This window comes from Amblyomma maculatum, chromosome 4 (genome assembly GCF_055883805.1).
Source record: "Amblyomma maculatum isolate TAMU_Amacu chromosome 4, ASM5588380v1, whole genome shotgun sequence".
NCBI lineage: Eukaryota > Metazoa > Arthropoda > Arachnida > Ixodida > Ixodidae > Amblyomma > Amblyomma maculatum.
In genome coordinates this window covers 120,149,839-120,221,927 of record NC_139347.1, presented here as the reverse complement: position 1 = coordinate 120,221,927, position 72,089 = coordinate 120,149,839, and the positions used below count along the sequence as shown (strand labels likewise).

Genomic DNA, 72,089 nt, shown 5'->3' with positions numbered 1-72,089 from the left:
GTCACCAGGCTGTGCACATAGGCGCATTGAGATAAAATAATTTTTAAACGGGAGGCGCCCCGAGCTAACACTTAATTTGGTATATGGCTAACGGATGGCGATACTTACTGTAAAATTATGAGCATGCGCTCTCCGCGTCTCTCTTTTCCGCATGTCTAAATTACTGGCAATGTAAAGGCATGCGCTGTTCCGGACGGTATCAAGACTCAAAATGGCGACCACAAAAATTTTCAAGCACAAAAAAAGGGGCTGGAGTGGACATATATATAAAATTTATCTGTGATCTGGTTTAGAGGTGTCCGTCGAGACATCGGCGTGCCACCGCCGAGTTAAGTTGGCCTTGTGGTGCTGCTAATAGCCGTTGAAAACCGGCTGGCGCGACGCCTCCTCTGACGTTTTCTCTCGACGCGCCATTTGAATATGTTAGCTATTGTCTTTTTACCTCATTTAAACGCTAGCTCCCGCCTAGGCAACGGCCATCTGCTCTTTGGCGCGCACATCGAATATCTCACTCCCGGTGGTCTTCTGCTACCCTCCGTCAGCTTTTGGGTTTTGCTCATGAGCGCAAGCGGGCAACATGGCATCAAGAGGGCACTGTTTTTGTTTCTTATTTTTATAGTTAAGAATTGATTGTATTCTTGAAGTGAATAAGGCAGGCCAGAGCTGAGAGGGCACTTTAACGGAACTGCTCGGAAATGTAAAATTTGCAGCAAACTCAGGCGGAAGGGGTCACCATTATAGGGGCGAGGGAGCGGAATTTTGCGATAGGTACGCCAGCACATGCTGCGTTAAGCATCCTTGGTGCTGCCAGGTGCAATTACACAAAATGGGAGGTAATTGGCTATCACTAATGTCGCTCTCCGCTTTAATTTTCGCAGCGTTCGATTCTGCGCAGTCACGTGGAAGCAAAGGGCGTGAGCCATTATGACCACTTCCATCCGTCACCCTTCGTCGCTCGTGCGTTCATCGCCGGGTCATTGAAGAAAACTTGATGCAGTTATTGTTCTCAGTAACAAAAGGCTCTCTAGATGTGCTAAGGTTCGTATAAAAAGTCTCTCCTTGACTTCGATTCAAACTCTCGATGCCAGCGTCGAAAAGAACTTCTCTTTTTTTCGTGCGTGTGTAGACGACTGCAACGCAGAGCAGCTGTGAGAACTGCGTCAGAAACTTTATTATGACGGAGGATTTTTGCTTGCGAAATTTCTTGGTTTTTGGGAACCCTGTAGTGTGTTTTCTTCTTTTCCCACAACCCCAAGCTTCCTCTAACTCTTTTAATGTTCCGCGGCGAGTTCGATATGTTTGTTTCTTTATAAGGTTCAACGTCCCAGAGAGACTCTGGCTATGTCGAAACACGACCGCATGTCTGTCAGTAGAAACTTTATGCTCATGTCCATAACTGCAGGCAAATATTCCTTCACATCACTTATCACCCCCGACCACTGTGAGGAGCTCCATGTTCCCGCTCAGACATTGGATTATACGCCATAAACTGCCGCGCCAAAAAAGAAAAGACACCTCACCCCGATATACGTCGCGCAAATTTGTAAACGTGACCATCAGCTTTAGAGGCAGATTTACTCCGACTATAGCTCGTACTTGCAGCCTACTTAGCATTTTGCCTCTTGACTGGTTGCTTTCACAATTTTGATGCCTGCATTAAAGTTTTAAAACGGGGAAATAAAATTATGTCATTTTACGCAGAAGAGCTGCTGTACTGAAATTAGGCCACTTCCATAGGCTCTCCATGGAAGAAAAAACGCGCCATCAGACCCCAGTTTTTCCAGCTTCTCTGCAAGCAACATATAGTGGTGTGTCTCAGTTTTCTATGCTGTTTTCAGAGAAAGAATATAGATATCTAAAAATAGGTTACTAGTAAACACCACAATGCAGACGGCTATGAAAAAAAAGGTAGGTGTAAAGTTAGGTGACAGGAAGTTCGCAGAATGGGGCAGAGAAATAACTCGTTACTGACATTCTATTGGATATCAAGAAGAAGAAATGGGCATGGGCAGAACCTGTAATGCGAAGAGAAAATACAAGATGTTCGCTTAGGGTGGCAAACTGATTCCAAGGGAAAGGAAAGCATTGCAGGCGGCAACAGAAAGCTATGTGGGCGGATGTGGTTGAGTAGTTCGGACGGATCAGGTGGATGCAACTAGCACAGAATCGGATTAAGTGGAGGAATATGGGAGAGGTCAATTCACCCTGCAGCAGATATAGCTCAGGTGAAGTTGATGATGATGATGAGGAGGATGAGGATAACTAGCAAACACACAATATTGGCAAAGCTAGTGTTATTTCTCAGGGACAGCTACTTTCCTCGAGATTAGATAAGAGGTTTGTCATTAAAGTACCGCAGAACGCGGTATTGTTACAGTAATTTGGTGTGTAAAGCATATGAAACTACACGTTCCGAAGGCTGGAGCAATCCGACGCGGTGGTTACATTTCCAGGTATATGTAAGCGTAGAGCCCATATGCGATGTGTCTTCTTTTTCAGTGGTATAAAAATTGTCCAGGCCAGTATCCTTGGTTTGCAGAAAGCCTCACACTCCATAAAACCTTTCTGATATGTTAAGCCAAACCAGACCGAATGTAACAGTACCATACCTAACATACGGGCAGTGAGAAGCGCTCCTGACTAGTGACATTGCGGTTATCAAGTCTGCATAAAGTAGCTAGCCTGAAAGTCAGCTGTCGTCATTGAAGCCCTGGACTACCAGCCCCAAATACCAATCCCTTGAAAATTGTCCGTTTAGTTGAATGAAAGTCATTTATCTCTATTTCTTACTGTTGAAACAAGAGGAATCCATGACTATTGCTAAAATACAATATCAATATCCGGTCATTCCAAGCTAAACATTTCGACAAATTTGCCTGTACGACTTTTTTGTCCACGTTAACATGGAAGCTCAATTTATCAGTTTTATCACAAAGGACATCCAAGAGGAGCGTGAAGAAAGGTTTCGGCCAAAGCGGCAAGACCAGCACCTTTTTTATGCAAGAGTAAATGCCCGAATCTAGGCAACAGCTTCGTTGTCGCAAAGAAAAAAAATAATAACGGCAAAATACTTCTCACAATTTATATCGATGTGTCCAAAACATAAAATATTCACCATCATTGAGCGCCGAAAGCGCCTCGAAATCGACGGAAGCACGTTTTATCCCGATTGCGCCGCGCTGCTTCTTCAAGTTAAAAGAATCCAGAGTCTTAGGCCTTCAAAGTACTCAAGATCCTTTAAAATGCAATTGCTGGGACACTGAGCCTAAAAAATACAATACGCGTACTGAGGGCATGCATTGCAATACATATTTACTACCTGATATATGTTTTGGCAAATCTTCCAAGACGAGGAAAGGAATTGCTTTTAAGGACTTCCTTACTTCGCAGGGTGTAACGACCTTAAGAAGGACTCTTGAAAACCAGAAAGAGCTTTTGATGATGTGGGGAAAAGAGAAGTACGCTATGAATATACATCGACGTAGAGAGACGAGGATTCATGCTTGATAGGAAGGAGATGTCTGCAATAAAAAGACAATCAGGAAAATTGCTTCTCTTTTTTCCTTGTGAATATCGTAGGCTGCATTCAACCGCAGCCGCTGCTGAGCACGGGTGGATTGGCCTCAAGTACGGGAAACGCGACGCCCCGTGGATTTGCAGCAAGCTAGCTGAGTGCAGTTGTATCAATATACGTAGTGTTTTTTTTTATTATTTTCATTGCGATTTCTGGCTGAAATGCAGTGAAAGATACTTGGATGCAATCTGTGCGCGTCACCTGTACGAAAATGCGAGCATTGTGCTCGTGACCGAGGTAAATAAAAATAATTATAAAGGTAAACGATCACTGAGAGAGAGAGAGACAAACATTTATTATGAGCAGGCGTGAAACATTCAGCCCAAGGTGGGCAGCCTCTTCAGTCCAGGAAGCCGTGGACCCGAGCCATTTCCCTTGTTCGGTTGACCAGACTACGGTGATCCTCCAGGCTGGGGCTTGAAAGCTGAGTCTCCCACTGCTCTTCGGTTATGGCTATGGTGGTTATAGTACCAGTTGGTCCCTTGCATTCCCACACCATACGTTCTAGGGTGTTTGGTACGTTGCAAAATGTACATTCATATCTGTAGGGGGTGGGCGAGATTCTGTGTAGTAAGGTGCCGTGGACGTGGCTGTTGGTTTAGGATTTTTCGAAGGGTGACTGCTTCTTCTCTGGTTAGTTTCTTGTGGGGTAGGGAATATTTTCTTCTTTCAAGTCTGTAATGCAGGAGAATGTCAGTATATCTCTTGGGTACATCCTGTGCTCTCCGAAATCCCTCTGAAAGTGGTGCCCAGTTAGCATATCGTAGGGCTGAGGCGTTGGCGGCCTCGTTTCCTTCCAAGTGAGTGTGTCCTGGAGTCCTTATCATGTAAGTATCTGGGAAGTGATGAGTTGTGGTGCGACGAAGGATTTGAAGTGCTATGCTGTAAATTATTCCCTTTTGGTAGTTTCTGCATGCAGACTGTGAATCAGTAAGAATGACGACGTGTTCTTTGCTCGTCGAGACCGCCAAGGCAACTGCGGCCTCTTCGGCTGCGACAGTGTCATTCGTTGGAATAGTTGCTGAGGTATATTCTGTAAATGTGGAATCCATGACGCTAATGAAATAGGCTTGTCTTCTCTAGTATTTTGCTGCATCAGTGTATCCCGTTTCCGGATTTGTTCCGTGCGCTTTGTTCAGGGCCCGCCTGGCGCCGGTCTTTGTTGCATGTAGGATGCATATTTCGCGGGATGGGGGCTACGGTGATCTATGAGCAGATTTCGTCCGGGATGCACTGCTTGGTGTTTTTTTTTTTTTTTTGTTCTCTTCTCTGTATCCCAGTTTCTTGAGGGTTGCACGTCCAGTTTCTGTTAGTTTTAAGCGTTCCAATTGGTTTGCTTTGTATGCCTCGGCAAGCTCCTCCCACGTGTTATGAAGGCCTAGGTGAAGGAGGTGTTGCGTAGATGCACGTTCGGATGTACCGGTGCCCATGTTGATGGCTTTGCGGATGAGAGTGCTGAGTTCTTCCACTTCTGCTTTCTTTAGATCTAAATATGGTGTCCCGTAAGTTATGCGACTTATGGTGAGCGCCTGGATGATGCGGTCGGTATCTTGTTCTTTCATACCGTGTCTTCTGCTGGCCACGCGGCGCATCAGGTGAGCCACTTGAGTAACAGTAACCTGAAGTCTCGGGAGTGTTGCAGACCCTTATCCTTCTTTCGGGATGGTTAGGCCAAGAATGCGAAGAAAGTCGGCTTGAGGGATAGGGGTTCCGTGAAGAAGATTTCCGGATCAGGAATGTCATCTTTTGGGGGTCTTCCTCGAGTTCTGGCTTTAAGAACCAAGAGCGCAGATTTTTCTGGTGCGATGATGAGTCCGCAATGTATTAGGTAGTTATTCGTGCAGTCGACGGCTTCCTGAAGGGTGTCTTGCTGCTGTCCTGGGCAGCCGCCTCGAATCCATATTGTTATATTATCGGCATACAGAGCATGCCGTATGCCGTATGCCGTTGGTTTTATCTAGATCCCTCGGGTTACATCCCGGAATTGAAGGACGTGAAATGGTAAACCTAAATCGTAAGCCTACGTTTAGCATTTTTAGATCGGATTCATAATTCGAAATATCTCAAGTGAATCGTTGTAAACAATGCCATTTTGTGCTTAAAATATATTCCCCGCCTGCACCAAAAATTTCAGGCGAGGATTCAGGTTGGTCGGAGTGCGGTGTTTGTGCGATTAGATTCCCAAGCTGAAAGCTTTTATGATCGTCGAGCCGGCATCTCAATCTTGACGTTCTTGCCTCATGAACTGCACCTACCTAAGTCAAAAGCAAGACCCCACCTGAACACCCAAGAAGCTGTATGACGTGCTTCATCTTTTATACCTGCCCTATAGTACAAGTAAGGGTCATGCATTTAAACCCTTAAGAACATCATCAGAAAACGGAACATTTTACGCTTGATAGCAGGATAGGCACTAAGTCCCAATTCGCGTTTTGCTGCCAAGAATCGCCAATTTAAATACGTGCCATCTCTCCGCTCATAGAAACGGCAAAAAAAAAAAAAGGAATTGCATCGATTTAAATACGCCCGGTCGCTGCACGTCGCACTCTAGAAACCTAACAGAATCTCTACCATGGACTACACGGTAGCAAGCGTTTTTAAAAACGGCGAAGAACATCGGGAAAGAGATTTGGGAGTAACCATCGTACCTGCTGTGATCATACCTGCATGGGTGGGGGAGAACGATGACCGAAAAATGGTTGTCATGCAACAACGTCATATAACCAGACTCAGCACAGTAGCCGAAAGGAAAACAGCAAAAAAGAATACTGTGTATAAACAAAAATATCAAGACAACTTCTGCAAGGCTGTGACAACTCTTCAAAGGCCAAGTGAGGAAAAAATAATATATATATATATATATATATATATATAGATATATATATATATATAGATATATATATATATATATATATATATATATATATATATATATATATATATATATATATATATATATATATATATATATATATATATATATATATATATATATATATATATATATATATAAACGATATCGTCCACACAGCTCCACTCGTGAAATTTATTATCTATGCTGATGACACCAGCATTTTTTTGCCGGAGATAGCATATCAGAACTGACAGATACTGCAAACAATACGCTTAAGCAAATAGAACACTGGAGTAACAAGAACTCGTTACGAATTAACGCAACTAAGACAAAAGCCGATGTTTTCAGAGGAAAAAAACAAGCCAGTTTTTATTACCAAGAATATATACCTACAGTCTGTGCCCTTAGAAATCGTGGCTTCATTTAAAACATTAGGCGTAATATTTATTGAAAAAATGTCATGGGATGAACATGTTACCTTCCTTGTAAATAAATGCTCAAATATTATTGGCCTTATATACAGGAACCGTGAGGTATTACCACGAAACGTAATGTTGATGGTATACCATTCATTGTTCAGTTCTCGTCTGAACTATTGTCATTTAACATGGGATACAACAACAGCAGGAAATCTTCAGATGCTGCAAGTATTACAGAAAAAAATTCCAAAGGATTCTTGAAAATGTTCCGCCAACATACCACACGACACCTCTTTTCTTAAAGTACAGTATACTTCCAATAACCAAGCTTGATGACTACTGCTTAAGCAAGGCTATAAAAAACGAGGTCTCAAACAACACTTCTTTCCTTTGTAAATTAGCTGGGCTAGAAAAACGAGAGTCATCATACAATATAAGAAATGCTGAGCAGTGGAGTGTAAAAACTTACAGAACTTCGTTTGGTGAACAAACATTAGCTAATAGACTACCCCGACTGCTTAACAACTTAGCACAAAGCAATATCTTTCTTCCCAGGGCTACACGTCGAAATTTGTTTCAGTACTTTTGCATTCAATAGAACGGTTTTGTTCATGACTGATTTACCCTCCTTTTTTTTTTTTTCCTCGCCGTAAGTGTGGGCTTCTATCTGCTTGTTTTCATTGTGTACCTTGCGTTGATAACTGTAAACTGACACGAGCTGTATTTATTATCTCAATGTTTGCTCACCCTTTTTTTTTTCTCGCCATAATTGTGGGCTTCTATCTGTTTGTTTTCATTGTGTACTTTGCGTTCATAACTGTACACTGACAAGAGCTGTATTTATTATTTCAATCTTTCCTCAGCTTGTGTTTAAATTCACATGACATGTGCTTTTCATATATGCCTGACTACTGTGGTGCTGCCAAAATGGGGGCCCGTGGCTCTGTCAAGCTGTCAAACGGTAGCTTTTACCCCGGGCTCCCGCCATCATTTGTACCAGGATGGCAAATAAATTGAACTGAATGGAATTGAATGTCTTTTGTGTGCCACTTTTTTTTTAAATGCCTTACAGTACTACTCAGGACGTGATACTTTGCTGTCAAGAAAGATGGCACTGCCTCTTTAAAATTTGAAAGCGACTTTCGCAGACTGCGTCGATTTATTTATGATGAAGCATCCGAGGGCCCCAGACCACAGTCGCGTCGTTCCAATGAAACGGAGCTTAGGTGTAGGCCAAATTTTTATCGATGTTCTTAATAAAAATTGACGCTACATGTCTCAACTTGCTTTCCTGAAGGAAAGGAAGCCGATGCAGTCAAGGCATGGACTCATAGGATATGAGGTTTGTACCACGTTTACGCCATAAATCAATTCTAATATGTGACGCCTAAACAACAACTTATATTTTAACGTGACATTGATAAAGGCCCTGTTTACCAAAACACCGGCTTCGACGGCCGTCCATCTGCGTCGGTACTTTGGCTTTGAGTGCAACATCATGACCATGTAGCTTACAGGAGATAACTGGCAGCTGACTTGGCCGAGCACTAGCGTTTCGTAGGGTTTCCTAACATTGCATTTGGCAGGAGCTGGCACCTCAGGTCTCTCCTTTCATACGGGAGAGTTATATCATATAGTCTGCAAGCCAGGATGCTTGCATTCAAGTCAGCGCTAGACCACGCAGGCCTATTTATGCGACTAGGTTGAAGCGCCTCTTTCCATGCGGGCTTGTAGCCTACGCTGTCGCTTCATACCCTTGAAAGTGGGGCGGAAAAGACCCTCATAATTATTTAAAAGGCTGCTGCTTAACACTTTTTTGCACAACTTGAATGCACAAGTTAGAGAATGCACATTCATTATTAACAAGCGAAATGCGCCATGGCTCCAACGTTGAGATCAAGGAAAATATTTCTGCTCTTATGTCACGACGATGACACTCGACAGAGTTTAGAAGAACGCACGCTCTGTAGAGCATGATCCCAGTCGATGAAGCCAATTTGACGAGTTGACTGAGCAATGCCCACTCGGGCAAATTTCCAAAGAAAGTGGCATACTAGAACTGTGTACAGGCAATGGACTGCTGCCTACCCTTCCCGGCGTGCGCCGGCGGCAGGCTTGGAAACTTTTACTTTCTTCTTCGCTTTTTACCCAGTGTTCTTCTCAGGCTGTTTTTCCATGTTCCACGATTCTTCTGTGCGTTCATTAATTATGCCTTCTTTTCGCCTATATTTCCCAGTAGTCAGCAGTGCCGGTCACGGGGTAGTTGTTACCTTATGAAGAAGTAAAGTTTTGTGATGATGCATCTTGAAGTAATGAAGTACTTCGTCTCCAATGTTGACTGACTAATCTTCACATCCACATGGCTGCACGAGCACAGACTACTGGTAAACGCAAGCAAAAGTACTTATAATTCCGGTACGCACTGCACCACCTGTCAATGACTGCAACACCACTTTCCTTCGTTTTGTTTTGCGACCGTAAACTTGAAGCTGCAAATGTAATTTAGGCACAAAACTTAAAAGCAAACAAAATTTATTTGCCACAGCTATGGCCTCCACTTTCAGAGTACACAACAAGGAAAGTTATACAAAGCTATGTAACTGAGTATAAAAAGCGACACACATCCTCATGAAGGATTGGCTAAAGCGACTCGTTTACCGCTTTATTTTTCGAGAGCAAGAATGGTACATGGAGGCGCAGAATCGACTAATTTTGCGCTTTCAGACTAAGACTACAATTTTGTTTTTCAGTGGATATCTGACAAATGGGAACACGCGTACTGAGTACGTTTGCTTGTTTTTACTTAACTGCTCATTAATTCTTACCAAAGCTAACGCAAAGCGCGATTGTCCAAACGAGGCATCACCCGGCTAATTTAGCGACGAAGCCCTTTGTTTAGCTGGAGAGGCAGATTGAATCTGTCGCTGAAACAGATTGCATATTTCCAAGAGACGCAAGGAAGTATTTTAATAAATATTAGATATAGGCGCCTTCCTCATTGTCAAGAAGCCCTAGCTGCTGTGGTTACTCAGTACTAGGGTACTCGGCTGCTGATCTGGGAACCCGATTTCGATCCCGATCTCGGCTGCGGCCTTCCGATGGCGGCGAAACGCAAGGCGCCACTGTGATGTCAGTGCACGTTAACGAGCTTCAGGTAGTGAAAACTATTCGTTGCATTGGGGTGTCAAGCCCCATGCACCGTAAGCTTCTTGAAGAAGTCTGGTCGAGAAACGTACATAGATGGATAGTTTTTTGTAATTATTTATGGCAGTGAAATAAGTCTTGAAGAAACAAATACTATCCTCAACAACTATTTACAAAAAACTAAAGAATCTAACTTCAGTTCTACAAGCAGTCATGGGTAAAGCTGCTAGTGATTTGTCTTTTAAATATTATATTTGACAAGGTCCATTTAATCGAGACAAAAGAGAACATCTACGTTGCGCGGATTTCTGACAGACGAAAAGAGGCAAAGGGGGCGTCATAAACAGCACGGCGCTCATGCGGTTTTTTGTTCGCTCGCCCGTTCGATAGATACGACCAGCTCAGGTAAAGAAAGCAGACCTATACGTATATATATATATATATATATATATATATATATATATATATATACGTATTCTATTCTCCGTCACTCTGTATTGACACCTGAGTACGGTCTACACAGAATTATTATTATACCCTAAACACAGAGCTTTAAATACCCATTCCTAGTCCCAAATAAATTCCCAGGGGGGCAGCACCTCCTACCCCCCCCCCCCTCCTTTCGCAGAGGGCATATGTGAAGCGATGCTCTTTCTAAAGAAAAGTCAGTCTTTCAACTAATACTCTGCGAAGGATAAAGTAGCGTATATTCCAACTGTTTCCTCACTTGGTAGTGCAAACAGGTCGACTTAGAGTGTGAACAGCATTTCAGCCCTCGCGAACCATCAACCAACGGTTAAGGAGGAGGAATATGTAAAACGGCTTCCCCCTTCCGCCAGTACATGGCCAGACATCACAAAAAGGTCGGTACATTGCCGGCAGAGTGAGCAAGTAAATACCCGCCGTTGGGGTAGTGGAAATAGCGACGAAATCGCCAGAGACCCGCAAAGAAACAAGAGCCTGCTGGGTGTTGAGGATCCTGCCGGTAACGCGAACGGTCCCTTCTCGGCGCCTCCTGTGGCAGACGTCCGAGACAGAGCCCAGCCCGAAATATTCGGTGCCAATGGGAAAACTTTTCACACACTGCTTGCCTGTTTTTTGGGTCCGGACAATGAAGCGACCAGTAAATATGGCTTTCCATCAGCGCCTCCCACGGCAGATGCTGAAGGATGCATTTACCTGAAAAATGCGGCGTGCAAGAAAGATCCATGTCTCCATACATTTCGCCATACTTGGAACGTGCAAAGCTTTCACCACCAAAGTCGCAACCCTTTTTGCCCAGCCAGTGCGAGTAGCCTTGTAATTCAGAGGAAAAGCTGTTGATGGTTTATAGCAAGACGGTACGTCCTGTAGATTTTTTTTTTTTTTTTAGTGCAATAAATAGCATCTGCGTAAACGTCTTGTGTCGGTCCGCCCCTTTGTTTCCGTCCGCTGGTCACGAGCGACGACACTGCATCCACGGAGTTGCTGCGGGGTGTGAGACCGCCTCACTCATAGCACTAATTAAATGCTTTGCTAACCTTGTGTATTTAGTATTATTTTCCCTCATGGTAGACATTACTCATAGGGTCTCCTGAAATGTGCAGTTTCTCGGCTTCCTAGAGAATGAAGCGAAAATAGAAAAATGTTTAGAGCTCCGCGCCAATGAACTCCGGCATGAAAACCTTTCCGTGCTCTCGCACTGGAATGCTAGTGTCAGGAGATTGTTCAGTAAAGATATGCTCATGCGGCTGATAGGGGGCCTCCACCGTTTAAAAACTACGGGCAACAAAGCAAGCAAGCAACACTTCTGCCATCGTCACAAAACAATTACTTCTGCTTGTGGTAAGGACTCATAGGAAGGGTAGAATGAGAACTCAATGATCGAACTCTCTCGTATACATCATGGCATGACAACAGGTAAAAGAACTTTGTGGGCTCCAGCCGCTGCACAGGCTCTTGCCTCATCGGAGTAAGAATGCCCGCAGGTAGTGAAGGGTGGGTCGTTTGGCAACCACCCAAGGTATTTTAAGGTCGCCCATGCGTACATGCATTATTCATGACCTCTCTAGTGGGATTGTGGAAACGTATAACTTACTAACCTGATTAATGAAGCAGAAGTGGAAATTGATAAGGCAGGTCACTGCCCGCGGTAAAAAGAAAACGAACAAGACACGGATTCGCTTAGTTAATGCGACAAGATGTTCCACAATGCGAAATTTGTTGTTATTGAAGCATATAAGCAGTGGTATAGTTGCCACAGCCACATAAATAACGCGCCTAATCCATCGATGTCCGGCTGGGCAACCAGCGCAATTTTTTTTTATTTCATTCTCAGCAACACGACAAGCCCCACACAACAGAACACTGAGTGATACCTGAAGCCAGCATATGTAACACCGAGTGCAGAACCGCCGAGATATTGCATTGGTAACACAAGAACAAAGGAGACTGTGTACACCTTCAAGAGGCTGAGCATACCGATACACCCATCAAGGCTAAGACACTTTCCTGGTCGAAGCAAAAGGCCTGGCAGGGTATCAGGACAGCGCACGCCAGCTACAGCTTTCAACATCCGTAGCGAAGCCTATAGTCCACTCAGCTGTGCGGCGCTGAAGCGAAAGGCAGCGTTAGATGGGAAAGGAGCAGGTTTGAGATGCCGCTGTTGTCCAAAGCCACTAAGACCATTCAGTCCGCATCCTGGTCACGTTCGACCTCCTTCTGGCGTCTTCTGCAAGCGGCTCTCTTGAGGCTCTTTTGTCTTCCTTTATCCCAGAAAAAGCTGTCTCAAAACTAACTAATTCGCTTTTCTTTTCGTCCTTTGTTATTCATTTTGAGCTCAAGAAAAGCGCCACGGGAGGTCTGTTGTCATCACCGTTTTCCTAGTGCTTCTCTCGTATCTATCATTCACTCCATATTTCACCATAGCATGCTTTGTGTAGCTGCAGTTAGGCTGGTTTGCAACTGTTTGGAAATTTTTAACACGGGAAACACGTACTGAAACTAATCTCCATGCTAGGTTAACGCAGCAACATCAAATAATTAAAGTGCGTCATTTTTTTTTGCGCTGTCGACAGACGACAACCGTCTTCACTCGGCACGAAGGCTCCAATGATAAGAAGTTTTGAGCGTGGTGGCTGTGTCAAGTTCCGTCCTGCGCCTTATCATCTTCGCCACCCATATGTGCCCCAAACAACAGCAACATACGATAACAGCACATTATCGATAGTGCCCGGTTGCTGAAGGAGACAGAAGCTTAGTGATACTAGGCTCCAACGAAGGCTCCAACGAAGGCTCCAACTAGGTTCCCGATGGGGAACCACCCGGACTAAGAGTAGCTGTCATCATCGTACGAAAAAAAAAAAAAAAAAAGACTCACAGGACGCTTACTACTGTGTGATAGCATTACATACTACATTCGCCGTACTATGTAATATTGTTAATTGGCTGTTTTTTCCTTCATTTCCTACCATACTGCTTACGACGCCCGCCACACGCTGACAGCCATCACATCCACACAAAAGACTCGGCGCTGAGCATTGCAGTGAAGCCAAGCCTTACAACACTGCTTGCCAACCAATCAGCGTACAGTCAGGTCACAAAACGTCATTTACGTTCTTTATGTTACGCTGAAACCACAGAACTGGGAAATATGCCTTCAAGAGTTTTGGCTGTCTCGCCGCGTCTATCGTGGAACGAAAGGTACCTCCAAGTAATCCCAATTTACGCGGTCTTCGCGCTAGCCTGGACCACTTGAAGGAATAGAATTACGATCCGATTTCCTTGCGTTATTACGCCCTTCACACACACAAAAAAAAAAAAACGTGGCCTGCGCCATCGGCTCCGGTTTCACCAATCACGGAGACCAAGACCTGCACATGTGCAGCTGGGCTTTTCAGCCAGGTAATGGGCGCCCATGCATGTGCAAAGCGCCCATGTAAAAATGGCGGGTTCGATTACTTCTTGTCGTTTCCGCTTACAGCACGACATGACCTCGTATACCTCACGCATTTCCCTCGTCCTTCTCTTTGTTTCAACGCTCCTTTTATCACGGTGAATTGCGTCACTTCTTGCAATGTATTTTTTTTAGCTCTTCCCTCGGTCATCTTACCTTCGTGATACAGGTGAGTACTGGGTATCATTCGCAATGACAGATCAAAAACTCGCCGTGAAAAAAATAAGGACTTCAAGAACGCTTACGCAAACAAGCTCTCCAAGGTACCAAGTTAACAAAGGCGATCTACTCACACCATCAATAAGACGCTCATCGATCCTGACATTTCCAAACATCCTCACTCTCCCGGTTCACTCTTTTTTTTTGAGCGCCTGTTTAAAACGGCCATAGAGATTCTCCATTACCATGAATGAAGCAAAAAAAAAATATGGCTGTATAATAAAACAGGAACGCAGGACAGGGAGCACACCAGCGTCATAAAGCGATGGCTTTTCATATTTGGTCTTGTATCTGCCAATGCAACGGGTACATTTTCGATAGAAGCAGAATGATGAGGTACAATGTTGACGAAGGTGCAGAGAAAGAGGCTGAAATGATGCACAGAAATCGATACCTGCTCGGGATTGTTGCGTGTGGCGGTAGGAAAAAAAGCCAACCAAGGTGGTAAGCTTCAGTCCCTTGACTTCTGTTTGAGGAAAGGAGAAGTTTGTTTTGAAAGGAAGATGGGAATGACGAATGGAACCTAATACACGACACACGAGAGCACAAAACAGAAATGGCACTGTGTGAAGCGATGAAAGGGGCAATAGGATGTAGTACAGACAATGGAAGTTATCGATTCATCGCGGAAAAGAACGTAGAGCTTCTAGAAAATAAATATCCCACAGGCAGGTCACACAGTTGCTCTCTTTTTCGGGGATGGAGTACTATATAAACCTAGGGTACAAAAAACTTCAGCAAAAATCTAAAAAATCGAACATGGCAGATGATCGGTCTTACTAAATGCGCACAGAGTTTAAAAACAAAACTGCAAAGACCTGAGGACGTCGCATTGCTGTAACCAGGCGTTTAATAGACAAGGCTTCTGTATGACACGTAAAAAGGAAATTACAATTAACCATGAATAAATAAAAAACCGCAAGATTCCGTTCCTCCGCTTTGACGTTCACAACCTAGTGTGATTTCAGACATTCCGACAGAGCACGCCAGCGTTGGTCGAAGGAAGACCAGAACTTCCAGCACAAGGGAGTGCGCGACCTATGGCGGCGACATCTTTCTTTTTAGAACCCAGCGAAAGGTTCCTTGATTAGCTATATACACATCTGAAGAGCATAGATATTAGCCTCATAGGCACCAAGGCCTTGCATGTCTGCTGACAGACGCCAGCTTAAGATAGACCCACACCCAGCGCCTTACGATTCCACACGCCTGATATTCATTGGTCCTCAAAAGGGCGTAAATCAACTCCTTTCGACTGGTGGACATCTTGTACCTAACTCTGCGAAAAGCAAGACTGGCTCTAAGTGCCTCTCGTGACTTTATGTTACCGCAGAGCCCGCATAGCTCTTGAAGAATGTGGCCCTGGTCGCTCACACTACGGAGTAAGGTTCGGTCGGCCAATGGCCACTGCCATGTGGCAAGTACTCATGATACAACGAAGCGGACTGTTTTTTTTTTTTTTTTTCAAATAAAATTCGTAATTGTTTACGCGGAAAGCTCATTTTTTTTTTTTTTCGTATTGCAACTACGCAAAATAAAACAGTGGCATGAACATGTTCTAATGCGGAAATGTTAGCCTCTTACGAAAAATCCCACAATGGCGTTTCTTAAAATTTGCATTTTGACCGAGAGAGTGAGGATGACATAGCGTCATGCCACACGGACGAACATTTGCTGGACGATCGGTTGTGTGACGTCATGTCACTGTGGCACATGATCGATTTGGGCGGTGCATTGGCAGTTGGAAGTTGCAGGTGCGCTGGTCATGCGACCGAACACGGCGGCTGGCTCGCTGGCATTTGGAATCTGCACTCGGTTGTGTACAGAAGTGTCTAGACGGCTCCGCGTACCAGCACGGAATGGAGCTACACTCAACGTTGCATTTATCTGATGTAAAGCGTCTCGTGAGATGAAGGCAGCCATGTAAGTACATCGCCAAAGGCACGGCGTATGTGGAGAGGAGCCATAGCGGACTAAGATAACAAGACAAGACGGATTTCAGACTAATTCCATCGCATTCCGAACACGTGTGCAACAAAATATCCAATGAATATTTAGGTAAGTAAGCGTGACGTCCTCTACCATGATGTACGGAAGAAGAAAGCCTCCGAAATGAAAACGTTAAGCTGCCAGAAAGATAAAACAAAAACTAAAAAGCTAAAGATTGAGCAGATCACTACAGATGTAAGTTAATCAGCGCACGCATATTTTAAATTGCTCACAATCTTGCAGCAACCTATTGGTCTCTCTTTCCTCTCGCCTTGAAAGAGAGAGGAAAACTTTCCTTCTCTCCATTTTACTACTTGGCAATCGTGGCAGGTGCCAGCTCGCAGGTGACTCATCCGTGTATCAAGCTTGGCTGCTAGTAGATAGTAAATGGCAGGGGCGAATGCAAGGCCGGATTTTCTCACCATGACGCTTTAACGCTATAACTTGCCTGTTCACGGTCGCAAGCGCCTTTGGGAGCTGCGGCGCCACGAACAGATCGCCTGCGCTGGCAACTGCATTGATGATGGTGCAATCTTTGCAACCTCAGATTCCGCATAATAATCTCCACAACTCTCGCGCTGCCCTTCGGGTGAAGTCGCCTTCGGCCACTTCTCCCCATACGCCATCTTCGAACCAGGCAGAGAATCACAAGCGGAAGATTGGAACTTAAACCCTCAAAATTGTACACCAGTGTAGTGTAGTTGGAATATATATTTCGCTATATTTCTAGCTCTCTATACTTATTTACAACGTTCAACTTGCACGACAGGTTACGAGTCAGCAGTAAGAATTTACGCTTTTAGGCCGTTTTAACGGGATACCGTTAAAGGCAGGTTCACCGTTTTTCAAAAATATCTGACGCTGTCAGCGTCAGTTTTGGTTTAGTCGGTGTTGTGAGCAAAAATTGTAGCCAAGAAGTGCACAGAAGTTTAGAAGCTTACTGTACTGCACCAACAAGTGACACAACCAATTGATTAGCCAGAGTGTTTTGTGACGTCGCGAGGTCATACTACATGGCTGTGTTTACAAGAGCTACCAACTCAATTACCTTCTTTGAGAGGAGAGTATGAGTTGGGAATCGAGCCTACTAGGATCATTACGTCCCGAGTCTGGTACGCTACCCCTAAGGCTACGCAGGTGCGTTCGTGGGGCTTGGTTTACCTTTGGTGAGTGCTCGTTCGCCTCGGTAATGAATATGTGTTAGATATAGGAAGCACAAATTAAGGGCTTAGGGGATAAGTTAGTGCAAATGTGCATCTATACACATACGGATTAAGTTTTCCAGGATGCAAGTTCCTGGAGGAAACTTCATTTATGCATGGACATCTGAAGCCAGTGAGTTAAGACAACGAATCAGAAAGAAACACGTACGCCCTTTCTGAGGGAAAAGAATCAGCTGACAGACACACGGCAACGTAGAAATAACCTTTCGTTCCTTGTTTTCCGCGAAGCGCTCCCTCAAAACTTTCTCCATGAATGCACGTGAACGTGGATCAGCAAGGCGAACCACAGAAGTGACCTAAAAACTTCGTATCAAACCATTAAAAGCGGAACTTAGGTGTGTCCCTATAACCTTTCAGCCCGTTCTTTAGACTTCCTCATCACTCTCTCCCCGAGGAGGGTCGAAAAAAGTTTTGTTTCTGTAGTTCACCTTCTTGCGTTTTTTAGACTGGTCTTCCATCTCTAATGCTGTCGCGATGTAAGCAGGCAATGATAATTTCCCAAAGCTGACTTTTTTTATATCGGTGTTATGGAACAGTAGCGCCTAGCAGTAGCACCTTGAACATTTTCAAAGGGGCGAGGGAAGGGGCGAATCGCGGGACGTCAGCACTTCAAAGAAAATACGCAACATTATGAAACTGCTGTTCGCATCATTATTATTGTTGTTCACACAGCAAGCTTGTAAAATAACAGTGCTAGACGCAAAATAAAAGATGAAACCAGAAGGCATAACGGTGAAGATTTTGTGGAAGCTACGTAGCTAATTAAGGCCGTCGAAAAACATCATAAATGCATTGCTAAACGGTTGGTCTTAAAAAAATTACCTTAAAAAGTGCCAGGCCTCCCCATATACGTAGCGCATATTCAGTGCCCGAATCCCAGCGTCCCCTTGCCCGCCCCTAAAAAGAAAAAAAGCAAAACAAGGAACGCAGTTTACCGCCTGTAGAAGCGAGGCCTTAAAGTACGTACTAACAGGCACAGAGCAACATTCCGTGCCGGTTCATTAAATCTGCCAGGGCTCGCTACCAACATGCACGAGCAAGCGAGCAGGCCACTCCCGACCAGAGCATGGCGGGATCACAGGAAAAAGAGATGCGCAAATTTGTAGAGATGCAAGTGAGTAGGGCCGCGTTTCAATGTGCCACCCTACCAAGCATTCTTGAGCATGCTCCTTTTTATTCATTTTGCATCAGTGCTTCCATTTTTGCCATATATTTTCTTTCAGCCGGCCTGCCCGATGTTGACCATCAGGCAGGGGTGAGAAGGAGAAGAAACTTTGCAAAAGAACAAAATATTGGACAATGCTACCCTGCTTTTAACAAGAAAGGAGCACCTCCGGTGCCGTACACGTGCTCTTATACCTCCGTGTACGGTAAGCCTCCCCCGCGGTCTAACCCGTGCAGAGGAGGTGGCGCTTCGGAGAATTATAGTTGGGTTGGCCCTAACACCAGCAGTGATCCGAAAGTGGCCACAATTTCGGTATTTATATCCACACCCTGGGTTTCCCTTATGCAAGTTTAGAAATATAGAAGCTGACATCCATCACCTGTCCTGTGTTTGAAGCCGACGCGGATCCAGCACCTGATGGCAGCTGGCCTTTCCCCCCATAATCTGCACTCATATGCAGTTTGGACGCTGGCACCGCATTATCGTTCACTCCTCGATTTCATTGCATCAGGCAACCTTTTTTCATTTATTTGACCACACCCTTCATCCATCCTAACATTCCTTTTATGCCCTGAGGATATAAACATCGCAAAAAAAAAAAACAAAAAAAAAACAATACAATCCTGTCGTGAGGGGGCGGCTTCAGTAGAGAGCTCAGCCGCGTAGCAGCGTCTGCGAGATAGGACCTAAGGTGAGATAGCACGCGATGTAATTACCTTGCGGGGAATAGATTTTGACGGTTATGGTGTTGCGAACAAAACAACCGCTACTGCAATATCTCGAATAAATTGTGTTAGGAACCAGGCGATTGTGGCCACTTGAGCTGTTAATCGAAGATAAGAACGAGAGGTCAAGGGGGTAAAATAAACGTCTAAGTTTTCCAGTTTCCATTATCTACCTCATTACTTTCGAGCTGTTTTCTAACCAGATTTGCTTTTGAGCACCTAAATGAATAAAAGAAAATAACTGTACGGGGAAGTAATCTGTTTCAGTCCAATGCTACGAACAGGACACTTCTTGTTTATTTCTGGCGTTCTTGTTTCTTTCTGTTTATTGCTGACGTCGGCTGACACACAACTTTCGCATTGCCCAGCGCCACACACGACCTATAGCTCAGCGAAGGGGCAGAAGTAGCGAAACCAAGGGACCCTATGGGTTCTAGTGGCATTTATTCGAACATTTACCGAGTTTTATTTTCGGAGTACGCATGCCCATCCTGCCAATTACATGCATTTAGAGCGAACTGGTGCAACCATCAATACCTTTATGTGGGCCAATCGGGGAGGCATCATGAGGAGGTACCGCGCAAAGGAAACAAGAACGACAAGACACAAGGAAACCTGCGCTAGTCCCGTTTTTATTGTGTCTTGCCGTCCTTGCTTCATCTGTTCTGCAGCTATCCATCGTGTCATAGTTAAAGGGACTAGGAAACGGCTAGAAAGGTCACTGATAAACATTTTCAATGTGTAGAACAAATGCTTCTGAGCATTCATCCAAAGTAAAACTCCTCAAAAAAAATCCAGCGATTTATTATTAATTTTTAAAAACAGCGTGTTTTGAAATTCGCGGGCTGCGCCGTTTCCGTGTGGCGGCGAGATTTGGAACTATTCTGCCGTGATTTCCTACGTCACTAGTCGCAAAGTGACAGGCCACGACAGGCTGCCCATTGGCTGCAGCCGCAACGGCGACTACGTCACGGACACACTTCCGGTAGCCGCGAAAGTCGTCTGCTCGTGCGCGCGCCTCGCGAACCCATCAGGTACAATGCCTCAGGCATGCGCGAGCGAGGTCAATGCCTTCGCGCATATGGTTCCAATTTACCGCTGCCGCATCCTTTTTTCGGTGGCTCCGAGGCCATTTGCCGTGTCTTGAGCGTCAGCTAAAGATGTCTACGCGTTGCTGTGTTGTCGGCTGTAACGCCAGTGACCGACGAGGCGTTGAACTCTGGCATGTTTTGCCTAAAGACGAGCATCAGCAAGCTGCCTGGATGAAGCTCATCGGATTGCAAGCGTCGGACGCTAGACGAAGACTCCGAGTTTGTGGTCGGCACTTCGCAGCTGACGCCTATTACCACAACCCAGCGCTTATGCGACAGTCAGGCATGGATATCAAGAACCTGAAGCTTCGACCAAAGTCCATGCCGACGTTATTTCTTCCCAGCAGGAAGGTGAGTTTCCCGGCTAGTGATCGCGAGACCACTAATTGTTGAATGATAATTTTATTCACGCGCACAAGTGGAAATATAGCTATAGGATGCATTTACGTTATACACATGTCAAACTGGGTATCGCTAGCCGCAGAGGGACGTGTGGTGGTCTGATTGTCACGTATGCGGCTGTCGAGATGCACGGGTTCGATACCCTTCAATTGCTTGTAAACACATCGAGGTGGACGCCAAAAAAGCTTTTTTTTTTTTCAATGATTCTGCCGCACGTGTGCATATGATATAGTTAATAGCGAGCCTTCTGCTCACGTATACTGAACTGTTGCAACTCTAAACGGGAGTCGCAAAATGCTTCTTTCAGTTGACCTGTTCGCTTTCTCTTTTTCAACGGCACCTTTAAATATTGCGCACGTCTGATTCGAGGAACGTAATTAGAAAATCGCGTCACCTGCAGCCTCGGTGTTGTTTTGATTCGCCGATGCCGCGCGCACACGGCGCGAATTTCTGCATGATTGATTCTCAACTTATCAGGCAAATACGTCATCCAAACCTAGCACTTAAATATACAGACAGTCGCTTATGCCGAATGTACGCCAAATTTAAGCAAAGCGCGTGTGCTATTCTCGATAACGGTCGATCGCCCCACGTCGGCCGTCATTGCTTTGTAAAGTGTGCATCTCCGGGCGTCGTAAACACTTACATGGACGCAGCGCTAGTGCGGAGGCCCGCCCGATGTGCCGAGCGCTCAGTGACCTACGAAATTTGCGGGTGGGCCTCAAGCAAACTACTGTATATTGTTCTATAGTGTGTACATTTCTTTTTATTTTTACCTACCCTTTCCTTTCTCCCTATAGCTCACCTCTGTGATTTCCTCTTCGTCCTCGCTCTCTCTTTATTTCCGCCGCCCCTGTTCAGGTGCTTCAGATAGCAGATACCGGGGCTGGCAAACATCTTTTCGTTTCTTTTGTATAAAAATGAAATAACCACGCACTACCGTCACCATAACAGAGAAGCATTTCGCGGCTTTGCAACAGTCATCAGATTAATTTTCGGCCGTGTACAGGCCGAAATTGGACTTTCAATTAAGCTTTTAAAATAGCTCACATTCGATGCGAGAGAACATAGTGCACTCAATTTTAAATACCAGCCCTTCTGTTTTCATGAAGCGTCTGATCCAAGAATCCCGCAAGTGAATCCAATGCAGCTCTTTCTAGCACTGCATGCATGGTTTAGTGCATATATAGTACGGCCTTGTTTATTCCCTATATGAGTAATGCATTGCAGTTACAGAATTCCGCCAGCATATGTATGTTAAAAGGCAACATTCTCGCTAACAAAAACACAACGTCACAATGCGCAGAAGATGAACAACTAGGTGCACCTGTGATCGAGTTTCCGTGATTTTTTTTTTTCACTCAGTATTAATGTATGCCAAATTGTATGATTTTAGATCTCATACGTTAGCAGCTGTTCATTACCATGAGCAGCCCTAGCTTCGAGATGTATTTGCATACGTCATACTTTGCTTAGGCTGATAGTAACGTCTCTCCACTGATGATTAAGATGCTCCAGAGAAATTAATTGTCATATGTTGGCTGCAGGATCAGGAGCTACACATGGACAATGTGTTTCAATTAAAAGTGCAATCCAGGCATCAGTCAGCTCAACTGCAATTGCTTCCTGCTTGCATACCTGCAACATGAAACGTCCAGTGTCTGTGTGATGTGCACAGCTGTTGTATAGCTTCTACTGTTAATAAGGAATGCCATTACTTGTTGCTGCTAGTATGATGTGTATGCTGGGTGTTTTAAATGATCATATGCTTTCATATATCGGGCACCATCCAGCAGCTCCCTGCAACAAACCAGTTGACTTCTACTACTGCATCACACACTAGCCTGGTGAGAACTCCTTTTACATGACATATGAATTTGTCACCATGTTCTGCGCATGTACAACAGACTAGCATTTATGTTTTGTGTGTGTTTGCTGTAAAACTTGTAGCATGACTAAAGAATGGCACAGTTGCATGGTGGTAGTGTGATGTGCATGTTGGGTGCTTTGAGTGATCCTATGCTTTCATATTTCTTTCCAGCCTGGCAGCATCCAGCAGCTCCCTGCAATAACCCAGTTAACTTTTACTGCTGCATCACACACTAGCCTGGTGAGAACTCCTTTTACATGACATATGAATTTGTCACCATGTTCTGGCAATGAATTTGTCACCATGTTCTGCGCATGTACAACAGACTAGCATTTATGTTTTGTGTGTACACGCTAGCTGTAAATCTTGTAGCGTGACTAAAGAATGGCACAGTTTTGCATGCTGGTAGTGTGATGTGCATGTTGGGTGCTTTGAGTGATCCTATGCTTTCATATTTCTTTCCAGCCGGGCAGCATCCAGCAGCTCCCTGCAACAAACCAGTCAACTATTACTACTGCACCTGACACTAGCCTGGTGAGAACTCTTTTTGCATGATGTGTGAACTTGTCACCAACATGTTCCTTTTTCCATAACCCAAATGACCATTTATGAGCTGGCATTTCATTTTACCACCATTCACTTTCAAGCATACAGTATTATAAGGAGATATACACTACTAAAGGCATATAGAATATGAACATTTTTGGACTGCTTGAAGGTGATTGATGTTGCCTTCACTGTGTCCATGTTTACTAAACAACATTACAAATATTCTGTATATTGCATGTGCCTTCCTTTGGGAACCAGTGTGCAGGTGTGCATGCTCTGCTGCAAAATGCACAGTGGCAACCCAAACCACACAGGCGCTTCTCCATGCAAGCCAAAGCACAAAGGAGTGCCACTCTGTTGGTAAGTAAAAAAAAAAAACACCAGCAAAATTAGTAGTTGCTGTGATAAACTATTCTGTTACTTCAAAGGTATCTTGTGATGTTGTAACTGTTTACAAACTTTCATTTCAAAAACTATGCAAGTCTTCACAGTCTTTGCAGGTGGGCTTTGCAGCAAGCTGTAAATCATGTGACAGAGCTTGATGATTAGACAACTAAAATTATGTACACAACATAATTTTTATACCAACGGGCAATAATGTGGAATCTGAATCTCATGGACATCAAAGGTTAAATTCATTTTTAGAACTGCTTTATCAGCAGTGAGGTTAAAATATTTTACTTCGAAAATACACATTTGAAAGCCTGCAGAGTTGTCTTTCTGGCTTTGCACATTTGGAATATGCCATCTGTTGCATTTCTTATGTACCAAATGCAAACACAGATTGTGTGTTTGATGATGTAACATTCTAGGGTGATTTTGGCAACCTTATTGTGTGTAAGGACATTATTATATAAAACTGTAATTTCAGGCAGCCAGCAATGAGTTTTCAAATGAACATTCTGACATTCAATATTTCAACCACAATTCTGATGAAAAAAAATTACAAACAGGGCTCAGCTGTGATGTTGATGATCGTGAATTTCACAATAATGTCCTTCAATAAAAAGTGCAGTTCATTTGTTCAGTCAATTGTTTAATTATCAAAATCTATCCTAATGTCAGCCTAGCTGTAAAGCCCACCTGCACAGACCACATAGGCATATCCATCATACTTTTTGTATACACACAAGCTAGTAAACAGTAAAAAAAAGAGGCGCCCTGTACAATGTATAAATACCCGCACTACTAGATGTACTAACAATTATTCTGCATTGTGGCAGCAACGCAGGTGTACCTGGGCCTGAAGGTGCGGGTTGCAGCCATGACTCAGACTCAGCCATGTGCTCTCCAGGAGGCCACCGAAGAGCACAACGAGGCACTCTTACTCTCGCCTACACACTTCAGGTCCCAGGGAGCTTCAACACCACTGCCCACCTCAGCACCTCTACCTGACCTCGAATTGGCACCCGTGTCCCCGATTGCCTTGCCATCTATGTCTCCGGAGCCCGAGGCATCATTGAACGACAGCCAGGATTACGAAAATGAAGAACAGACAGAACCACTGGACACCACATACATGCCGTCATTCAATGACAGCTTCTGCAGGTATGCAAAAGTACTTTTGCCACTTAAGCTAAAAAATTTTTACAAGATCGAGTGGTCTTTCAGGCCATATACTTATCCATGTGAAAGTTGGACTTCAGTTCTATATTGTGTGCTAATAAATAGGCAATTAATAGATTTCGCCATGCTTTCAGCCCAAAATCCAATGCCTTTCAGACTTTCATCCTCCATATAGTTCTCATGAGATGCAAAGGATTGCCATTTTTTTTATTCTCTATGTATCTTCCCGATCAGAATCCTGAAATCAGTGAAGGCTTATCTGACACCTTGATACCATTTATTGTTGAACACACTGGCCCAAACTCAAATTTGCAAGAAAGTGGAAAATGCGCATTGTAATGTTGCATGTACGTAAGAGAGCCTAGAGGAGTGAAAACAATATGCACGAATTGTAAATTACTGCCTTTTATTTGCAGTGACCAAGAGCTGGATGCCGAGGCACCTGTTTATGCCGAAAAGAAATTTATCGTATTTGAAAGCTGCCTCAGAGACCTTGTGAGTGCATACCGCAAGTGCAGCCTCATGTGCCGCTGTGTGTTTAAAGTGCGGGGCACCCTACTGACAGTGGAGGGTGCATGTTCGCAAGGTCGCCGCTTCAAGTGGAGGAGCCAGCCATTCTTAGGTGGCAACCCAGCTGGCAACCTTCTCCTGGCTGCCAGCATCCTGTTTTCTGGGTGCCCAGTGGCAGCATCACTCCGTTGCCTGCAGTTCATAAATGTGCAGGCAATCTCACAGCGCACCTTCTACAACTACCAGCGGGGCTTCCTTTTGCCTGCTATTAATGAGGTTTGGCTCTTTGCTAATTATGTAGACTATACCGTTTGCTTGCTGCATGCTTTGAAGAAGCCATTTTTACACATCCCATATTGTTAGTTATGCATTAGTCTGCAAAAGCTGGCAACTGTGAATGCTACAGTGTGGAATAGGGTACAGGGTAATTTCAACAGTGATACATACTTGTAAATCTCATTAATATATGCATGTTAAGGGGACCCATTTTGGATGAAAATTTTGTGGACATGACAGGACAAGAAAGGGGACACACAAGGTCCAGTGTGCACCCTTTCTTGTCCTGTCTTGTGTGCACAAAATTTCAATCCACTATGAATCAACTAGCCCAAAATTCAATGACCCCTTTTATTTGCCACAGAAAGACTGGTCAAAATTTTGCATACAGCTATTTGAGCAGCAGCAGGCCCTCCTGGTGGCTGACCTGAATGGTGTGAAGGTGGACCTAGCAGGCGATGGGAGGTGCGATTCACCAGGCTGCAGTGCCAAATACATGACATACAGTGTGCTCGCTACGCAGCTGGGACGTATTATTCACACTGCACAAGTACAGGTCGGTGAGGTGAGTTTCTGAAACCACATCTTTCAAGCATATTCACATGAGCCAATATAAAATGCTCATTTGTGTGTCTTTGTGCAGTCTCCTGCAGTCCCAAACAGTGTGTCCATAGAAAAGCAGGGACTCATTAAGTGCCTGGATGCACTTGAACAAAAGGGGATCGTGATAAGTTCCCTAACCACAGGTACAGTTTGCTACTGTCAATCTTGGTTGTGCTGATATGAACCCATTCCAGCATCATAATATTCCCATTTGCTAGTGGTTTGGTTTTAGTGAATGGCATGAGCTAATTTTAGATGCAAATTTATACAAAGAATGGCAAGTAATAAACTCGTTTACCTTTTAATACCACCTTTTTAGTTAGTGGAAGATTCTTGGTTTTATGGGTAACATAGGAACTATTAGCCAGCATAAAGTGCATGTGGTGAGTTGCACATTACTTTTCCAGACCGGCACCCAGGCGTGAAGCGCTACTGCAGAGTCAGCAGGCCACAGATAAGACACCTGTTTGATGTTTGGCATGTTGCTAAAGGTGGGTAGTTAAGTGAAGAAAAGTGACATTTTTTTATAAATGATATTTCCATACATTTTAGGCCTGAAGAAAAAACTGTGGGCTCTCAGCAAGAAGTACCCTGTTATTGCACACTGGGTGCAGGCAATCATTAATCATCTGTATTGGATTGCTGTTGCCAGTCAAGGTAATGGGGTCCTTGGGGTCAGCATGTGGATAAGTCTACTGAACCACATCTGCAATATCCACGAGGGTCACGAAGGGCTGTACAAGAAGTGCTTACATGCACCCATGGGGGACAGGCACTGGATGAAGCCAAGTGAGTGATTCTCAGATACTAAGATTTTTTTTTATTTTGCAATTTTAGGATACAATCTAAAATCAAAAAATAATTTCCACTGAACACTGCATCACAAACAATAGAACTTTGTACAAATTCACTCTGAAAACTGAAGTATACAACACGCATGTAACCACAATACCCACACCAAAAGTATGCATATTTTATTATAACAATGAGCCACTATAGTCAACAATCTCCATATCCCAAGGAGCTCCGACTCAAAATTACCTGGATATTGTAGGTAACTAATCCTGGCTGCTTGCTCTCATACCAATATAATGCAATGTGAAGACCATAAAATACCACTATTATGAATTTGCTTGTTTAATGATAAAATCAGGCACTCTTGATTGGTACACTCCTAAATGTTAAGAAGTTCTTATATACACTGCATTCATGGTCTTAATGCATACCGTGAGCAGTGTTTTGTGCTGCAAAATTAATTTGTCAAGTTTTACTTCCAATTACCTTTGTGCAGAATCGGATGCCTTCAAGAGCCTAAAAGCAGTTGTGGAAGCCCCTTTGCTACTACATGACATTCACCAGCTCTCTCCAGAGGCTCAAACATTCTCACTGGAGTCCTTCAACAGCGTGCTGATACATTTTGCTCCCAAAGCAAATGCTTTTTCACCAGATATGATCCAAGCAAGGTACTTATAGCCTTAAGAGGTAGTATGCAAGCATATCATTCCCTTTAACTATTTCAGGACCCGGCTCGCTGTACTGCACTTCAATGAGAATGCTAGCCGAGAACAAGCTGAAACCAAGGAAGGAGAGAAACAGTGGAAGGTGAAGTCCTCGAAAGCAAGAAAGGGGCACTTCACTGTCTGCCCTGTGAAAGAGCAGCCCACTTATGGTAAGTAAACAACAGGTGACAGCAAAACAAAACTTAATTTTCACTTAGAACATGCATTGTAGGAAACAGTTTCAGCCAGGACGCAATTTTGGAACACTCAATAAATATATTGGTTGAAAGAAGCTGTTTTTGCTCCATAAATAGAGCCCTGGGCTTCTAGATTCAGACATTGTGGCTAGTGCAAAAGGAATATACACAAAGAAAAAGAGCCAACAGGACATTAACTAGACTTGCAACTAAAATGTACTACATAAAGAGGAAGTATTTATGCACACCTTTTTTTCTTCCTTCTCATTTTTCTTGTGCCGCTGCTCTGTCTTCAGTTGCAGTCACACCAAGAGGTGGTATTGAAGCCACCAAAAACACCATGTTAAAAAATCACGAAAAGGACTAAACCTGATAAGGGCCAAAATGCAAAACAAATGATGCCTAACAAGAGAAAGGTAAACACAAGATATTAGATTCCAAAGAAATAGAAAAAGGAAAGGCGTCAACCATGAGCAAGTCACTATGGCATTGAAGAAAGCTTCCAAAGGGCAAGGTAGAGTTTGCTAACATACTAGACCACGGAGTATAAGTGTTGGGAGCATGAAAACCATGGAACACCAAACAGAACCGCCACTAAAACTTATAGCTAGAAGAGCATTTGTGATAAGAACGAGAGTAAAAAGGAGGGAGCAACAAAACCTATGTTTTACCCTTCTACAAGAGTAACAAATGTAAATAAAGATACAGGAAAACACTCACACAAGTACTCAGGAGCAGGCCAAAAGGCAGATGAGATGAACATGACTGCTTATGAAGAAAGTTTTTTGTGTCCTTAAGGTTAGCCTCTTATACACTTCTGTCACGAGGCTCTTGGCTACGGACACAAACATTTATCCAGTAGATAATTTCTCAGCCGTGCCACCTAATGCCCAGAATTGTGAGTGCAATAGTGTTCAGAGCATCATAAATGCATTTCGGCATAATGCTTCTTTTGACTAACCTCAAATTGGTCGACTTTACTGTGAAATTTCCTTTCCAGAATGGGGCCGGTACATCCAGTACAGCTGTCACTCATAAGAAATATGCACGTTCATAAAAGATCCTTATCATTGGCTTAAAGAGCCACAGCTGTGTTAGATTTTTTTTTTTTACTACAATGCTTCTGGTGGCTCCATTAGCACCTCTCAATGAGACTGCAAGTATAGGCGGTGGCAGCAGAATACAAGAAAAGAGGAAAATGAAGAGAAAAATCTGCATAAATACCTTCTTCCTCCAGAAAGTCTAGGGTGTGACCTGTAATCTCTTCTTGTTTTGTTTTTTTTTTTGCACTAGCCCCAATGTCTGATTCCAATAACCAACTAGCCCAATTAGAAGCCTTGGCTGAGCTTCTAGGCAGGTAATAGAACCAGGCTTCAATGGATTACTCGCAGGTGAAAATGTTCACATAATTGCTTGTGATAAGGAACAAAAATGTTGGTCGTTAGCATTGAACTTCGAGTCCTTTTACATTAATAGGGGGACATGAAAATAAAATAGAAATGCATATCAATGCTGAAGTGCACTTATCTCCTTGCAGATTATGTCGATGCCTTGCTGCAGAGCTCTGTGGCACGGTGTAAGAATTACACCTATAAAGAGAGCTTTGACAGCTATGAAAGCCTACCATCCAACCACATGTCAAACAGCTCTGAGAGACCGACAAAAGAAGACCTCATCAATGAGCACCAGAGTCGCTTCAAAGGCCCCCGAAGCTGAATGTAATTTCAGTTTTATAGCACCCCTGACATTTTCTGACATTGAGAACATCATAGGAGGAAACTGCCGCCTTTAGTCCACCACAATGTGGTACCGAAAAAAAAACGTCCTTCAAATGCTCTTGATGCTCTGCCAAAAATGTTCTGCAAGACAATGCGTTGCTGCCGTTCCCGACCACTCTTCCCGCCCACGCACTTGAAGCTATTCATTCATGCCGGCGGTGGCACTTCGCAAAATGTTTAGGCCACATAATCTCGTGTTCCCTTTAGCAGTGGACCGTAGTGTACACCAGCATACCTGTCAACCCGACCTTTTTGAAGTTTGTTAACCCTGGCTGACTGGGGGGGGGGGGGGGGGGGGGCTTTCAAACATTCATTTTCTTTTTTAAATTCCGAAGTTATACATTTTTGTGACAAGAATGCCTGTGCTTTTACAACCGTAAGCACCAGGCTTGTCTAGTTATCCGCTGCTTGCTCATATCCCCGGCATATGTACTCAATGCGACGTAAACCTCGATGTCATCCTTGCTACCATGATCACAGATATGCGTGGTTCAGAACCGGAAATTCTACCCCTTCTTTGATCGCAAGAAGAACTGAAATTTTGGAGTGCACAGCTTTTAAAAACACTTGAAAGTGCTGTCCAGGCTTTGAGCAGCCATGAAGCTGCTATATGAGCAACACTTGCGGTTGGGCTAGTTGGTTCAAATCTTGCATTCACTGCATTGGAAAAAGTTTCTTAAGGCAGACAGCCAGATTGGAACAAGCAGACTACCCTCCTAAGCTGTTGGCCTCTGTTGCTGAAGGTATGCTGAATAAGTCAAAAAGACCTTTAGCTGAAAGACAACAGATGCGCAGAAAGAATTTGGTTGTTCTGCCATACAAGCACCAAATTTCCCACAACCTGAGAAAAATTGGAAAAAAAGTTGGTGTAGAAGTAGTTTTCAGTGCCCCTGAGCGTTTAGCACGTCTCTGCAATCATGTAAATAAACCTAAAAAGGTAAGGAACATTTGCACCACTCGCCACCAGCAGCCCTTTGTTCAGTGTTCTAAGTCGGTTATTTATTCCATTCCTCTGTCTTGCGGCAAAAAGTACATTGGTCAGACGGGTCGTTGCTTAAACGAGAGATTGAAAGAACAAAAATACAGTGTAACCGTTCAAAAGTCGTGCCATCTGGGCATTCACTGTAGGGACTGTGAACATGCGGAATCAAGATGCTTACCAGACTTCGAAAAACTTCAGTGATAGGGAGACATGTCGATAAGCTAACACGTGAGATTATGGAAGCTGCCAGCATTCAAAGGATGATCAGTGCATAAGCATGCCTTCAATTCTACTGTCAGAAAAAGAAGTAGCCTTTCTCTCAAGATAGTGTAGATTTTAACAGAGTTCGAAAACTTTCATCTCTTTTTGGTTGTGTTTTTAGTCGTTTGTCATTGGTGATCATTTTTGGCCGTGTTTTTTGTTGGGCTTTTATCCTGTTATCGTCATGCTCACAGTCCTGTCAATGTTTTTATTTCTAACATTCAAGCCTGTTTACCTCTTTTCAATGCGGTTAGTGCCATGTTCACATTTTTGTTTGTAGAAACATTGTTGGGGTTTTTGCTTTTAAATGTTCTTCTCTTTTTTCTGGTTATCGGCACTGGAGATGCATAACTTTCATGCAGCAGAAATTATTTATCAGAGTTTATCCCTCATAACATTTTTTTTTTGTCTTTGGCCAATTCTTTCTTCCAGAAAGGATTTTTAGCAGTGTTTTGCTCCCTGCATTGATCACATATTCTGATAGGCACCGCTTAAATACGGGTCACCTTCTTTCTTTTGAAAATAAAAGTTGTCAGTTCAGCGCTCCGTCCTGTCTACCTGCGTTCTCTTGTGTTGCGTCCTGTTCCGCGCTGTGTTCACAAATATGGCTGCGAAACACAAGAGTCGCATTGCATTAGACACAGCAGCTGGTCACAGAAAAAAAAAAGAAGGCAAGGCTAGTCCGAAAGCCCGAGCCCGAAATCAAAAGGCTAGCAAAAGTGGCTGCCATACAGTGGCATTAATACTTCAATAAGTCCATGAACAGCTATCGAGTTTTAGATGAGGTATTGTGCCCCCAAGGATACATGGTGAAAGTCACTGCAACGCTACGGCTGCTGATAGTGATTTCACAGATGGTTCGCAGTGTGCTTTTGTGCTGGCAAAAGATACCATTAGGGAGGTGTTCTGTTAGTATAATTCGAATAATTTCTCGTAAACAGAAAGTACCTTAAGCAAAATTGGGGCAACATTAGCGAAACCCTCAGACAGGTCTATATTTGTACCTTTTATACAAAAGTCAGAAGAGTTGGCAGGCATGCAGCTGTACTACAAGCGATCAAGGCTGAAGTAATAAAGAGGGGACAGCATTGAGAACCACAAAACTGATGGCTGCATCACTGCAAAGGGGAAAAGTGACACCAAAACTGCAAATAGGGATTATGAAAGGAAACCAGGAATGAATATGAACACCAGACAAAAAAGAGGATGCAAAACCTCTCCATGGGTGACCAGGTGCTCGTGTAACAGAGCAAACTGACTGAGCTATCAGAAGTATTCAGGCCTCAGCTTCTAGAAATTACAAAGAGGGAAGGCAATAGCATTACAGCACTACTGCCAGCAGAGATAATGATAAAGGGGATCCTGGTAAACTGGACTGAATTGTACCAAAACATGTATGACACATCAAAAAGCCTCTGGGGTCAACAGTGATCTGCCTCTGAAGGCAATCTTGCCCAGGAAACAAGTGGACTGTCGGCAGATTGAGCAGAAAACATTCAAAGAGAGACTGCCACACAGCCCCGTGTAACGAAGTGACAGAACAAGATGCACTGGTTATCTCAGGACCAAGCACCTAAGCGACGAAGGGTCCCAGGCACTGAAAGCAGCCAACTCACCGTTTAGCATGGGCCTCAAAAGACGAAACAAAGGCCAAAATACCTGAACGGCCTCAAGTCGTGCACCACTACAAGCACCCAGCAGAAATAGAGTTGGCAGTCGAGGAAGGATACTAGGGTGTGACAGCCAGAAGAGGCAGCTTGTACACGGGCGGCAGTCAAGGTAGCAGCAAGAATAAATCGTTTTGAAAGCCTTCAGTTATGTGCCTACACTGAGAATGCAGCTACAAAGTTCCAGCTGCTCCCACTCAGACCCACTGCTGTGGTTCAGTGGTTAGAGCACTTGGCTACTGAGCTGGAGTGCCCAGTAACAGTCTTACTTCTCAGTGAACTCTTCAACCATGCAGGAAGGGAGGAGGGAAAGATAGAGTGTAGGACTGAAAAAAATGTTAACCAGCTCGGGATCTTAAATATGCACTGACATTGAACAGCACACAGGCCGTTGTTTTAACTCCTTCAATATATGGCTACCGTGCTGCAGTGTCCACCTTTTGATGGAGGTGAAAATAAAAGGCACCAGTGTGCTGTGCAGTGTCAGTGCACATTTAAGATCCTGAGCTGGTTAAAATTTTTCCCGCAGCCCTACACTCCATTTTTCCCTCGCATCTTCCTCCCTTCTCGCATAGTTGAAGAGTTCACTGAAAAGTAAGACAATTACTGTGCCTTTCATTACAATCAAAACCCATTTTCTCACACAGAGATGAGAATGTATGTAAGACAACCAACAGCCACTGATATCACAGAAAGAATAAGGCAATTTTTATTTGGTATTGAGCAATGGAAATAGTATGGTAATCATGGAGATAATTACAAAGTAGACAAAAAAAACACATACCAGTTAAATGTTACTCTTCTTCTACTACTTTCTAATTATCTCCATTGTTACATTACTGCTTGCCATTGATAAACAACAAATAATATTCCCCTATGTTTACATGGTGTCAATGACTGTTGGTCCCCTTCGTATGTATCTCAAACGAGCCCCTCTTTTCCCCTGCATTTACTATCAGAAATCACAAGAGTTGTGTACAGCAAGTGCCCCCCAGCTGCACCAGACTACAAATAAAGTGAAATTTTCCAGTTACGCATAACAAGTAAAAGATAAATACTTGCTTGGCTCCTGTTCCTAGACTAAATTTCTTACTCGTAGAGAATGTCGGCTTTGGGACGATCCATCACAGAAGTAGTAAGTGGTTAATCAAATCCCGCAGTTGATAGCAAAAGATGTTGCTGCTCCTCAACTGCCTTGGTAACTGCGGTGAAGAGAGACAAATTTATAAGCATCCACACCTGTTTGCGAAACGAGTAGTACCTATTCTGTGACACAGTATGAAGGAGCACTGAACAAGGGTAAATGGGGTACGCGTCAGTTCGCAGGTCGAGCCAACGTTTTGACAAGTGGACTTGTGGCCCAGACGAAGATCGAAACGTTGGCTCGAACTGCGAACTGAAGCATATCTTCTTCCTCTCGTTCTACCTCTATTCTGTGACAGTCACACAATGTATTGTGACACTTTAAGAAACTAAACTCATGTACATCTATGCTTAAAAAAGAAAAAAAAAACCACTGAAGACCAGTTTATGAAGAAAATCTGAATTTCTCGTTCTTGGGGCATCATAAAGATAAAAGGCGCCAACATGTACCGCTATAAGCTGGACGCCGTGCACATGTGATGAAATCTAGATGCTAACACACAGAAAACCGATAATCACCTAGAATTAAAGAGGAGGGTGCCTGAAGCCTACATAGGTGGCAGACGGTAATTGGCGTCTAATGCGTGCAACGACGCATGCTGGCAGCACCACTCGGTTTCCTCTTCCGAGTTTTCCCCAGATCCACTGCGTAAACAGCCGGTAGGCGAGGTAGCGGTTCCGTCTGAAATAACAAGTGTTACATCCGAACGTGAAAGCGCGCTTCTGTCGCGTGACGCTTCTGCGCTACTACCTGTTCAAATCTTCGTCCTCCTCAACTTCGACGCCGTCGACGAACTCCATATATACAGCATTGAGTACCTGTGCATTGCAGCACATACTAACGAATGTGGCATTAGCTGTTATACAGCCGTTTGCCTGTTCTTGTACTGCCTCTGGCACGCCACGACAGCAGACTCGCTCTTCCTGCGTTGGCATCTCCTCGCAGCGGCCGCAACTGCACCTGCGTATGCACAATAAAGGAAGGCTATGGATCGTGTTTGCTCTGTCCAATCTTCCACCGCGCAGACTTGCAGATATTAAATGATAGTTCAAGATGACAGTTGCAAGAACTGCTATCAGGCTTGGCCCGCGAAATAACAAATTACGGTGGAGGATATAATCATGCATCTGTCACTCACCACGGGATGCCGTCGTCTCCGCCGCTGCCCGGAGATTCCGGTGAGCCCGCCGACGAGTCGCTGCTGTCATCGTCGCTGTCGTCGCCGCCGTTCACCCGGTACGGGGTGAATTTATAGGGCTCGATGCCCATGGCAGCGGTAATCGCGAGCAATCGCGCTTCTAGATCAGGATCCATTGTAGGTGTAGTGGTTGTAGATGAGAAGGAAAGGCAACGACGGACGAAAAGCGAAAGGCGAAAGGAAATCGGCTCCGCATGGGCTTCGGCCGCCGCTGCTTCCCCACTCCCGGCGACAACCGGAAGTTGGCATTGAAACGTCATCAGATGACGCTTCATGGGCGGGGCCATGGCGGGCGCAGCCCTCTAGATGCTTTCTTTATTTTTGTTTGGTGTCTCGGAGTGTTGAGTTGAGGCGAGAGAGGAGGATCGCTATTTTTAATCGCTTATATCTCCGGTGTTAATATAGCTAGCTCAAAAATTCTTGCGATAGGTTGATTAGTGAGGGAATACCTATCGCTCGTCTGCTTTGCTAAACACCGTTTTACGCGTTGCTTGGTCCCTTTAAGTTACTGCGGCGACGTTCGTCGACGAACTTGCATCCTTACGTCTGTGTTCAGGTAAAACGGTTGTTCAATCTTGAGGTAGGACAAAAGGACTGGATATGTCCTCCTGTTTTGCCCGTGCTATTCGAGGGCATGATGCTGCTCTTTCGAGTGTTTTATGAACATTCCTTGCTTTCGGTGGGTACCCGGTAGCAGGCGTCGAACCGACTACCTCCAGAAGCCGAGGTCAGCAATAAACAGAAAGAAACAAGATCGCCAGCAATAAACAAATAGTGTCCTCCTCGCAGCATTGGGCTAAGGCAGATTATTTCCCCAGAGGGGTACTTTCTTTTAGTCATTTGGGCGCTCAAAAGCAAATTTGGTTAGAAAACACCTTGAAAGTAATGAGCTTGATAATGAAAACTTGAGAGATTAGACGTTTATTTCACCCCCTTGACCTATGGGTTTTATCTTGCATTAACAGCTGAAGTTGCAACAATCGCCTGGTTCCTAATACAATTTATTCGAGATATTGGAGTAGCGGCTGTTTTTTCGCAACACAATACCCGTCAAAATCTATTCCCCACTAGGTAATTATATCGCGTGTTATCTGGTCCTATCTCGCAGACGCTGCTGCGCGGCTGAGCTCTCTGCTAGAGCTGGCCCCCCATGACAGTATTCTATTGTTTTTTTCTTCTCTTTCTGACCCCTGCCCGCTGGTCAATATTGGGCAGGCTGGGCTTTCAGTGGAAGAAAAACAAAATGGAATTCAGAAACCTGTTTTAACGCTGGATGTGAAAAGAACAAGTTTTTTATTATGAGAGACGATAATAAAAAGGTTAATTCAAAGAACAAGTTTAACAAAAAAAAAAAGCAGTTTACTATGCTGAATCTGAAATTGCCGTTTCTGGCGAAGGCCATTTGCTAGTTAGCTTATTTCTTGAGTCGCAAATGCGGAACGCAGCTTGCATATCGTTCAGTATATTTGCAGGAGCAAGTGCCGTTAACACAAACTGAGTTTTTTTTGCAAGTGGCTAATCTCCATACCGCTCATCTTTAGGGGTCCCATGCTGTATATCTTAGGCGCTGGACGTTCTACTCGAAGCGAACCAAGCGGTCAAACGTAAGGCGTATTTCACACCTGCCAAAGCCAAAAGTGCATTGTGTGCGAGGCAGTGGTTACGAAATGAGCTAAATTACAACATGTGCTCTGAAGCGCTATCTGCGTATAAGGCGGAGGTACAAGAGATTGCGCTTGCAGACAAAAATATCCCCGTCATGCATTTGGTGGAGGCGCTGCGTGGAAATGTCGGTCCTGGAGCTTGGTTGCCGCACTCTCCCTACTTCTGCAATACCAGACGACGTCCAACATCAAGGCATGCAAGCTGGTTCAGCTGTCATCTGCGCTGGCTTCTTTCGCCAGTGGGATTCGACTGCCAAGTTGCTCACACGCTGCTATCTTATGCTCGAATTTCCTGCCACATCACGCCACTATAATCGATTATGCTCGCGCTGAGGTCGTGTCTTCTGTGCTGCCCGAGCCCGTGTCAAACAACGGTCCTACCAGTCTGTGCGCTAAATTCCTCGTCCTCTGTGTGCTTCCTTCCTTGTAAATATTGCTTGTGACTGTGTGCGACCAAATTGCCCTCTTCACGCCAGCACATACATTTTTGCGTCGAAAGCGCCATCCGTTGCCCTATGCTATTTCTGCTCGCTTCTTAGCGCTCTGGGTCTCGAACCCGTTTTCTTACTCCACTGCTTTGTGCTGCGGTGGATGTCTTCGGAAGAAATAAGAGATAGGAAGCGTGCAGAGTGGGTCAGAGAAATAACTCTTTACTGACATTCTAGTGGAAATCAAGACGAAGAAATGGGCATGGGGAGGACATTAAGGGCGAAAAAAGGATAACCGATGGTCGCTTAAGGTTACAATCTGGATTCCAAAGCAAGGAAAGCGTAGCAGGGGGCGGCAGAAAGTTAGGTGGGTGGATGAGGTTAGGAAGTTCGCAGGGGTCCAGTGGATGCAGCTAGCACAGAACCGGGTTAACTGAAGAAATATGGGAGAGGCCTTCGCCCTCCAGTGGGTATAGTCAGGCTGATGATGATGGTGAATGTCTCGGGAGCATAAAATCCACCGCATTTTTTTTCCGTGGAGCGACTGACGGCGCACCACACCTCACCATGACTGCACTAAGCGCTCCACTTTCTGTGCCCGCTACCTCTTCCACAGACCTGTCCCACCACTCCATCGACGTCAATCTTACGCATCAGCGAAAGCAACTTCTTGCCCTAGTTCAACAATTCAGCTCCTCCCTCGACTCCCATCGAAATTCACTGGGCTAAAGTAAAACTGTCACTCATCGGATCGACACCGGAGCTCAAGCACAATTGCAACAGCGTCCCGATCGTGAGTCTGCAACTAAGTGCCAGGTTAATGAAGAGCAAGCAGGTCAGACACATCAAAAAGCGTGATTAAGCCCACGAACAGCCCTTGGGCATCGCCTGTTGTACTCGTTAGAAAGACGGATGGCTCGATCCGCTTCTGTGTGGATTACTGACGACTTGATAAGAATAAGAAGAAAGTTGTCTACCCTCTTCCGCGCATCAACGACACTCTGGATGTTTGCAATGGCCTTCATTATTTTCCTCCCTAGATTTGCGTTCCGGGCCTTGGCAGGTCCAGTTGGAATTGGCCTACCACTTTAAAACAGCCTTTCTTGCTTCCGAAGGCCTGTACGAATTTACGGTTTGCCTTTAGGCATTTGCAATGCTCCTGCGACATTTTAGAGAATGATTTCACGGACTGAAATGGAAGATCTGCCTCTGCTGTCTAGACGACATCGGTGTCTTTTCTCCTGATTTCGGAACTCGTTCCGCCTGAAACACGTATTGACCTGCCTATCTGATGTCGGTTTGCAGTTCAACTTTAAAAAATGTCGTTTTGCCGCCTGTCAACGGACCATTTTAGGACACATTGTCTCCAATGAAAGGGTTTTTCCAGACACGGCCAAATTTTGTGCTGTGCTGGCGCTTCTTTTTCCATGCCGATATCCATCAAAAACCTGCGCAGCTTCCTAGCCCTGTGCTCCTATTTTCTTCAGTTCATTCGCAACTGTGCCTCTATTGCTGCCCCTTTGACGCTGCTTCTGTCCGGAAGTACAGACTTCTCGCTCTGGTCACCGTCATGCGACGACAGCTGCAATGCGTTGTGCCGCATCCTCAGGACACTGCCTGCCCTGCGTCACTTCGACGCGGCGGCCCCTACGGAAGTACACACAGACGCCAGTGCTGTCTACCTCGGTGCTGTACTCACTCAGCGGAAATCTGGTTTTGCTGAATACGTCGTCGCCTATGCAAGCCGAATGCTCCCGAAGGAGGAGTCAAATTACTCGGTCACAGAAAAAGAGTGGTTGGCTATAGTTTGGGCTCTAACTAAATTCCGCTCTTACCTATATGGCCGCCCTTTTGAAGTTGTGACGGACCACCATGCGCTGAGCTGACTTTCCTCTCTCAAAGACCCATCCATCCGTCTTGCCAGTTGAGCTCTCATTCTACAGGAATATGATGTACATGTAGTTTACAGCTCTGGCCGCAAGCATCAAGAGGGCGATGCCCTTTTCGCTGCTGCCCCCTTCCAGCCGGTGCACCCAGCCTTTCTACCATGAACGGCTCCACGGCGCCACTTCACATCAGTGACATGCCTTCTGCGCAGCGGAGGGACCCCTGGGTCGCTTCTCTTATCGGTCTCCTTTCCAATCCATCGGCCGCTTCTCCACCGTGTGCGATTGGCCGCCAAGCATCACTCTTCGCCATTCATAACAACCTCCTTTATCGCCGAGATTACAACGCCGATGGCCGCAAATGGCTGCTAGTCATTCCCCACCACTTTCGCTCGCGAGTCTGTGACTATTTTCACGCTTACTCACAATGCGGTCATGCTGGAGTGTTCAGGACGTACCATAGGGTACTCTTACGATACTTCTGGAGGGGCATGTACAGGATGATCCACTTCTAGCCATAGCACGGCTACTGCTTTCAAAGCATCATTGCGTCCGACCCGGTCATTCCATAAAACTAGGTGGCAGGCTATGCGAGGCCTCACCTCCGCGTCCCACTGTGCATATATCGCTTTACATCGATAAGCGCCTGCATCCGACGCAATGCTGCTTTGAAAGCAGTGACCGTGTTATAGCTAGATGTGGATCACCCTGTACAACTTCGTCCTCAAATACGTTCGCTCATGCCTCGTTTGTCAACGTCGAATGTCCCCTCCTCATTGTTCTGCTGGCAAGTTGCAGCCGTTACCTTGCCTACCATGCCCCTTTGATCAGGTCGGTATTGATTTATATGGACCGCTCCCATACATTGCGGCCGGAACCTGTTAGGCTATCGTCGCGGTTGACCACGTGACGAGGTAAGCAGAAACCGCTGCCCTTCCATCTGCCACAGCATCAGACGTAGCCTCATTCATTTTGCAGCGATTCGTCCTTCGCCATGGCGCACCTCTTGAACTAAGCGTCTGTTTATCTGACGTTGTTAAAGCTCTACTCAATAAGTTCCACATAATTCTTCGAACCTACACCGCCTACCATCCGCAAACTAACGGACTCATCGAACGCTTTAACCTTACCCTTGGCGACGTGCTTTTTGAGTACGCCTCCTCCGACCACTCTCAGTGGTATCTCCGAACTCCTTCCATATGTGGCGCACGCGTACAATACCACTACACACAGCCTAACACACAGTCATCTGCTTCTCTCATAGCCTGAGTCGCTTTGGGACATTAAACCCCACAAACCAAACCAAACCACAGTCATCTACCAGTTTCTGTCCGTTATATCTTCTTTACTGTCGTCACCCTTTTGTTCCACTAGATACCACTCTTCCGTACCAGCCAGACGCATCTGAATGTACCCCTACTTGTGTGTAAAAAAAGAAGAGGTGAACTACACGAAAATGGAAAGGCAACCGAAAAAAAGTATGGGACACCTAGACGCGCAATCGCCAATGAAACACAAGGCGTATTGAGCCGTTCCCTGTTATGCAATGATTATTTGCTAAATGCTTCACACACAGATGGAAATGTTTGACACTTTGCAATCTTTATCAAGAATACTAAATTAAGACAAAAGATTTCTGAAGGTATCATTTGGCTGTGGCGCATATCCATGAAGAAGAAAGCTCAGCAAAGAAGGACGAATCAAAACTACAACAAGCATCCTTTGCCGAAGCAAAGAATCCGTTTTCCAAAACAAAGTCGCTCAAACCGTGAATCAGCACTTGCAGCTGCGTCAATTTTGAAAACGCAGCGAAAGCACAAATTCCAGAGTATAGATAAAAACACGCACAAGCCCAAACTTTGAGCGGAACAAAAACGCTCCGTCTAGTGAAAAGCATAAGAAAAAAGTACAAAAAAAAAATAATCCAAGTAAAAAACTAAAAATACTCCAACTCAAAAACTGTGCGTTAGCGAAGAACAGCAGTATACGCTTACGCAAAAATAAATTGTTGAAAAGCAGGGGAAAAAGCAAAACAACAATCAGAACGTTTACGGAAAGAAAGAGAGCTTATGCCGAAACTGGCCCCTGGCTGTAACCCTCTTAGGAGTTTCTACTTGAGCGCAACAGTTGTCAAACCACATAAAACACGAAACAATATGCAGTAGGCGTATCCTTTAACTAACGTTCGAAAAATAATGTTTTCGCCTACATATATAGAAATGAATATTTTTGTGATGTAGTTGACCAATGTACGACTATGTGAAAAGCTACAATAACTAATATTTCCTGCCTATCATTCGCATTTACGAAACATAGTGTAATCTCAGATCACAGCTAGAAGTTAGAATCATCGTCTTCCAGAAACCTACGTGCTTTTTGCCGTACTTTCCGACAGTGCTAAAACTTTCATTGAAACGTGTTTCCGCCTGAACTACTTATACCTACCAGAAATGAGCGGAATGCTTTAAACCACTCCTAATACATATTCAGTATTGTTGTTTGCGTGAGAGAACTTGAATAGGTTTTTTATAAAATCGAGCCCGAAGCCGCGCTAGCTATGAGACTCTAGCTGCCCAAAATAAACACAAAAAACTCTATGAGCGAATTTACCTCATGTTGGCTCGTACATAAGCAAGATGCAGCTAATTTCTGATTTCACAAAACTCCGACGCATATATTTAAGCATTCCGCCGTATTTTTCGCAATGGTGGTATCTTCAAATGAACGATAGATGGATGTCTTTACCATCTTAGGGTAAAATTTTGCTTAGCTTTAGGTTCCTGGATCCTCATCATTTTTTTAAATAAAACAGCTCATTGCACGCGTGCACTTTCCCGAATAAAGTTTTCAATTTGGAGCCAGTGGACATGTCATGTGCTGTACGGTGACGTTTTTGTAGCGTCAGCTGCATTTCTCATGGTTTAAGGAAGGTCTCCTGAGACCAACCAGTTAGGAACTTATAAACTGAAGCAATGAGGCACTCAACTCTCAAGGGTGGGGAAGAGAAAGAGCGTTAGAACGCGAAAATGGGAGAGCTGGAGCACCAGGTGTCTCTCTTTTATTTTGACGCCTATTGCGGGAGGAACAAGCGTTCAACAGACCACTTCGCCGACCGAAGCTTCCGGAGAAGTTAAGGGATTGCTGTTTATTGCTTCCGCTGGCCACTGGTCAACCCTCTGGGGTGTTCGTCCCGTCCGTACTTAACTCTTTTTCTCCTGTTCCGCAGGTCTTGAAATTACGTGAGCAGCGTACGTTTCGGAGCACTTTTTCTTGCCCTCTTCCCCCTCGCCCCTTTCTCTTCCTTGCCATGGGGGCAGCCAAGAAGCGGGAAGGCCACAGTTGTGTTGAACACAAAGTTTGACAGCCGTCGGTTGCGCCGGGGGACTTCGAAATGCTAATCCCTCGGTTGTATCCATAACGCCAGCTGCTTGGCCGTCCATGTCAAGCCATTGGTGCTAATGTTTTGCACAGTGCGCTGCGTAGGTTCTGTAAGAAAGCGAGTGGTATTGGGAGTGAAGCCGCCATATGCGACTGCTGCTTAGCTTCTGACAACTAAGATGTAGCTGTTCCGGAGGCGTTTATTACTCGAGATCTTTTGGCGGACTCGGACTTGATTGAGTTCCTGACTATAAACTTTAAGTGTGTGCCCTATGTCTCGTATCATGTTACTTTATGGACACGTGAAAAAAACATTTCATTGCTGCTGTTTCTTTTCTTTCTCTTCGTTCTTATTTTCACACTGCCAACTGGCCATCGAGTAGTTAGTTCGTTCTTTCCGGTCTTCTGTTTCTCTCTCTCTGTATTGACGACAAATGCCAACCAGCTCATGCTTATTGGCATCTTACACAACTTACGCTGATTGATGCGATCAACTGCTAAGCTTAACCGCTTAAGTTTTGCTATTGGGTTGCTTTCCAAGTGTTGAGCTAAAATGTTAGAAAAATGGGGCCATAAGACATTGAAATCAACACAAGTTATTTCTGCCAAGGTCAACAACTTTTTGAATTCACCTCGACGAGGGTGACAATGTGGAGGCATGAAATCTCTTGTCTACTTTTGGAGAGCAGAAGAGAGAGAGAGAGAGAGCGAAGATGGGAGACCCTGGGCGGCTCAGTGGCTTCGGCGTGAGCCTCCCATGCCGGAGTGGTTTGTTTGATACCCACTGCCTGACAGATGTCCAAAGACCCGGATGTTTTAGGGATGTGCACTCCACTGCGCCTTTTCAGGGCCAAGTAGTTCCAAGCGAATCAGGCTTCAAAGGAGGTTTGTGTTCACGTGCTCACACAGCAGCTCAAGTTCGTGCGCTCTAACCAGCACCCCTAAACAGACGTACGGGTTAAATGCCTCTGATTTAATCGATATTTCTCTTGAAGTTCACTTTGGAGTATTACTGCACTCCTGGCGCAAGTGCGGTTAAACATCAGTCTGTCTGCCCTTGCTGGACAGGACAAAATATAACAAGTGTGAAAAAGTATTTCACGTTACACCAGTGACATCACAGCTAACACTCAAATAATCGCATTAGTCGCTCGTAATTTTTCTTTGAATTTCTTCTTATCCTATTGAATCAAACTACAGATCTTGATGTGCTGTATCTTGGGTATTAAGAAGAATAAATGGACATGGGCAGGACATGTAGTGCGAAGAGAGGATAACCGATGGTCGCTGAGGGTAACAAACTCGATTCCAAGGGAAGGAAAGCGTAGCAGGGGGCGGCAGAAAGTTAGGTGGGCGCATTAGATTAAGAAGTTCGCAGGGGTCAAGTGGATGCAGCTAGCACAGAACCGGGTTAAGTGGAGAAATATGGGAGAGGCCTTCGCCCTGCAGTGGGTATAATCAGGCTGATGATCTTGGGTATTGTAATGGAAAGCAAGAACACATGCAAGCACGACAAGCAAGCTCTAATTTCACTGCTTGAAAAATTAATCTCGACTTTAGCTTCTTAGCAGATGTAATTTCGGGGCACTGAAAGTTGAAACACCTAAGTGGAGATTCGAGGCAAATAACATGGCTAAGGCGTAACACATGAGGCTTGTCCTTGTTTGCTTTTCGCTTCGAGCGTTTCTTTGTCCATTTGAGCGGACAAAATCTTAACTGTAAAGAACAGCCTTCTGTGCCATTGAGTAGCTCTGGCTGCTTGCTTTACCGCATGCCGAGTTCTCAAGTCCCTCGCAAAAATGTGAAATTGAAATGTTTGCTCACTACCCTTGAACGTAGGAGCGAGAAGTTCGGTAATGGAAGTCCGGATACATGTGCTGGCCCTCCTGGTACGACCTATCGCAAGGGCTGGGAGTGCGAACGGCGGTTTCCAGCCGCAGTGCAAATGAAGTTCCGACAAAAGCGAGGGAGCTTGCTACACAGAGATGTATAGTGCAAAACAGTGTCGCTTGTTACGTGGAAGACTCTCCCGACAGGGCGAAATTCTAAAGCGGGAGTTCGGCGCGTAGGAAGGGAAGTCTTTTTTTTTTTTTTTTTTTTTTTGCGCGAAAAATTGGAGTCCAGCTTTGAATTTTAAACCAAGTCGCCAATTTGTTAGTAACTGCCGCTTTCTTGAGGCGGGTACAGGAGGAATTCTCTAAGATGCGGAGGCGAAAAGCAAGGCGCCCGTGTGCTGTGCGATGTCAGTGCACGTTAAAGAACCCCAGGTGGTCGAAATTTCCGGAGTCCTTCACTACGGCGTCTCTCATAGCCTGAGTTGCTTTGGGACGTAAAACCCCACAAACCAACCAACCAACCACTTTCATTTCGGCTTAACAGAGGGGTTCCTTGATTTCTTTGTTGGAGCGAAAAACTTACTGCAATTACAAAACTGCCATGGTTCTAATGTGGGCTCACATTGAGACATTCAAAGTCAGAGATTCTCCTTCCAAAATTGGCGAAAAGCTGCTGGTGTGGACCAGCAATTTGCGCGAGTTGTTACTGAGCTTAATTGGTCCTGAGTTGGTATTCGCATTGTTACAAACTGAAATAAATTCCTGTTAGAGTTATCAGTAAAATGAACATTGCTTCACTGCACGCGTCGTCCCAACTGGCGTAGGCCAAGCAATTAGAGTTGCTGGCACAGGTTTCGCGAAGCTGTTTAATTATTCGATGAAATAGTGCACGCATATCTAACTGTACCGGATTTGCTAGTATAATACAATTTCAAATAAAACACGAATGCAGCTCACAATGGTCCTACGGCGGTGATGCAGTGGTTAGGGTGCTGTACCTCTCTGCCTAAGGATGCGGGATCGAATCCCGGCGGTGGCGGATATTTTTCGATGGAGGCGAAAAGCTAAGCGCCCGTGTGCTGTGCGATGTCCCCAGGTGGTCGAAATTTACGGAAACATTCCACTACACGTTTAGGTGCTTGTCCTTCCTTCTCTTCTCTCCCTGTCGCAGCGCAGGAAAACTTTTCCCCTACACTTCTCTAATAGCCTCAGTTGTTTTGAGGTTGTAAACACCACAAACCAAACGAAAGTAAATATCACATATAATACCTTTACTATGCAACTGAAAGCGACGCACAGTACCACGTGGAACACTTAAATGTATGAGCGATAAAGATTGCTAGTTTATAGGCAGGGTGTACGAATATACGATAATTCATGGAATATGAAACTTTGTAGCTATTAGTTTGCGCAAATACAGGAGGTAAGAAGAGGCAGTGCTTATGGCAAGAGGGTGTGGCAAGAGGGTGTGGAGGAATATATTTCAGGTGTAGTTTACAGAATTAATTGCAAATTTGAAAGATAGAAAGATTGCAGAAATGTTAGTATGGCTTACTAACTTCATTTATATTTCATTTCATTTTTTAATTTAATTTTTATTTTCTTAAAGACCCCCTTTTTGGGGGTATTACATAAGGGGTGGGGTTAATATAAGTGCACAAACCATTTCCACGATGACAAGTGCGAACCGACTTTGCCTAGGAAGGTGGATGGGCAGGTGATGGCTGCGATTTCGTGGGGAAGGTCGTTTTATTGACTTGCTGTTAGGAGGAAGAATTTCTTTGAAAACGTAGTTGTACGAGCACGTTGGCGTGAAACTTTAAACTGGTGACCGATGCGATGAAACGTGCGTGATGGAGGCGCGCAGATGTACGGCTCTTGTTTCAGATCGGAAAAGTAAAATTTGTGATATAAGCACAGGCTAGAAATGTGACGACGGTAATTGTGATTGCTGTTTGAGAGATGAGACGCGGCTAGCAAGAAGCATGGATGAAGATCAGGCTTGCGTCAATGGCGATGGCAGACTAAACGAATTCTACTAAGCGTTTAATACTCTCTATGCTTTGAATATCACCTGACATGTGTAGGCATCTTGACACAAAGTTATATTCAAGTGTTCGTTGGATAACCCTCTGTGTCATGGGAGCATGCAATATCTCTTTTCTACAGTGGAGGAGCCAGAACTTCCTTTGGATTTTATCAAAAATTTTGAGATGCCTTTCTGGGACATTTTTGAGAAACCGACTCAACCTGCTTATAAGGGCAAACTCAACACCCTCGCTTCCACGGTAACGGTAATTCAGTCATTATATGAAAGATACATTAAAGAAATCATGGGTTAGTCCATCGAATTTTCTTTCGCTTGCTGTGAAGGAAGTTCTCCAAGCGGCAACGGCTAATGATGAAGGAAATTCTCCTAAGTGACTTAGTGTGTGAACGTTTGGGCGAATTGGCCAGACATATTTGACATGAACGGCGAGGCAGGGAGAAGCAAGGACAGAGAACCCACAAGGACGAGCGCCATCTTCCTTGTATGTTCTCTGTCCTCATCTCTCCCTGCCGTGTCGTTCATATCAAGGACTTAGTGTGAATGGGGCCGAATGCAAGCAGAGAATCTTGCAGATAATATTTAATAATAGCGTAATCATATAAGGCGCATCTTAGTAGAGTGATATATTTCTCGAAACCTATTTTTCAAAATCTTGAACGAAGGAGATTAAAAGAGTCTACCTTTTAATTCGATATTCCTCCAGACACCTTAGGGCTATAGATTTGTGCGCTCTTTGTTCATAAATATTCTGGAATATATTATTCGCTTGGAGCTGCACATGTCGTTTAGAAGATAGGCTAGATTAGGTGTACTTTTTTCTCTTTTATACTGCTTAAATAGGACGAGCTTCAATTCTGCAAATACATACCGGTATGCAAATTGCATACCGCCTAAAACAAGAACATAAAATGTAATTAACGTATTTACTTATTGAGCCAAGCAACTGATGCATTCTTCCTGCCCCTTGGTGTCCGGCGTAGTCTCAGATATATTACCAGGGCAAAACTAAATTTGAAGCAAGTTCCCCAAGAAAAAAATAATTTTGGCCCCCTAAAAAAAGCCCTGTTCTTTATGAAAGCAACAATAAAAAAATCTGAAGAAATTGGCTTCACAAAGGACCCCTTTTTGAATGTTACCAAAATCAGACATAGTGCAACAATATACTATTCTTAAACATAGACCAAGAGACGCTGCGACAAAGCAGAGGAGATGGTTGGGGAGCAACAGCTTCGCCAGCTCGCCAACAAATGGAAGGTTTACAATAGGAAGAAAAGAAATTATGTGCGCTTCCCTCGTGGATCCCCACGGCAGGGCGGGGAATCAGGAACTATTACAGTACGTTTAACGTGCTTTTAATTATTGCATACTTGTGCGTGCGTACAGATTACAGGAACCGTTTTTTAATGATGTCTTCATGACGTCAGTTTTGCCGTCCACCGTCTTCAGCGCGCAAAAGTACTCGGTACTTTTAACGCGTAAACGCAGTCTCAGTTCCCCCCAAATCCATCTTCGGCGTTAGGACCAAAAGATCACGGGAAGGCCTTTGGTGTGGATAGTTGGTAGATGATCTGGCCTTGTGTGGACTGTCCATCAGACTGTGAGAGGTTACGACACAGCATGACACGGTCGATTTAGCAAGCACTCCCCGTCCCTCCATCGCCTTGGAAATGTGAAATTGGAATTGAAATGCTGTAGGATGGTCAGTTTTGCTAGGTGGAAGTTATTAATTTCGGGTGGAACACAGAGCAGAAGAACGACGGACACAGGAGCCAAGCAGCACGCAAAGGCGCATTGCGTTGTGTTCCAACCATAATGAATCGAAATGAAGCCTTAAAATCTCCTAGTTACCGATTAAGACTAGGCCGCGCAGGAATGGTTTTGCAGCTTGATTATGGCGGGCTTTGTTCTTCTGCGACTGCAGGAAGAAGGAAAGAAATGCAAGGGCCTGCTACTCGCTCTGCAGCTGAGTCACTTGCGCTGCCTCGCGTGGACAGAGGAGTGAAGAAAGATCGAAAACAAACTGGCAATGACTTGGCTCTGCTCTGCCTCGATATACGTTTGCGTAGAGTTACGGTTATGCTTGGGGCTGAGTTTGCACTTTCACTGAGTTTTATCGTGTGTTCAGTGCACCGACGAGCCTTAATCATTTGCTTCATGCTTCTCGTCCTCTTCCTCACTTTTCTCCGGCTGCGGTGCCTGTTTAGTAGCGGCCATAGCACGTCGTTGAGCTCCCTGGTGACGTATTTTCGCTAGACATTCTTTTCGTTCTGGGAAAATTCAGTCTTCCGGGCCTCTCTCACGGCCACTCCGGAAAAGCGTCGGGACGGTACAACACTCTCCATTTGTCGAACATACCAGCATTTTATTGAATACATTAAAGTTCACTGACGTTCTATAATTCGTCTACAGGAAAGGAAAAGCACAGTATCTGTCACTCGCGGAATCCCGCATTCATTCTCACTGTAGACAAGGGTAATTGTGAAGAGTGTTTCACGATCCGGGGCGTGGCAGAACAAAAGAGGGCGATATCATCAACGTAGGCTAAAATCTTAAATTCACATTGAACAGAGAACACCCACGGATGGCTGCACTGAGACAGAGGGGTTCCAGATATAAGGCAAACAACAATGGAGACAGTGGACATTCTTGACGAACCGATGATTTCAGTGGTATTGATTTCGTTACCTCCTCGTTAGCCACCGAGATCGTCCAAATCCGTATTTCGGGAGCAGTGTGTATTGATGAGGAGCGTATATTCTGCACACGAAGCACCTCCAAACTGGTTGCTGCACCTAGATGCATATGTGTGCCTCCCAGAGTTTTGATGTTTTGATGGTGGTGCATTGTCGGGCTAGGGATATTGCGGGCTCGTATTAGGCAGCCCGGTAACTTCAAACATGGACAAATTTAAACAAGTGAAGTTTTTCTTTGTTTTACGGAAGTTTTTCAATGCAATAAAGAAAAAAAAAGCCCGGGGCGTGGTGAAGTAGTAAATCGCTGGGCTGGGGATCCAAGGGATGGAGGTTCGATTTCCCGATGAAAGACAACGTTTATTATTTGTTTTTTAAGTATCGATTCAATGGTGATTGGGCATGAGACTCCTGATTGGTCGCTTCGAATTTACCGGCTCTCGCGCATGCGCATAACTGGCGACGCACCCCCACGCAAAACTCCGCTCTGACCCGCGCAGTGTAGCATTACGCTACAAAGTAGGAGTGAGAGAAAAGGACGCGCGTCGCAAAAGCCGTCGTCCACCGCCGAAGCGGTGGCGGGTGCAATGACAACCTACAGGCGGTGGCCTACCATTTCCAGCCCCGTAGGGCCAGAAGCAGCAAAGGTGGTTCATCTACAGAGCCAGTAGCAGGCCCGTACAACAACAATTACCAGTGAGTGAGCCCCAATAATTTTAAACCAAAGTTTTACTGCAGCCTTCCGTAGATTGTTGGCATTGAAACTGTAGGAGGAAGGAAAAGAAAATGCACGGGCCTGCTACTGGCTCTGTAGCTGAGCCACCTCCGCTGCCTCGTGTGGAGAGAAGGGAGAAAGTAGAGAAGAGAGAAAAAAAGAGGGAGAGAAAGACGCGCGCCGCAACAGCCGTCGTCCACCATCCAAGCGGTGGCAGGTGCAATGACGGCCTACAACGGATACACATTGGTGGCAGGCTAGCCCCTGCCGCAAGCGGCGCTGACCGACCAGTCCCAGCCCCGTAGTATATTCTAGGCACTATACCCGTAGAGCCAGGAAAAGCCACACTTCTCTACTTCCTGTCGCTTACTTTTGGGGCTGAAACATAGATTTAACCTGGTGATACGAACGCAAATCTAAGACTAGCGTCAATATCCTTATTCATACCTCTTTTTAATTTTCGTTTTTTATTCGATAAATGCAGGAACGGAAAGGCGCAGTATCTGTCAGGCTTACTTTTTGTGGACACCTGACCCACGCTGTGAGAGAAGGGAGAAGAGTAGTAGTGAAAGTGAAAAACAATTAGCTGGTGGTTTAACTTTGGTTAAGCCTGGAGGGAAGAAAAAGCTTCATGTACAGGTGCGGACAGAAGTAAACGAAGCTCGCTTTTCCGTTGAAATTAAAATCACGCCTCCTGCAATGAAGATAAGAAAAAAGTATTCGTCCAAGCCAAAGGGCACTGACGTGCGATACCGGTTGCACATACCACGACTGCCACTTTCAATTATGCAACGCGTGAAAAAATTTAGAAGGAAATAGGAAACAGCATGCTCTGCTTACGTTTGTCCGCACCGGTACATGCTACGCTCATTGTCAAGCTTAGAATAAACACATTGTGCGTTTCTCCAAACGGGCCACTTGGCCTACGTAACTATGCTGCAAAGTTAGATGGCAACCACCAGGTCTTCTGACCTTGCCCTTGGCAGTGGTCACGGGCTACTTGATGACCTACGTCAATGTACCCAAAGTCACATGGTGACCACCAGGCTTAACACAGAAGTCTGACGTCTAAACCTCGTCACCTCGGCCTTGACAGTGGTCACGTACCACTCTGTGGCCTGCATGACTATGCCTCAGTCACATGGCGACCACAGGGCTTAACACACCAGTTTGTCCTCTAAATCTCCCTCAAGGTGAAACCCGTGCATACCCGGTGGCCCGAACTACCTGGCGTAGCATTCGCTTCAAAATGAGAACGAGGTGCCGTTCGGGAGGACTAAAGTAATATCGATCACCATCTAACGTGCACTGGCATCGCACAGCAGATACGCCCCTCCGTTTCACCGTCATTGAAACGCAGCCACTGGCGGTCAAGTTTAAAGCAGTCGGCCATTTTAATCACTGCGCCACCGTGTCGAGACATAACTTAATGCGTAAGCATTAAATGGTTATGCTTTAGGAGTTTAATTGCTACCAGAACTTTGTCGGCAGTATTGTGTCGAAGTGAGGGAAGATAGAGCAAAGCGGATGATTGTCGGCGATAGAGGATGAAAAAATTTCACCATGGTAAGAATTTAGTCATTTAGAGTTATTATTTATTTACAGCCTGTTAAGTTAATTACACGTCGAAAAATTCAAACGGGTTAACGTACACATCAATGTGATCAATTGGTACCTCACTCCGCCCACGTGGTCTAGAAGACGTCGGAATTCGCCGCGAGAGCGACTTAGATTGAGGTGGCGCCACCATCGCTCCGATAATGTGGATCGAATGTCGGCGGCGCTCGCAGAAACGCACGCGGCGTAAGTGCGCTTGCGAGTGAACAGCCGGTTTGTTGGCGATGGAAACGTGCCCTCCGCAATGCAGTAGAGATTTACGGTTTACAGCGCTTCAATATTGTAGAAAAATATGAATTTGGCCCATCCTGCAGAAAAGAAGTGCGGATTTTAGGAAAACAAGGCACGCAACCGCCCGTCCTTTATATCTACAGGCATCACTTTGCTTTCTTTGTGCGCTGTACCGCGCTCACGGGCCTGATATTTTAGACCTAAAGTGTACCACTTGCTTAATGACAGCCTTCTCAATCTCAAGCACCGAAGACCGCGACTAAGGATGTTCTTAGCCAGCATGCCATACATGATATGGTCAAGTATTTTTCCTTTTAATAAAGCGTGGTATGATAGCCTGTTCACATTTTTTTTGCAAGATGCAGATAGATAAGCAAAAGCGCACAGGAACCGCGAAACAAATAAAAAACACTCTTGTACACGCCGCACGCGCGCACGTAGATAACGGCGGGCTGGCATGCAACGCGAACATGCATCCGCATTGAGTAGTGTCCGCCGCTGTGCTACAAGTTGGCGAATCTGCTCGATCTCGAGGCCAATAGTGATGTAGTTATGTCGACGTCATATGTGACGTCAGTATGTGGCGTTATAAAACCGGAAACGGACGTTTTTAGACATGAAAGAGCCGAATAAACGAGTGAAAGGGATCAGAAAGTGTTTAAAGAGTGTTCATTATTCAAATGAAGTATAATTAAAGCGAAAAGGCGTGCAGAGTACACAGTAAGTATATGACGTGTAAAGGGTGGCTGTTCTTGACCCTACGGAGCTGGGACTGGTGGTTCACCGCCGCTTGCGGTGGGGGCTAGCCTGCCCCCGAATTTTATCCGTTGTAAGCCGTCATTGCACCCGCCACCGCTTCGGTGGTGGACGACGGTTGTCGCGAAATGCGTCTTTGTCACCCTCTACTTTTTCTTTCTTGTCTATTTTCTCTTCTGTCCGCCCGAGGCAGCGGAGGTGGCTCAGCTAAAGAGGCAGTAGCAGGCACGTGCATTTTCCTTTCCTAACCCAATCTTCTTTTACCCGGCCGGGGTGGCGCAGTGGTTACGGCGCTCGACTACTGTTCCCAAGGATGCGGCATCGAATCCCGGCCTCGGCGGCAGCTTTTCAATGGAGGCGAAAAGCAAAGCGCCCGTGTGGTGTGCGGTGTCAGTGCGCGTTAAAGAACCCCAGGTGGTCTAAATCTCCGGAGTCCTCCACTACGGCGTCTCTCATAGCCTGAGTCGCTTTGGGACGTTAAACCCCATAAAATCAAATCAATCTTCCTACAGCCGCCAAAACAACAAAAGAAGCGGTCGCTGCCGCCGGGTCGTGATGGTGCTGCCTAGCAAAGCGTAACATGCTTACGCTTTCCTCCAATGCGGGTGACCGCAGTTATATCAAGCGATTTTTCGTGTTATAAGCTATGGTTTGGGGAAAGGAAAGTGCAGTGCACTTTTGGGTGGACATCTAAACTTAATCAGGTGAAGCTACATCACCTTTTTGAAGGTCAAGCGGTCGAATGATTTGGAGAAAGGAAGGCACTGTATATTTATATCGAAGCATTGTCCTGTGGCTCCTTGAAGGTCATCGGCTAGCCCGCTCTTTCCACTTTCGCTCCCATCCTCCTCCCTTCCTTACAGCGTGATTCAGTTGTCCACTAAAAGGTGTGACAGATGCTGAACATTTCCTGTAAACCAATAGCCGACACTGACATTGTGTGTTAGTTTATAGAAAAGAAAAAGCACAGTACCTATCACATTTTTCACCGTGGACACGTAAACCGCATGACAACAGTCTTCCTGCTGCTTGAAAGTAAACTAAGGTCACTTTGAAGTTCACGCTGACCTTGACCCGATATAGCGCAGTGAGGCTTTTGCTTCTAGAACAGCAAACATTTCTACCAGCCGCGGTAGCTCAGCGGTTGAGGCGCTCGGCTACAGAACCTGAATACCCGGAAGCCCGAGTTTCCATATGGAGACAAAAGGCACAGGCGTCTGGGTGTTGTGCGATATATGTGTGCGTCAGAATATCCATGTGGTCAGCACGGGGTTTGGGGAAGTGTTTTTTTTTTTTTTTTTGGAGTTACCTCGAACTGGGCCACAATACTCTGCTCGGCCTCGGCCGATCTTGCATGGTCGTACGGAACATTAAAGTCCCGGACAGCTTGACGACCAGCTCGGAGGTGGCCCTGTCTAGCTCTGACCTGGAGGCCCAGCGTGCCCTGGTCCAGAGAGCTCAGGCAGCGGCGACGGCTTATGTCTTCCCGGAATAGAGTCTGTCACTCAACTCCACAACTATACGCACGTCCCTTCTATAATCATTTCATTGTAAATAAATGTTTTCTCCTCCTCCTCCTTGACAACCGGCAGTTGTTGTTGTTGTGGCTGTAGGAAGAAGGAAAAGAAAAATTTGGAGGACGCTTAAGCTTCGCCTTCAAGAGTGGAACGCGATAGCGTTATTGCACCTCGTCGAGAAAACTTACTAAACGCAAGGGTATTGGGGCATCCTCGCACCGGTACCCGCGCGGCCCGAAAGGGAGAAGCGGGTGAGCGAAGATAGTGATCTAAAGAAAGGAAAGACGCTTGATTCTACAACCTGTGAGGGTGCACGGCGAAACGTCAGGGGCGAGTGGCGCGCCACGTGTCGGGGCAGCGCCGCACATTGCGAGGAGGGGTTCTTCTGTGTTTGCCGCAAGATGGCTCTGCATGTGCGCAGAGCGCAGAAGAAATGTAGCGGAAACGTACTTCGCTACTCGTGTAACTGCGACTTCTGTAAGTAACATGCTCATAATTACCGATATACACTGCAGTATAACGTTCTACGGCATGTTTCTAAGGCAACACCGCATTGACTAGAAGCGCTTTTGTACCGCTTTCAAGCATCGAACTCGTGGCTGAGTGGTAGCGTCTCCGTCTCCCACTCCGGAGACTCTGGTTCGATTCCCACCCAGCCCATCTTGGAACTTGCTTTTTATTTATGAAGTGCATGTTTTTTTATGAAGCGCATGCCGGGATTTATCGCTCACTGGACGCCGACGACACCGGCTTTTCTGCGACACGAGCTCCTTAACGCTACCGCGTTAATAGAGAAGAAAGAAAAGGAAGAGAGAAAGAAAGACGCGCGCCGGAACAACAGCCGTCGTCCACCACCGAAGCGGTGGCGGGTGCAATGACGGCCTACAACAGCTAAAACTTCTGTGGCAGGCTAGCCCCCGCCGCAAGCGGCGGTCACCTACCTGTCCCCGCCCCATCAGGGGAGTCTTTGACAACCCGCAGGGTAAGGATTTTGAGGGGCACCTTAACACGGTAGAAAGAACTAACTACTAACATTGCTGCGGCGCTCGCAGATACCACGGCGTAGCGGTGGAAGCTGCCATATAGATGAGCAAAGGTCTGTTTGCAGAATGCATTGAACTGTTTGGCACTTCCGCTGTAGTTGGTGAACCTGTGTGCCAAAAAGTTGGAAACTGGCTTGCTGGTAGCGGCACCAACTTCTCATCTGCCGCGCTCACCAGAGACTGTACACATCCTACACCACACAGATCCGCAGATACAACCGCACCAGTGCTAGTAGTTAAGGATCTCAGTCTAATTGCAAAGACCAGACTAGTTACAAAGAATTTCCTATAGCATGATGCCAGAAAATTAACACTCCTCTCATTCGTAATTCCTCCCAATGTTGTGACGATCTCAGGAAATACTTATAAAACCTATTTTTGGGGAACAATAACTACAATTGCTACAATAAGCAGAACGCCATTTCTACAACCGTAAGCCTTCCGTCATCGTACAACCCAACGCAACATAGAACATTTTATCCGTGTGTGTGTGTTACTAACCAGGATAAGGTAGAGTACAGAGTGGAGCTCACTGGTTCACTCTTGAAAACAAGACAAAGAGCGGGACCGCCGTATTCGCCTTTCTTTCGTCTCTTTTTGCTGGCTGTTCCAAGAGAGGAATAACGCTTTTATTCGACCGACAACGCTCCTGCGCCTTATCGTCGCACCCGTCTGATTTCGCGGTTTTGAGCCATTCTGGTTGCTTTATTTCTGCACAAGAAAAATACCGTCATCGATAGTTTCACTCATGGTAAAATTTAGTTAGAAGCGTGAGAAAAACAAACAGCCACCAGTAGTGACTAATGCAAAAGATAGCTGCGGGCAGAAAAGGCTTCGCTACAGCCCACAACTAGGTTTCGAGTAAAGCGTACGTGCGCCAGTGCTCAAAGGTGGTAGACCAGCACAAAAACGACTGAGTGCGAAAGGGACGAACAACCAACCTGCCGGGTGCGCTGTCGTAGTGTCATTTTAAAAACGTCTGCCAGGAAAGAGCTCGAAATTTCCCTTCGTACTCTCACTCCGCAGCCTTTTCAAGCCGCACCAAATGTAGACGCGCGCGTAGACAGTTTCGAAGCCCAATGATCTGAAAATGAAAGCGCTAACACCCTGTTCGCTCGTCAAAAGCGAGTGAGTACGTGTCGCTGTCACATAGCCAGTGTTTTCATTCTTTCGACGCTCGATGCGAGGAGCAGCGTGCAGTGCTTTTCGCTGCGAATCCGTTTGACGCTCTACTCTTCGCCTTTCGTTCTTGCATTTTACTTTTATTTTCGGGCGACGGGGCGACCTGGAGGCCAGCTTTTTGCAGCGCTGTTTGCACACCGAGCGCCTACACCTACTCGGAACAGCTCCAGGAAGCTCGTATAGTTCCCGTTGACGTGAATATCCGACAAATTGTATTTGCTCTTGCCAGTATTCGTAAACAGTGGCACTTTATGAGGGCTGACTGTGTGCTGCGCTGTTTTTTCATACTTTTTGTCTAAAAGGGTTTGATACTTTGGTTCAAGAACACTGCTTGTCTTGTCCCCTTTTGTTTCAGTGCGCGCAGCAGCACGGTTTACACGTTTCAGCCATCTGTTACAATGTAAGTAAACTTGTACTTCGGCTCCGAAGACATCCGGCGCTGCATGGTTACACACAAAAAAAAAATACACGCACAAGAGAATTGAACCAGGACGTTAACATAGATGATCTCCTTGCTGTTGAGCGCCACAGACGGAACACTCACGCATTCTCCTTCTTCAGAAATCATCAGCAAGGAGATCATACTCCTCTGTTTGGACAATATGACAAAAAGTTAGACCTAATTTGTCATTATTTTCGTTTTATTTTTGTTTATTATTTTTTCTGAATCTTTTGTTTACTTTTTTTTTTCATATCGCAACTCCACGTTTTGTGTGAAGCTTTCGTCTTTTTCGTAACCCAAAAAACTGGCAGTTGGTAGCGAGCGCATTATCTGTGTTAACGTTCTGGTTTAATTATTTTGTGTGTGTATAGTTTTTTGTGTGTAACCATGCAGCGCCAGAGGTCTTCGGAGTCATATAGCCAACTAGCCCGCTCGCAAGTACTACTGAGCTTTATTGTACTTCGGTTTATAGATTTTAGCAAAAGCATGCTATATATATACATATATATATATATATATATATATATATATATATATATATATATATATATATATATATATATATATATATATATATATATAAGTGTTACAGCAGCATAAGCAAAAGATCATATCTGCGCATCTATTATAAGAGCCTCGAGAACAAAATAGCTACAATTACAAAATCCTCCATTGAATTTGTAAGTACCCCTTTCCATAAATTACCGCAGCTACGAATCTAAGTAGTTTCATTCAAAATTGAATTCATATTTCCCCAAAAAACAGGAGTAAACATTCAATACATGATATCCTACAATTGTGATGCATCCGTGGTGCTAGTTAGCATGCTTAGCTGACGTAAGGGGAGCTGCTTCTGCTGGGAAGCCTGACGCAAAACAACATGGATTATCCCAGTTGTGTCCAGTGCCTCATTTGATTAGTGCGCTTCGAAGTGTTAAATTAGACAGCCACATCACCTGAGCCGCCCACCATATCGTGAGTTGAAATCAGAGAATTGCTTAATGTGAAAGCTCCAGTTAAAACATCTAAGCTGCGAAAACCGAGGGAAGTGTGAAGCTTACAGCAGGTGGTAGTTGGCAGGAGACACGACCGAGAACTAATTCATCGGCGGTTTCAGCGACGTCCCAAATTCGCGTGTGATGGCGGAATCATCAGGCGTTGCAAACTAGGGCTTGACCATTGATACGGGAGGGCGATATCAGAACCTAACTTCCAAGAACACTTGGCTCCTGAGTTTAGAAACGCTGCCCCTGGTTCGCGTAGGCACATTCGTACGGCTTCCTTTAAGCGGCATTTAATATCTATGTCGCTCATGGCAGCATGTATCACGGTCCTCCTCACGAGCACACCTCTGACAGGTGGTTTTTGGCAAGTGGCATGACGGGACACTGATTAGTTGGCGATTTCTGTGATGTCACCTATCTGGAAGTTACTGGCCTTTACGTTTTCTTACATTATACCTGCGTATGGCCTCAGAAGTGACTTCCTTCGCGTCAGCTGTCGGGGCTCGAGATACGCCGCGTAAAGCGGCGTGATCAGAGGGCGAGAAGCCAGAGAGAATGTCATCCCCATCTACCGAAATGAACTGCATAAAAACTGACAGGCATGACTGGCAGATGCAGTGGCGTCTCCTCAGCGAATGACTGCAGGACGTTTGGCACAGGCTTCGTCTGTGACTGCATAATTTCTACGTGGATTACAACTATTGATCGTACGAGTGAAATACTACCAGACTCAATCAAACAAAACCGAGTAAAAGAAAACTAAAAAAAACTAAACATAGCTTTCGCTTGACAGTTCGTTTACCCGCGTTAAAAAGCAACCATCTTTTTCTGTATTCGAGTTTTCGACGATGCTCGAAACCTAACGTTTTGTTTGCATATCTGCTCCATGCAGACTGCAACACGAATCTAGCGTTTTCTGGCACCTAAGTGCGCATCGTCGTCGCTATGCGCACTAATCTGTCGTATGCATTTTATGAGACACTGCTACTAGGGAATGGAAGAAAGGGTAGAATAAAGGTCCACACGGGAGAGACGACGAACAGAATCAACCGCGGGTGTCAAACAAAAAGACCAAGTCAATATAGGGATTACAAAAACTCTAGTCAGAGAAGGCGAGTAAATTCGTGATTAAGATTTTGAAACACTGCAGCTGCCTTGTAGACAGAGATAACCTTTCTAGGTTGTAGTTGTTTTCGTTGGCGTTGATTTTGACCTATCTGCTCTCACGTTGATCTAACGTTGCAAAGGCGTAACAATAACTTACCCACATTGCTGTAACATTTGCATCTTTTGCGTTGTGCACGTTTATGAGGAGGGGGGGGGGGGCACTGACAGTTTAATACATAGTCCACTGGGGCTTGCCGATCCGCTAGGACTAATAATCCGATCCAGACGGGAACCACCTGAATAGGGAGAAAAAACTTGGAGTGAAATCATCGCAAGAATCTGAAGAAATCCGCAAACGTGGGCATATCAAAATGGATCGAAAAAGACCTTGTGTCCTACGGCAGTCCTATCCGCGCTGTCTTTATTTCTTTTCGGAGACACTGCAAGATAGATCAGCCCTGTAGGGCACAATTCTGAGCGCATAGAAAAGTACGATTTCTTTGGCGCTTTCCCGGTGGAGGTTCTGAATACTAATACAAGTAAGGAAAAAACGAAAATGCGATTTTATATTCGCATATGCTTTGCGTAGATTTCATTTTTTTTTTCTTATGCGACAGAAGAGAAGGTCACCGTCAAGAAGGACAAAAAGGTGTTCGTTCAGGTAGGTATAAATCTTGACATTATAAATGCAACCGATTTAATTGGACATGAATATTGCGTCTCATGTTCTGTCACCTCGTGATAGTATTGAACTTCGTCAGACCTTAGCCGACGTCTCCAGGCATGGCTCTATCTCTGTCATCGTTTGCCTCGTCTTCCGTCGCGCGTCATGTAAAAGCATGCTAGCTGTGGCTTATTTCCGGGCGAAGGTTTAAAATAAATCGTCCCTAGAGTGAATATTGGGCGCCTAATAAAATTATTTAATGGTAAGAACGAAAGCTGCGTTGCATCAAAATATCTGCTTTAATGAGCAGCATTTATAAGCATATAAGTTCAGTGCTACAAAACAAAAAAAAAAGAAAGAAATTAAATCTTGAGCCGTACATAGAAGCTGACAAGTCTGTGTAGGGCCACTGCGGAGTCTCTCAATGTTGAACTTGACGATGTTAATATGACCTGGGCGCAGCACCTTAAAGCGAAACCCGGTGAACCTATATGAAATGATCACGGCACGCAAAAACAAGTACGAAGTATATAAGCACGTAAACGCGGAAATACTACCTTCAACGATGTTCTTTGGTGTTATTGCGTAGTCGAAGTGAAGATCATCTGCGGCGCAGTCCAATATTCATCGACTAAAGTCATATCCACGGCGTATGTCATGCAGCGAGCAGTTGAATTCCTTTCTCGAGTTTCATTTAATGCTGAATGAGGTCAGTGTAAGAGAATACGTGAACAGGTGCATTCATCACATCTGCTTGCTCGAGAATGAAAGCCAATATCCCTACAAATTATAATCAGCTATATCACACCTTGGTGCATGTGCGTACTTAATTGAAAATTTACTAAATGTTCAGTGACAGAGGTGCTGCTGAGTATAACTGCGTCTATAGGACGCTAAATATTTAGTCCGCTTCTGCGTTTAATATTGTCACTTCAATAAAATTTCTATTGGGCCTAGTTGTTTCATGATTCATGACGGAATTGAAGAGCGCAACAGTGAAGAATTCACAGAGGAGACGCAAAGAAGACAAGGACAGCGCCTGTCCTTGTCTTTTCTGCGTCTTCTCTGGGGATTGTCGACTGTTTGCGCTCTTCAGTTGCGTAGATAATATTGCCACGGACGGGGGTTTAGTGCCGGAGCACTTAGCTGATCAGCGGCTGCTCGTCCGGCACGAGAGTTCAGCCCAACGTCTTCGTTCAATGCCTTCGCTCTTCAGGACTGCCGCATTTTTACCCCTGGACAGCCGATGCCCCCCGAGAGAGGTTGTTTTTCCCACGGGAGTGACACGGATTCATCCGAGCGACATGGTCGACTTCCGTTGTGGCTGAGCGACGACCACTTGTGATCATGCGCGCTACTCTGGTCGCTTACACGGACGACGACGACGTAAGGGCCCAGCGTGATTCGCCAACATTTCCTACATTAAGCCACGCTTCCAGAGAGGTGCACAAGCCGCACTAAGTCTCCAGGGGCGTAAGGCACATGGCGATGCCGAATGTCGTACCAAGCTTTTGAACGTAATGGGCGAGACGGAGAGCTTCCTCGGCCCGACATAGAGTTTCGGCGATACAATGTTCGGTACGGACGGAATAAGAAGACTGGTAGAAGAACGGAGGTTTGGGCTAGTTGGTGATCATTCATGTTCGAGAATTAACAGCGCAAAAGGACAGAGACGAGTGGTCAGCGCCGTCGTTGTGTACTTCCTTCCACTCGTCTCTGTCCTTTTGCGCTGTTGCTCGAACGTGACGAAGACTAGTGCCCAGAGAATACCGAGGAACACGTGCATAGAGAAGAAAAGGGCTGTAGCCGGTAGTCACATGTGTTGCAGTTTTAAAGGCTGACGGTATCAACAATAGGATGGTATCCAAGTCCTTGGGGTCTAACATCGAATACACAAAAGAAGCCCTATAAACCTGACAGCCACATATCAACGCACCAATGCCAATCGCTCAAACAAATTCAAGCTGCCTTAATGCGACGGTGGAACATAGACACGCCGAAAACGGAACTGGAGGAAGGTATTGCGGAATGTCACGCACGTGTTTTGAGCAATAAAACTATGACTTCGAGGTTTATATTGAAAGTAAAGCTTTCAGACAGCTTCGAGTAAGGGTACATCGGCAGCGCATGCCGCCGAATGCGGTAGTCTCTCGTCTAACAAGCGCCGAAGCAGCATCGTTAGCACCGCCCAACCATCCGCCAAGGCACGCGCGCCTGCAGATATTGCAATTCTCCACATGCGGTCTCCGCCCAGCTTCGCTACGAAAATTACCGCAACCAACGCAGCTACATGCGAAAATGTTTGACACAGTTAACCTAGGTTCAAGTTTTGAGCAGACGCTTAAAAAAAGAAGACGAATACAACACTGAACCGCAGCGTCTTATCCTTTGCCCTCCCACGCGCAAAAAGGTTTCCTTTCTTAGGCTAACCACCGCAGAAGCTATGAGAAAACTATCTGACATCAATAAACTCATACATATTTTCTCATACTTGACTCGCAGATATCTCATATATTCTCATGCATGAATTAAATATATGAGAAAGATCTGAGATGTTTGACATTTGTGTGAGTTGTGTATGAGAAAACCTGTATAATGATTCTGTGACTCATAAGCTTTTCCCTTGTAAAACGTGTGAGCTATAACACACAGGGTTTACGCGGGTAAAAGAGGGCGCTCATAATATAATTACTGAAACCACAATGGTAGGCCTCATTAGAAAAGAAACACATAAATAAATTGATTTATTTACATCATCTTGTGACTTAAATTTTGTTTCCATACTATGCAGTTTACGGAGTACTTGCAATAGTTACAACTCAGAATATCACTTACAAAGATTGATATTGAATTTCTGATGTAATCAGTATGTGCTATTCATGATTCATAAAAAATTATTCACGAAAGGAACATCTGTTGTGTTCTTGTATCATACCGACATCAAAAATTGTTGATAAGTTTTTGCACCAGGTTTTCTGCATCATACTGATATCATAAAAACTTGGTAAGATTTTGGAATTACATTTCTGATGTAAAAAGGCAGCTGAAGTCGTGATGCATGAAGACATCAGAGCAATATAATTTTCAAGCATTACCTGCGTATTTTTTTTTAATTGCTCACGTAGTACTAATGCGCATTAGCTAATAAAATGTTGCAGTTAAACCTCTTAGTTATTGCTCGCTATAGACTGTGCATATGATGCGAGATGTTCTTTTACAAAACTCGGATTATTACCAGCTCACCACCAATATTTGCTAGGGAGTTTGATATTGGGGATATATAAGCAAAAGTGTGGGCTGTGAAGATAATCTGATTCGGTGTATCAGGGTTAGTATATAATTCTACTGGATTTATTGCTGTATGCTCGACCTGCTTGTTACTTGCTGCCTTCAGAGAGTTGATTTAAGCTATATAGCGATTCGTTCCAGCATTGAGAGAAAGTGAACAATATGGGTGTTTACGTTGCGTTGGAAAGAGCGTTATTGCAGCACCTGTGTAATGTTACAAAGAAAATACAAGAAATGTTATTAGATACGTTTTTCATTTATGCCAAACCACTAGTTAAAATCTATTTTATTTCGTGCAGGAATGGACCCCAATATTTCAATTATACGTCCCAATTATTAAAAATAATAATAATAATAATAATAATTGGTTCACAGGAAGGGAAAGGCGCAGTATCTGTCACGCTTACTCTGTGGACACCTGAACCGCGCCGTAAGGGAAGGTGGTGGTTTGTGGTTTGTCGTTTGTGGGGTTTAACGTCCCAAAGCAACTCAGGCTATGAGAGACGCCGTAGTGGAGGACTCCGGAAATTTCGACCACCTGGGGTTCTTTAACGTGCACTGACACCGTACAGCACACGGACGCCTTGCTTTTCACCTCCATCGAAAAGCTGCCGCCGAGGCCGGGATTCGATCCCGCGTCCTTGGGAACAGTAGTCAAACGTCGTAACCACTGCGTCACCCCGGCGGGGGTAAGGGAGGGGATGAAGGTGGGAGTGAAAGCGGAAGGAGAGAAAGGGGAGCCGTAGTGGAGGGCTATAGTTTCGACCACCTGAGGATCTTTACCGTGCGCTGACATCGCACAGCACACGGACGCCACTTCGTTTCGCCTCCATCGAAACGCAGCCGCCGAGGTCGGGTTTGAACCCGGGAACTCCGGACAGTAGTCGGGCGTCTTACCACTGCACCACCCCGGCTTTTTTTTTTCTTTATTGCCTGACTTCAGCACAATACACAAAACCACTTACAGGGCACAATGAGCATTCATTAATACAACAATCAGCCAGGTGGGATGTGGCGTCGTCGTGCTAAAATTCTCTTAGGGTCACTAATGGCTCTAATCTTCCGAGCCACTCGGGAGTTTCAGGAGCAAGTTTCTGAATTTCAATGTATCTATTCATTCCTTCCCGAAAATATATCCGTGCTGGCCGTGCGTCAGGATCGCAATGGTATCCTGCCATTCTCGAGCGCCAAATAGAGTGGAGGGCCATTAGCATAATAAGGTCAAATGGCACCCCATCCTCATTCTCTACTGGCAAGTACCTAATACCATGCGAGTCTAATGGAAATTCCTTTTTTAAAGTCCTTTGTAAAATATCCCACAAGTATACCCCTTCCCAACAATGTAGGAAAACGTGGTCTATAGTTTCTGGCTGTTTACAAATTAAGCAATGCGAACCCCAAGGTAAAAATAAATTCTTCCTTTCCAAGAACTTCTTTACTGGCAGTGTTTCCGTGTGTAACTTAAAGAAAAAATTTTTTGCATTTGACGGGACCTGCATCGCCTTCATCCGCTTAAGTACATCGCGTCCTGGTCCTCCACTGTATAAGGCCCTGTACATTGGTATGGGTAGAACTACGTCGCACAAATCCTTGTACAGCTTCTTCCTGCTAACACAAGATAAATACAATACTCATAAGAAAATCGAACAGACAGGAATCGCACACTAGCGACAACTTCTCTAAAATAGCCAAAAATGCGTCCCTTCGGTCGAGACTACAAAGTCCAGCAGTGCATTTCCGAGCCTTAATTGGCACACAGTACGCAAAAATGGATCTTTTACATCGCGAACAAAAAGAAATCTGCTGACAATCTGTCGTAGAAACAAATGCCCCAAACCCAGCCCACTGTCCTTCACCCGCCTAAAAAACTTGTCCGGCTACATCGTTCCCATTCTGCTTCCCACAGAAAAATGGCAAATATCCGGTGCAGTCTCTGTACGTTCATCCTTGCACAATGCAACACTTGCATCACGTACCACAGCTTCGACATAAAAAACATATTGCACACTGTGGCCCTGGCGAAAACTGACAATTGTTGCCCTCTCCACCCTTCTACTTTTTCCCGCATGGTTTGAGTCTGTGCCCTGCAGTACGATTCGCTATCGCGATAACTATCTAATGGGACTCCCAAGTACTTTACTGGTGTTGTCACCCAGGACATGTTTGCGAACTTCTCGGGCGCCGTTGGCCATTCTCCGTGCCAAAGCCCCAGGGACTTTGACCAATTAACTTTACTGCCGGAAACCTTTGTGAATTCTTTTACAGACGATACGGGCTCGATTACCCCTTCGCGATTCACTGCGAATACAGCCACATCGTCCGCATATGCCAGCAGCTTAACCTCTGCAGCTTGTAATTGGAAGCCACGAATTTTGTCGTTTTCTATTATATTTAAACACAGTGTTTCGATGTACATGCAGAATAGCAGAGGGCTGAGGGGACAACCCTGGCGCACCGATCGCTGCACGTTTATGGGGGCCCCCAAACACTTATTTACAATCAATCTTGTTGTGCAGCTTCGGTACGCCATGGCCACTCCCTCGCGAATGACGGACCCTACATTCACATGGTCGAGTATGCAGAACAGGATTTCATGTGAGACACAATCAAATGCTTTCTCCAGATCCAACTGAAGAATGGCTACACATCTGTTTGTGCGATCACAGCATTCAAGCACACTCCTCACTTTATGCACATTGGAAACAATGGATGGACCTTTGATCCCACACGTCTGGTGTGGTCCAACTAACTGTTGAATTACTGACTGTAGTCTACGGGCTAGAATTTTTATAAACACTTTGTAGTCTACATTCGTGAGTGCGATAGGGCGATATGCTGTAACCTGTTGTAACTTATCTGCTTCATTGTATTTAGGAATCAACACTGTGTGGGATTTGCCATAAGACGGGGGCAATACATTTACGTTGTAGGACTCGTTGTACACGGCTGTCAGTACCGGCACTATTTCACGTTTGTATGCTTTGTAGAACGCCGCGCTTAACCCGTCGGGGTCGGGAGATTTTCCCGGGTTCAATTTTTCTATGGCAATCTCGACCTCCGACGAGGTTATTGGCAGCTCCAGCCTATCTTTCTGCTCATCATCTAATCGCGGTAAAGCGCCCAGAAACTTTCCTTTGAATGCGTTTACTTCCACATCTTGCTTTGTAAACAGCGTTCGATAATATTCAAGAAACGCCTGCTGGATATGACCACTTTCTCCAGATAACGTTCCGCCCCATTCGATTAGTTCAATGTTCAGTGCTCTTTTCGACGGTGTCTCCCCAGCAGCTATATCTTGCGCCTTCGCCCTCACAAGCGCACCACGATAGCGCTCTTCTTCGAACAGTTTAATCCTGTCTTTTATTTTCCTAATATCGTCCATCCATTTACCAGGCTCTTCGCTTTCTTTTTCAAGTAGTCTAGCCAGCAAGGATCTTAAATTGTCCTCCTCACGCTTCTCTTCTTGTCGTATACAGCTTGACCGTTCGATTGCTGCTATCTTTATTTGCTCTTTGCAAAGTTCCCACTGCTGCCATATTTTCATCTCCCCCCTAGACTCTATTTTGTCAATTTCTTCTCTGACTTTCCTACTAAAGATATCATCTGTAATGAGCTTATTATTTAATTTCCACGTCTCCCATGAAAACTGATCGCCTCGCTTTTTTGTCCCTATCCCGCACTCCACTAAACAATGATCAGAAAATGAAATCGGTACTACATTGTAACTACTGCATTTTGATATGACGTCTGTAGACACATAAATGCGATCCAGCCGCGCGTGGCTTGACCGCTGGAAATGTGTAAACTTCACACCTCCTTTCTGATTAAGATTTGATAAGGATTTGATTGCTGACCTTTTTAATAAGCAACGCCGGTGTGGTGCAGAGAGTTTAGAAGGATCACTGCACCACCCCGGCGTTGCTTATTAAAAAGGTCAGCAATCAAATCCTTATCAAATGTTAATCAGAAAGGAGGTGGCCAATGTTAATCACCAACGCATCAAAAACTAACTTCAGAAGTCGCCAGAAATACCTGATGAGTGTGGTGTCTACAATTATTGAGTTTAAAACAGGAACTCATTACACATGTTTGTAAGGGATATGACTCCTTAGAAAGCAGGTAATTTTAGTGGGTGTCACTACCGATACGTTCTAGCATGCATTTCGTCAGTACAGCGTGGCCATGCAATGAGCGTTGGACTACGTTCCCCTATAACTGTTTTTGCACTAGACAAAAGGAGAGGAGGCAGCGAACGTGGCGTAAGCGAAATAGCTCAGCTTACTTCGACTGCGCGTTATATATGACAAAGAATGCGCAGCCAGGGAATGCCTAATCTGAAGGAAAAAAATAACAGCCACTAAAGGCATTAGCCAAAATATATATACTACGTGATTTGCAGAGATACCGGTGGTGGAACGAAGAAAAAGAAATGGCAAAGTTTGAAGGAAACACACGACAACGAAAAACAACACATAGTGAGGAGAAATCGATTCGAATGCGCTTTCTCCACGATGCTTGATGTATTTTGTTAGTTGTAGTGCTCGTCGCTTCGCGGATTCGGAGTGTAGAGGAGGGGCGCGTGGCGTGCTCTGCGGACGAGGCCCGGTCACCGCAGAGGCGTGGTTGAAACGCGAAGCCATCTCGCGACCGGCGTCGGTCAAGCGAATGAGGAGACCGAGCAGTCAGGTCGCGTTCTTTCGCGGCGGTGGCCAAGGGGGCGTGTCCTTGCAATGGCCGCAGCCGGGATACAATGTGTCTCTCTGTGAATCCGCCGTGCTAGGTCCACCGTGGTGGGCAACGCGGAATTTGCGCCCGGTCGTGTCGCGTACACGTAAAGCCAGGCGGTTCATGTGAGGCAGCGTGAATAGGAAGCGGCTTGGTTTCTCGCGGGCGTCAAATGTCAGCGGATGCGAATGCGGCGATTTAGCATTCACGTAGCGGTACAATGGGACGATCGAAAAAGTTCGTGCTAGCTGCGATCTTCCGGACTGCGGTAGAATGCGGTCCCACCTACATTATGTCTTATACATGCCCCGTTCGTTACGATCGATAGGCGAGTACTGGTCTGCTGCTGTTGCTATTGCGATCGAAGGATGCATGAAAAGGCAAATGCGTGAGCGTCTTGACTAGGTCCGGTTGGGCCAAGACACTGCAACGTGCGGACAAAGGACAGCTGAAAGAGGTGTGAGCCGAGAGTAAAAAAAAAAAACAAAATTGCATCTCAACAGCAACGTCCACCGATTCGGCAAGAACGACGACGGCTAAAAAATCAGGATGCCCATTGTGGCAAGAACTCCCCCTCTCCCCTCCACGGGCACAGAATCGCCAAAAGTGTTTAAATCGCATCCCTGGAGAACCAGAGATACTCACATTATTGTGTTAACTTAGGGATTTTACACGGCAGCCTCAATGGCTGCCGTGTAAAATCGTGTGTAGGTTCCAGCTCTCATTTTGGATCCTTCTTAGCGTACATGGGCATTACTACACTCGACTAATTACTAATGCTTTCATTTGCTCTTCATCTCAAACATAAAATTTAGCACACAGTCTTATGTAAAAAGCCACCCGACATAAATATAAAGCATTGCTTAACCAAGCGCACGAACGTACATACTGCGTGGTCCAGGGGTAGCATGTGTGGGTAAGAATGCAGGAGTCCTGGAAGGCAGATTCTGATCCAACTTTCTATTTGGCAGGAGAGACACGAGTTGTTGTTTTTTTATTATTATTATTTAGACATACTGCCGGCCAGCACAATGGCCCAAGCAGGAGGAGCATTGCATAAAAATACGGATATAACAAGAGAACAAGAAAAATAGGCATCCCGTTCACTGTAAATTGTTCAAAAAGGCTTCCCAGCTTTTCCATAAAGCATTCGACTCAAATATACCAACGGGGAGCAAATTCCAGTTTGCAACTGTTCGCGGAAAAATCTAATGAGCGTTTGTTTCGGCAAAAACTGGGACTAATGAATGCTGATGAGTATGACTAGATTTTCTAGTTTTAAGTGCTTTCGCACCGTCAGTCAACTGGATATTAATTTTGCCTGAGAGGCTGTTCTGAAGCAAAACAAGATGGCTGATTTTCCTTCTTATGTCTAACGTTTGGATTCTATTTTGTTGCATTAACTGACTTGGTGAATCATGCCTTTTATATCTGCCGAAAATATATCGGATCGCCTTTCTCTGTACTCGTTATAATTGATTGATGCCCTTATTGGTATAAGGGTCCCGCACTACAGCTGCATATTCCAGTCCGAAACTTACAAGAGAATTGTAGGCTATCATCTAAGTGTTTACTAAAGTATCCTTAAGCTTTCTTCTAATGTAACACAACTTTCTTACAACGGTTGAACAAGCATCGGAAATTTGCGCTGACCAATCTTAGATTGTTAGTACGAGTAACAATCTTAAACCCTTAAAAATATCAAGTAACGCCTAGACATTTGTACTTATCAACCTCTAAAACAGATTTACCATAAAGCATGTAAGAGAATGTGCTAGGATGTTTTATTATTTTTTTTTGATAATGGGGAGCAGTACAGTTTTTCCACTGTTCAGTTCCGTCCACCGTTTCGTGCACCAACGAGTCACTGCTTCGATAGATTTCTGCAACGAATCAATTTCTGCAGCTTCTCTCAAGTAACCTGTTCCATTTGGCCGCGAGACATCAGGCAACCGTACCACAATTCTGTGCCCGGCCACGCCAGCCAATAACTGCTTCCGGTGGGAGCCACTTCGGTGAGTGTTTACTTTACAAGGCCGTATTTTAGAGGCAGCGCAGCGGGACCATTCACGCTGCCGGATTGATAGATGTACGGATTAAGGAATTAGTGCCCAAGTGAGCAGAAAAATTTATAGTTGACGCGGGAGAAGGACGATCTGTTAAGAATGCCGCATACTGAAACAATCGATGTTATGACGTTCCATACCTTTGAGGACACAGCTTTATGTGTGGCCCAATTCTTTAAGAGCCCGGGTGCTCGCGGAAGTTTAGGCCAAAATTCCACTTCATTCCAGTAGAAAACGGTACGTCGTCTCTTTCTGCACCTTCAACTCATCAAAAGCTGTGCGGTTCCAATCAACTCTAAAATGCGATGTATTTACAGTCCACACGAGAAGGAAAAACTCGGGGGCGTCCGACGGTGTCAGGAAATTCCCATATTAGTGAAAGGTTTGATGATGTCACAAGCTCGCGTGACATGCCAAAGGTCTGGTTGGCCGGCGAATAGTGTCACATCACTAGACCCTGCGGCACGCCCAAGTTGGCAGGTGCTGTGTTAAGCAGCAGTTCACAGGTGACATGACCTAGCGTTCATTAGTGTCACGAGCGTACGTGACACTGCAGAGTTTGAGATGCGGCGGCAACTGACATTCGCACATAGTCACGTGACATGGCCAAGAGTGCTGGTTGGCTCGATAGCTGTTCGCGGCTGCGGTTGGTTGCGTGCAGGCCTGTTTAAACGCCTCTGTATATAAAATGCGAAGGGGGCCAGAATCAATGCCGCCAGTCTGTGCAGTAGAAGTGAAGCAACCCGAAGTCGATGGCTTGGATCAAAAGCGCCGTCTAAGTGATCAAGTAAATAATTAAACCGCAATAAAAATGGAAAACAAGCATGCCAAGCTTCAACGTAGAAGTATTTCGTAGAACTTTCCCCCTTGCAATCGCATTCTCCTCTCAAGTTGATATCAACTCCCGCATAATTTTTTTATTTCATAAAAACTAACAACAATGCAGTTAAAGTATTAAATGAATAGCCCGTTTACGCTCCTTTCCGTCAACAAAGTCTGCCTAATCGATGCCATTTCGGCACCCATGTATTTTCTGTTTGCAAGAGTTGATGAAACGGAAAAAGGAGAGGAAGATTAAGATTGCACCAGTATTTTATTTATTTTTTTGTAGACGGAAGACGGCAAGCCGTAATTATCGGCATCATTTATTTTGCCTTTCTGGCGTGAGAGCATGCCATTGTTCTCGGAATGGCTTATCGCTTCTGCCCTTATACTCAGCCCCGTCTGCTGCGATAGAACTCAGCTCGGGAATCCCCCTAGACTCTGCGCCTGCAAAGCGTTCCGCAATGTGTAGCCCGATAGAGCGCTTTCCCAATAAGCTGGCCTAAGGAGCTTCGCCAGGCTTAGCGCAGTTCCCGCGATTCCTCTTCGACGGGATTCCCGTTTTGCATGTGGAAACTTTTCGCGCACGGAGATTTTTCCACAAAGTTTGCAAGACTCGCACTTCTTACATCTAGATGGGATTCCGAATAATACTTTAGGGAAGGCTAAGTCTCCTGAAGACCAAGGTCTGCATTAAGAGAAATGTTTTTCGCCCGTGCGCTCTTTTAAAGTCGCTTTTTCCTTGCCGGAGGTTATTTTCCCGCCCTACGGATAAAAATTCGAGATATGCTAGCATCTGCTGCGTTATTGTGTGATATAACTTCAAGCTTTATTTCTTGTCAGCGTGCTCTTCTTCCAATGCAAGCTGCCACACCGAGACGGCCTTCTAATCTAACCCACATCTATAACGTTTAGCTCGAAAAAACAAATTGCAGAAACTGCGGTACCGACATCATCCTTTAACACAGAGATACTTTCGAGTTTGTGACTATAACAATATATGGCAAATGCTAGCAGTTTTATATATAATAACACGGTAAAAGTGAAGTATTATGTGCTCTTATTTTTCCGGAAATAACTTGCCTGGCCCGCAAAACGCCAGAAGCTTTAGTGAATATAAATGAGGACGCGTCATTAAGAATTAATGTCATCTTAATCGTCTCTAGCGAAAGTGGGCAGCGGAACCGGAACTGGTGATTCGGTGTATCCCACGGTTGGCGGCTACGTATAATTTTGCCCGCATAAAGCTGAAGGCTGACAGTGCCGCATTGTTGGCGATAATATATATATACGGATAATTGTAGACCAGCGGTATTGTACGGTCTTCCAATAAACCGCTTTTAAAGCTATTTAAATATAAGCGGCTAAGCTATACTTGTCTTATCCCTTACGCTACACCGACTCGATTGTGCTTTTAAAACATAAGTGCTTTATGTCAGTGAAGCTTTTGCGTCATCTTAGATTCTACATACTTGAGTAGACTGAAATCATTCTACATTCCAACTGTGACCATTCAAAACAGCCTGCAATTTCTAAAACCTCAGTTAACAGCGTATAGCTAAGGCCTACAGCAAAGGCCTGACGTAGCGCGACATATTCGATGTTTCTGACATATTAGGTCTTTTAAATAGCGCCTGCGATCCAATATTTACTTTAGAACACGCTTTATAGCCAGGTATATAAAACTCCTATTTTTCTATTTCTTCTTTTTGTTGGCTTTGGTATTTCCATTTGTGCCTGCATCTCTCTTACATTGATGCATTTTTTAAAGATATGAGTGGATAAAGCAGTACCTGGTAGTATAAATAATATCCAAGGAAATGATGCAAAACATGCCCGTGCAAGGGCACTATGTACGTTCATCCTTGCACAATGCAACACTTGCATCACGTACCACAGCTTCGACATAAAAAACGTATTGCACACTGTGGCCCTGGCGAAAACCTTAAGAGAATTTTAGCATGACGACGCCATAACCCACCTGGCTGATTGTTGTATTAATGAATGCTCGTTGTGCCCTGTAAGTGGTTTTCTGTATTGGGCCGAAGTAAGGCAATAAAGAAAAAAAAAGCAAGGGCACTAGGACGCAAAAGGTATTTGCCAGTGGTGTAACTTCGTGCTTTGCCTTACAACCATTCGG

General features: G+C 45.0%; 2 protein-coding genes across 2 annotated transcripts; one reads left to right on the top strand and one right to left on the bottom strand.

The window, feature by feature from the left end:
- Nucleotides 1-24,593: 24,593 nt before the first annotated feature.
- LOC146192247 (uncharacterized) lies at nt 24,594-30,733 on the top strand. The gene is made up of 9 exons (XM_084600440.1): nt 24,594-24,706; nt 25,141-25,510; nt 25,902-26,075; nt 26,154-26,256; nt 26,521-26,604; nt 26,666-26,902; nt 27,405-27,576; nt 27,634-27,782; nt 29,347-30,733. The coding sequence occupies exons 1-9, from the start codon at nt 24,594-24,596 to the stop codon at nt 29,523-29,525; spliced, it is 1,581 nt and encodes a 526-aa protein (XP_084456566.1). The 3' UTR covers nt 29,526-30,733.
- A 3,432-nt stretch (nt 30,734-34,165) lies between these two features.
- LOC146192246 (uncharacterized) lies at nt 34,166-35,073 on the bottom strand. Its single transcript, XM_084600029.1, has 3 exons — nt 34,780-35,073; nt 34,392-34,601; nt 34,166-34,322 (listed from the first exon to the last, which is right to left on the bottom strand). Exons 1-3 carry the CDS (start codon nt 34,953-34,955, stop codon nt 34,166-34,168), a joined length of 543 nt encoding a protein of 180 aa, XP_084456155.1. The 5' UTR covers nt 34,956-35,073.
- Between the last annotated feature and the right edge of the window lie 37,016 nt (nt 35,074-72,089).

What these genes read in the sequence shown, in the direction of transcription:
- LOC146192247 (XM_084600440.1), top strand. Translation starts at nt 24,594, where the DNA reads ATGTCTCCGGAGCCCGAGGCATCATTGAACGACAGCCAGGATTACGAA. An exon ending in CACAAGTACAGGTCGGTGAG is followed by an intron (nt 26,076 to 26,153) that starts GTGAGTTTCTGA and finishes GTCTTTGTGCAG; the next exon opens with TCTCCTGCAGTCCCAAACAG. An exon ending in GAAAGAGCAGCCCACTTATG is followed by an intron (nt 27,783 to 29,346) that starts GTAAGTAAACAA and finishes ATCTCCTTGCAG; the next exon opens with ATTATGTCGATGCCTTGCTG.
- LOC146192246 (XM_084600029.1), bottom strand. Translation starts at nt 34,955, where the DNA reads ATGGATCCTGATCTAGAAGCGCGATTGCTCGCGATTACCGCTGCCATG. An exon ending in GGAGACGACGGCATCCCGTG is followed by an intron (nt 34,602 to 34,779) that starts GTGAGTGACAGA and finishes GTGCATACGCAG; the next exon opens with GTGCAGTTGCGGCCGCTGCG. An exon ending in GAGGACGAAGATTTGAACAG is followed by an intron (nt 34,323 to 34,391) that starts GTAGTAGCGCAG and finishes TTGTTATTTCAG; the next exon opens with ACGGAACCGCTACCTCGCCT.